This window comes from Nerophis ophidion, linkage group LG10 (assembly GCF_033978795.1).
Source record: "Nerophis ophidion isolate RoL-2023_Sa linkage group LG10, RoL_Noph_v1.0, whole genome shotgun sequence".
NCBI lineage: Eukaryota > Metazoa > Chordata > Actinopteri > Syngnathiformes > Syngnathidae > Nerophis > Nerophis ophidion.
The window spans coordinates 29966159-30038247 of record NC_084620.1 but is presented as its reverse complement, the minus strand read 5'-3'; the positions used below and the strand labels follow the sequence as shown (position 1 = coordinate 30038247).

General features: G+C 42.3%; 1 protein-coding gene across 1 annotated transcript; it reads left to right on the top strand.

Annotated features, from left to right (window-relative positions):
- Nucleotides 1–14473: 14473 nt before the first annotated feature.
- On the top strand, nucleotides 14474–47053 carry arhgef40 (Rho guanine nucleotide exchange factor (GEF) 40). The gene is made up of 26 exons (XM_061913400.1): nucleotides 14474–14788; nucleotides 26603–26692; nucleotides 26807–26914; nucleotides 27621–27906; nucleotides 27993–29109; nucleotides 29187–29419; nucleotides 29487–29660; nucleotides 29745–29859; nucleotides 29941–30034; nucleotides 30094–30183; nucleotides 30469–30585; nucleotides 30705–30803; nucleotides 30868–31019; nucleotides 36247–36385; nucleotides 36453–36572; nucleotides 36735–36926; nucleotides 36995–37480; nucleotides 37555–37931; nucleotides 38062–38311; nucleotides 38395–38484; nucleotides 41509–41715; nucleotides 42807–42986; nucleotides 43094–43274; nucleotides 43945–44058; nucleotides 46042–46139; nucleotides 46209–47053. The coding sequence occupies exons 1-26, from the start codon at nucleotides 14786–14788 to the stop codon at nucleotides 46233–46235; spliced, it is 5139 nt and encodes a 1712-aa protein (XP_061769384.1). The 5' UTR covers nucleotides 14474–14785; the 3' UTR covers nucleotides 46236–47053.
- Nucleotides 47054–72089: the final 25036 nt, after the last annotated feature.

Below are 72089 nucleotides of genomic sequence, written 5' to 3'. Positions count from 1 at the left end.
AAACACCTCCCTCGGGAGGCGTTCAGGTGGCATCCTGACCAGATGCCCGAACCACCTCATCTGGCTCCTCTAGATGTGGAGGAGCAGCGGCTTTACTTTGAGTCCCACCCGGATGGCAGAGCTTCTCACCCTATCTCTAAGGGAGAGCCCCGCCACACGGCGGAGGAAACTCATTTCGGCCGCTTGTACCCGTGATCTTATCCTTTCGGTCATGACCCAAAGCTCATGACCATAGGTGAGGATGGGAACGTAGATCGACCGGTAAATTGAGAGCTTTGCCTTCCGGCTCAGCTCCTTCTTCACCACAACGGATCGGTACAACGTCCGCATTACTGAAGACGCCGCACTGATCCGCCTGTCGATCTCACGATCCACTCTTCCCTCACTCGTGAACAAGACTCCTAGGTACTTGAACTCCTCCACTTGGGGCAGGGTCTCCTCCCCAACCCGGAGATGGCACTCCACCCTTTTCCGGGCGAGAACCATGGACTCGGACTTGGAGGTGCTGATTCTCATTCCGGTCGCTTCACACTCGGCTGCGAACCGATCCAGCGAGAGCTGAAGATCCCGGTCAGATGAAGCCATCAAGACCACATCATCTGCAAAAAGCAGAGACCTAATCCTGCGGTTACCAAACCGGAACCCCTCAACGCCTTGACTGCGCCTAGAAATTCTGTCCATAAAAGTTATGAACAGAATCGGTGACAAAGGACAGCCTTGGCGGAGTCCAACCCTCACTGGAAATGTGTTCGACTTACTGCCGGCAATGCGAACCAAGCTCTGGCACTGATCGTACAGGGAACGGACCGCCACAATAAGACAGTCCGATACCCCATACTCTCTGAGCACTCCCCACAGGACTTCCCGAGGGACACGGTCGAATGCCTTCTCCATGTCCACAAAGCACATGTAGACTGGTTGGTCAAACTCCCATGCACCCTCAAGAACCCTGCCGAGAGTATAGAGCTGGTCCACAGTTCCACGACCAGGACGAAAACCACACTGTTCCTTCTGAATCCGAGGTTCGACTATCCGACGTAGCCTCCTCTCCAGTACACCTGAATAAACCTTACCGGGAAGGCTGAGGAGTGTGATCCCACGATAGTTGGAACACACCCTCCGGTCCCCCTTCTTAAAGAGAGGAACCACCACCCCGGTCTGCCAATCCAGAGGTACCGCCCCCGATGTCCACACGATGCTGCAAAGTCTTGTCAACCAAGACAGCCCCACAGCATCCAGAGCCTTAAGGAACTCCGGGCGGATCTCATCCACCCCTGGGGCCTTGCCACCAAGGAGCTTTTTAACTACCTCAGCGACCTCAGCCCCAGAAATAGGAGAGTCCACCACAGATTCCCCAGGCACTGCTTCCTCATAGGAAGACGTGTTGGTGGGATTGAGGAGGTCTTCGAAGTATTCCTTCCACCTATCCACAACATCCGCAGTCGAGGTCAGCAGAACACCATCCGCACCATACACGGTGTTGATAGTGCACTGCTTCCCCTTCCTGAGGCGGCGGACGGTGGTCCAGAATCGCTTCGAAGCCGTCCGGAAGTCGTTTTCCATGGCTTCCCCGAACTCTTCCCATGTCCGAGTTTTTGCCTCCGCGACCGCTGAAGCTGCACACCGCTTGGCCTGTCGGTACCTGTCCACTGCCTCCGGAGTACTATGAGCCAAAAGGACCTGGTAGGACTCCTTCTTCAGCTTGACGGCATCCCTCACCGCTGGTGTCCACCAAGGGGTTTTAGGATTGCCGCCCCGACAGGCACCAACTACCTTGCGGCCACAGCTCCGATCTGCCGCCTCGACAATAGAGGTGCGGAACATGGTCCACTCGGACTCAATGTCCAGCACCTCCCTCGTGACATGTTCAAAGTTCTTCCGGAGGTGGGAATTGAAACTTTGTCTGACAGGAGACTCTGCCAGACGTTCCCAGCAGACCCTTACAATGCGTTTGGGGCTCCCAGGTCTGTCCGGCATCCTCCCCCACCATGGCAGCCAACTCACCACCAGGTGGTGATCGGTAGAAAGCTCCGCCCCTCTCTTCACCCGAGTGTCCAAAACATGAGGCCGCAAATCCGATGACACAACTACAAAGTCGATCATGGAAGTGCGGCCTAGGGTGTCCTGGTGCCAAGTGCACATATGGACACTCTTATGTTTGAACATGGTGTTTGTTATCGACAAACTGTGACGAGCACAAAAGTCCAATAACAAATCACCACTCGGGTTCAGATGGAGAAGACAAAACCAGGCGAGTCGTATTGACTATTTTTTTGTATATCATTTTCATTACTAAACAAAGTGACTGCAATATCAATCGATGATAAATTGCATTCAGATCATAATTGTATATGATTAACTATTTCAATTGAAGATAAAGCCCGTGGACCCGGATATTGGAAGTTTAATCAAATGCTTCTACAGGATGATACATTTATTAAAAAAACAAAGCAATTTATTACTGACTTTTTTAAAAACAATGTAGGATAATCAAATCCCCAAATAGTTTGGGAAGCCTTCAAATATTATTTTAGGGGATATGCAATTGCGTAGTCTTCATGGAAAAAAAAACCCAACTTAAAATGGCAGAACAGGAATTAAAGAAAGAAATTGAGGATTTACAAAAAAATATAGATTGTAATGATAATCTAATTATCCATCCATTTCTACCGCTTATTCCCCTTGGGGTGGTGGGGGGCGCTGGTGCCCATCTCAGCTACAATCGGGCGGGAGGCAGGGTACACCCTGGACGAGTCGCCACCTCATCGCAGTGATAATCCAACTAGTGAGCAACCAAATTCCTTTACAGCCAAACAAGAAGAGTTTGCAGACTTAGTTGAAAAATAATTATTGAAAAGTCATGACTGCAACAGAGCAATCTGGATGAAAAAAGGTGAGAAGGGTTCAAAATTCTTCTTAAATATCCAAACAAAAAATCGTTCAAAAAAGAACATTTCCAAGCTTAATAAAACAAATGAAAGGTATTGGATACTCACACTGGTTTAAATGTAACTTAAATATTGGGTTTCACTATGTAAAAGCACTTTGCGTCACTAGAGAAAAGTGCTAAATAAATAGAATTCACTTCACATCACCCTCACCAGTCTTGCCTCTGGTGAGGGGGGTTGCATTTTTTTCCGCTCCCTCTTCTCCCAGCTTGCTCTCTTTGTTTTTGTCTGGTCTAAACTTTTTTGAAGCCTCTTTCTTTGCGCTGTCCTCAAATCTAAACATCAGACATGGATATGATCAGCTGGACACTCGACGCAATTGACAAAATCTTTTCGACGAGTAAAAGAGGTTCGGGGGAGCCTGGCTGCCCAGATGGAACCATTGCTGCGGGGTACGTGAGAGATTCTTGGGACAAATGGAGAATCACGAGCCTCTCAGTCCCTTCCATCGAGGACGTGGAAGACATCTACCAATACTTGCTGATTGGGCTAGGCATAGCTCTGGTGTATCGTCAAATTCATAAGACAATGGCAGCCACTCAAGTAGCCCAAAGGTTGTTTGTCGAAATGGAGGGTTTGAGCAGGGCTGTGGGGACACAGACTGCGGCGATTTCTGAACTGAATTGCAAGATGAATCACATCATGGAGAAGCTTGCTGAAAAGGAAAATTTAATTGAATTTGAGAGCACCCAGCATGGACGAATACAACAGACAAGTCATTGTCTGCTCGCGGAAAACAAATGTCCTAATCTACGATTTGACTCCTTCGAATGGCCTTGACTCTGTGGAACCAGGACCAGGCTGTTCTGAAAAACACCCCGAGGACACCTCAATGATGGACGATTTTGACCTCCCTCCCTCCCTCCCCAACGACACCTGGAGTGGAACTTTTGCAGATCGGCCTCAGTCTAAAAAACATTACATCATCACACCTAAGACAATTGGGCATACACGCACACAGCGCCCACCCACGCCTTCACCACCGCTTTTTCCCGTCGGGGAGATGGTCGGATGGCAGCGCTTCAAAGCAGCAGTCGCCTTCCAGGGCCATTCTTCCCAATCACGCCTCTCCAGGTTTCACTGTCGTTGCCAACGTGAGCGTTGAAGTCTCCCAGTAGGACAAGGGAATCACCCGGGGTAGCACTTTCCAGTACTCCCTCGAGTGTTCCCAAAAAGGGTGGGTACTCTGAACTGCTGTTTGGTGCATAAGCACAAACAACAGTCAGGACCCGTCCCCCCACCCGAAGGCGGAGGGAGCCTACCCTTTCGTCCACCGGGTTGAACTCCAACGTACAGGCTTTGAGCCAGGGGGAAACAAGAATTGCCACCCCAGCCCGTCGCCTCTCACTGCCGGCAACGCCAGAGTGGAAGAGGGTCCAATCCCTCTCGAGAGAAGTGGTTCCAGAGCCCTTGCTGTGCGTCGAAGTGAGTCCGACTATATCCAGCCGGAATTTCTCGACTTCGCGCACTAGCTCAGGCTCTTTCCCCCCCAGTGACGTGACGTTCCACGTCCCAAGAGCTAGCTTCTGTAGCCGAGGATCGGACCGCCAAGTGCCCTGCCTTCGGCTGTCGCCCAGCTCACATTGCACCCGACCTCTATGGACCCTGCTATGGGTGGTGAGCCCGTTGGAGGGGTGACCCACGTTCCCTCTTTGGGCTGTGCCCGGCCGGGCCCCATGGGAACAGGCCCGGCCACCAGGCGCTCGCCATCGTGCCCCACCTCCGGGCCTGGCTCCAGAGGGGGGCCCCGGTGACCCGCGTCCGGGCGAGGGAAATCTGGGTCCATGGTTTTTCATCTTCATAAAGGTCTTCGAGCTGCTCTTTGTCTGATCCCTTACCTAGAACCTGTTTGCCTTGGGAGACCCTACTTGATAACATCAGTCATCAAAGTCTTTATTTCATTTAGCCTCTGAGCGAAGCAATGACGTTGTCAGCATGTCGTCGTGTTCAGCTGCCGTCTCAGGTGTGCCAGACATCATTCCAAATAATCACACAGCTCAATTTTTTATCCACTTAGTTAATCGTTTAGTTTATTCCTAAACGCCCCTCCAACATTTGCATTTCACATCCACGATCTGCAAATTTCCTTCCCATAGCGTTCGAATGATTGAGTCCATGCAGCGCAGCGGCGCTTTCATTCATTCATTCATGACGTCCATCAGCTGATTTTACTCACGGCCCGCCGGCTGCTTGCTTTTGTCGGTGCAGAGCGATCGTGGATGGTCCTTTGGGTCTTCAGTGGAGTTTGTTTACTTTGTTACGGCTACTGTGTTGTTCCAAAAAGTTTCAAAAAAATAAAAACAAAGATTGTAGAGCAGACTTTTGGGGCGGCATGGTGTAGTGGGTAGAGCGGCCGTGCCAGAAACCTGAGGGTAGCAGGTTTGCTTCCTATCTATTGACATCGAAGTCGCTGCCGTTGTGTCCTTGGTCAGGACACTTCACCCTTTGCCCCCGGTGCCGCTCACACTGGTGAATGAATGATGAATGAATGATAGGTTGCGGTCGGAGGGGCCGTAGGCGCAAACTGGCAGCCACGCTTCCGTCAGTCTACCCCAGGGCAGCTGTGGCTACTGATGTAGCTTACCACCACCAGGTGTAAATGAATGATGGGTTCCCACTTATCTGTGAGCGCTTTGAGTATCTAACAATAGAAAAACGCGATATAAATCTACTCCATTATTATTATTATTATTATTATAGTAGCCTTGAGGAGGAGGTTTTATGACGCACTAGATTCTGGAATAAGCACTCACGGAGATATTTTTTAGATTCAAAATGTTAATTTATTTCAACAAACAAAAAATATTCACTGTGGTTGACTTTCTATATAATCAAAAAACATTTATTTAGTGGTAAACAAACTATTTCACACCTCACTCCTTCAGCATGACAGACAGACAAAGGCAGTGCCCAGCTGTGCTGTCTTCTTAATTATAGGAGGAGGGAGTGGCACAACAGGAGGAGCGTGAGCAGCTGAACACAATCAATCAATCAATCATAATTCATCTAAAACATCCAATAAATAATCAACATCTTCATTGGCGTTATTGAATTAGATTGTCAATACAATTAATAAATAAATAATATAAACAGGCTCCAACAGCATGCATACTCTGTTCAGTCTCAGTCCTACAGTTTCACCCTTTCAATTGTCAATAAACCTGGCCTCCATCAGTCAACCTGGTGTTCAGAGTTTTGATGAGCAGAAGGTGTTGAACTTACTGCCTTCGTGTACAAGTGTGCTTAAGGAAGGCAGGATAGTGAGTGTACTTTATGCGCTAATGGTGGGTGTGGGAGGTGTCACCTGACCAATGTGGAGGTTGTCGAGTCTTGACAACAGGCTGGCGAAAGCAACGTCCAATTTGTCCTCCAGTGTGGAAAAACAGGCCTGGTGCTCTTGAAGGATATTTTGGATTGTTGACAGATCCGTACTGGGGTAAGTCCAAGCCCGCGGTCCGAGTTAAGCCTTAGGGGTGCCGTCCGGTTCCATCTACTGGGGAAGGAGACGGCACAGCAATAGGATTTCAAGTTCAATAGATTTATTCAACTTTGATGATTGTGTGGAGTGTGTATGCTACTATGTGTTTGCATGAATGGCTATGTGTTGAATTATCATATAGGAATACTGTGAGGGTTTGTTGAGGTGCGTGTTGGATGAATGGCGTCCAAATCCAGAAGGGAATAAGCAAGAGGAAGTCCAAAGTCCAGGCAGGGTCAGAGGCAGGAGAGCGAGTCCAAAGTCCAGAAACGAGGTCGAGGATCCGGGAAGGCAAAATGGGTCCAGGAGGAAAACAGCGGTGGTAACACGACACTGTGGGAAGAGCAGGAGAACAGGGATCAGGGAAACACAAGGGGCACAAGGAAATAGGCAAATGAGCTAGATCAGGAGGTAGTCAGAGACCCGCAACTTACAAATAGTAGTTTACGTTCCGACATCAAGGAGTCAGTGTTGGCCATCTTTATACTGCCCTCCTTCATTAACGTCAGGTGTGGACTGCCGCCGGCTGTGGCGGAGAGTGGGCGTGGTCTGCTTGATGAGTGCTTGGGAGTCTCAGTCTGGTGTTTGCAGCGGAGACTCTGCATGCTCTTGCAGCAGTGGGAAGCACAGAGTGTGTGTGTGACACAACAAATGACTGTGCAAGTGAACTGTGTGCTTGGTATTTTTATCCATTTATCTATGTTTTTATGTGTTATTATGAATTTGCACTAAATTAGTTTTGCTTACAATTTTGTTGTACAATAACAATAAAGATTTATTCTATTCTACAATAGTCAAGTCTTTCAAAATTTTAGTAGTCTTACAAATAATACAAAAACATTCAAGATGGCCGCCGTGAGCAACATGAGCTGAGACCGTCCCTACACAAGTCCCAGTATGTAATGTTATAAATAACATAAACGCGCCAGTGACACACGATTTTGAAGTCGTTTTCGCGATTTATATCCACCTCTCTGCAATGGGTGAGATATGTATTACTAAAGAGGGTGATTTGTCTGAAAATAAGGTGCCTCAAACGCCGAGTGACTCATTGTTCCCCTGCAACCATGCTACAATGCAGCTCAAAGGAATCTAAACGTGCCCGTGATCAATTGTCCTCTAATGAACTGGACGAAAATGCAACATTTACTCCAGACAATCGAAAAATGTTGCAAGCTATGGTTAAAAAACTTGGGAAACTGGACATTTTGGATGAACTTAAAACTGACGTTTCAGAGCTGAAAAAATCAGTCCAGCACAATCATGGGGAAATGTTGGCGATAAAAAGGGAACAGACAACGCTAAAAGTTGAGTTAACAAGCCTGAAACTCGAAACCACTAAACTGACATCGGAGAATGATAAATTAAAGGCGAATTTGTTGGAACTCTGCTGCAGGAGCATGCAGTACAACTTGCTAATCATGGGAATTAGTGAATATGGAGGAGAAACTTACAGTATTACGGAGAACCTAGTTAGAGCCTTTCTGAAGGAGCAACTCGGCATCCCGGAGGAAGAAGTCAAAATGATCCAGATGGAACGAGCACACAGGATTGACAGACGCAAGGAGGATGCCAAACCAAGACCTATTCTTGTGAAGTTTATTACCTCCAAATGTAAAGACGAATTACTTGCTCTCTCCAGAAGACTAAAAGGTACTAAATTCTTCATGACCAGCCAATACCCAATTGAGGTGGTGGAGAAACGACTTAAGTTAATTCCAATTATGAAGTCCTTTAGGCAGAAAGGACAACAAGCTCGCCTTGTTGTGGATAAACTATACGTCAACGGTGAGTTGTACAGAAACATGTGAGGAACAATAACAATGTCGCGCAGTGATTACGTCATCGCGACATCGCCATGTTGACGACTTGACGGATATGAATTGACATTTTGTTTTTGGAGCTTTTTAGTTTATTTTGGGACTGGACAATGTAGTTAGATGTTGGGAAACGGTCAGCGAATAATATATTTTGGGGGGGTATGTGTTTGTTGGTCTTGTGTGCCGTGGTGTGAATGGTGTGTCTGTGGGTTTATTAGTGGGGATATTGTTTTCCTCAGAAATAGCAGATGATACTGCAATTCTTAATTACAAGATTTTCATGTCTATAAAACTTATGGTATTAAGAGAATCAATCAAATATGTTATGTATTTACTTAAGTCATATGGTTTATAGCAGGGGTCGGGAACCTTTTTGGTTGAGAGAGCCGTACAAGCCAAATACTTTAAAAAGTATTTCCGTGAGAGACATACAATATTTTTTTTAAGGCTGAATACAACTAAATGCATGAATTTTTAAGTAAAACCAACATTTTTAGAGTATAAATAAGTCTCTTATTCCTTTTAATAACATTGTTATTCTGAAGCTAACCACCAATAAATAGAATACTTCTTACCATTAATGCGACTTCTTGAACAGGTGCGGTAGAAACCGGATGGATGGATTAAAATGCATGAGAATGTTTTATATTTTGAACGTTATTTTTGACACTGTTATTACCAGCGGAATTATTCATTACTTACCGTGTTGAGCAATGTCAGCTAAGATTTATCTGAGAGCCAGGTGCAGTCATCAAAAGAGCCATATCTGGCTCTAGAGCCATGGGTTCCCTACCCCTGGGTTATAGGAACGATAATGAAGTTGGAATAACTAGTTATAACTGCAATGGTCTTGCAGACAACAGAAAAATAAATCTTATATTTATTTGGCTGAATGCCAAAAAAAACAAGATATTTTTTGTCTTCAAGAAACACATTCAACACATTTAGATGAACAAAAATGGAGAAAAGAATGGGATGGTCCGATTTTCTTTTCACATGGTCACAGAAACTCAAAAGGTGTAATGATTTTGATTAAAAAAACATTTAATTTTCAATTTAACTCTATGGAAAAAGACTCACAAGGACGCTGGTTAATATTAAATATGATTATTCAGGGTCAAAAGATGTGCATTTTGAATCTGTATGGGCCAAATATTGATGAGCCTTCCTTTTTGGAAGAAATAAATGATATGTTGCAAGAACAACAAGGGGAAATTATTACTGTGGGGAACTTTAATGTTGCTTTGGATAAAGTTCTGGACCGAAAACGGAATTTTTCAATGAATTATCATCCTCAATCTTTACAAAAGATTCAAAATGTTATGGATGTATTTGATTTATTGATAGCTGTAGATTCAAAAAATCCTAGGTTAGTACGATATACATGGAGAAGACAAAACCAGGCGAGTCGTATTGACTATTTTTTTGTATATCATTTTCATTACTAAACAAAGTGACTGCAATATCAATCGATGATAAATTGCATTCAGATCATAATTGTATATGATTAACTATTTCAATTGAAAATAAAGCCCGTGGACCCGGATATTGGAAGTGTAATCAAATGCTTCTACAGGATGATACATTTATTAAAAAAACAAAGCAATTTATTACTGACTTTTTTAAAAACAATGTAGGATAATCAAATCCCCAAATAGTTTGGGAAGCCTTCAAATATTATTTTAGGGGATATGCAATTGCGTACTCTTCATGGAAAAAAAAACCCAACTTAAAATGGCAGAACAGGAATTAAAGAAAGAAATTGAGGATTTACAAAAAAATATAGATTGTAATGATAATCTAATTATCCATCCATTTCTACCGCTTATTCCCCTTGGGGTGGTGGGGGGCGCTGGTGCCCATCTCAGCTACAATCGGGCGGGAGGCAGGGTACACCCTGGACGAGTCGCCACCTCATCGCAGTGATAATCCAACTAGTGAGCAACCAAATTCCTTTACAGCCAAACAAGAAGAGTTTGCAGACTTAGTTGAAAAATAATTATTGAAAAGTCATGACTGCAACAGAGCAATCTGGATGAAAAAAGGTGAGAAGTGTTCAAAATTCTTCTTAAATATCCAAACAAAATATCGTTCAAAAAAGAACATTTCCAAGCTTAATAAAACAAATGAAAGGTATTGGATACCCACACTGGTTTAAATGTAACTTAAATATTGGGTTTCACTATGTAAAAGCACTTTGAGTCACTAGAGAAAAGTGCTAAATAAATAGAATTCACTTCACATCACCCTCACCAGTCTTGCCTCTGGTGAGGGGGGTTGCATTTTTTTCCGCTCCCTCTTCTCCCAGCTTGCTCTCTTTGTTTTTGTCTGGTCTAAACTTTTTTGAAGCCTCTTTCTTTGCGCTGTCCTCAAATCTAAACATCAGACATGGATATGATCAGCTGGACACTCGACGCAATTGACAAAATCTTTTCGACGAGTAAAAGAGGTTCGGGGGAGCCTGGCTGCCCAGATGGAACCATTGCTGCGGGGTACGTGAGAGATTCTTGGGACAAATGGAGAATCACGAGCCTCTCAGTCCCTTCCATCGAGGACGTGGAAGACATCTACCAATACTTGCTGATTGGGCTAGGCATAGCTCTGGTGTATCGTCAAATTCATAAGACAATGGCAGCCACTCAAGTAGCCCAAAGGCTGTTTGTCGCAATGGACGGTTTGAGCAGGGCTGTGGGGACACAGACTGCGGCGATTTCTGAACTGAATTGCAAGATGAATCACATCATGGAGAAGCTTGCTGAAAAGGAAAATTGAATTGAATTTGAGAGCACCCAGCATGGACGAATACAACAGACAAGTCATTGTCTGCTCGTGGAAAACAAATGTCCTAATCTACGATTTGACTCCTTCGAATGGCCTTGACTCTGTGGAAACAGGACCAGGCTGTTCTGAAAAACACCCTGAGGACACCTCAATGATGGACGATTTTGACCTCCCTCCCTCCCTCCCCAACGACACCTGGAGTGGAACTTTTGCAGATCGGCCTCAGTCTAAAAAACATTACATCATCACACCTAAGACAATTGGGCATACACGCACACAGCGCCCACCCACGCCTTCACCACCGCTTTTTCCCGTCGGGGAGATGGTTGGATGGCAGCGCTTCAAAGCAGCAGTCGCCTTCCAGGGCCCCAACTCCCCGCCCCTCTGTTGCGAGTTTGTCGTGATTAAATGTAACATGTTTATGTGTGCATTGCAAGGAGGTTTTTTTTTTACCCACTCCAGACTAGGCCCCCTTAGGAGCCCAGTCTAGATTGTACTTTTTTTACATATCTTTTTACCCATCTTTTACGGGGCGCCTCGTGGCGACCCATCAGCGTTCCTGTTCTGTAACCCTGTACACTGTTTGTTTGTCTAACCTGGAACGGGTTTGTGCTGAAAACAAAGTTTCGTTGTTTTGTGCAATGACAATAAAGCCCTACCTACCTTGCTCTCTGCATGCAGAGAATGTGTGCCGAAACCTGACACTTTGCGCTTCATTCAATCAAACTGTAGTAACGCACCACTTCACGCTCTCAGTAACAGCAACGGCGTTGCAACGATGGGAACAGTAATTAATTACATTACTCGTTACTGAAAAAAATTTACGGCGTTAGTAACACTGTTATACTCTAACGCAGTTATAACCAACACGGGGAATGGGCGGAATTGCCCAAAGATAGGCATGCCAAGCTTGTGGCATGATATTCAAAAATACTTGAGGCTGTTCTTGCTGCCTCAGGTGCAACAAAAAGTATTTAGCAAAGGCTTTGAATACTTATGTACATGTAATTTTATTTTTATTTCTTAATACATTCCTGATCCTAAAAGGCTGTGAAAGTAACCCAACTTGTCGGATTATAACCTCAGCCATCTATTTTCCAGGTGAGAAGCATGGTTTAGGATCTAGTATAAACTTACAGGAAGCTAGAAACTTGCAGACCACTCAATGTAAACATAGGTTCACGCGGTACTGATCAGGTCACTGGTATAAATTGTTTGTCTGCGATTAATATTCAAGTCACGAAATGTATATGGAGTGTTGTTGGCATTTTTTGAATGATTATGTATTAGATTTTATGGGTGGAATAGCGGACCTTCCATTGGCTTCGCTAAAAGCAGACTCTTATGTATGTTTATTTAATCTTTAGAATGGATTTTAAAATTATACATCCGTCGTCATGTCTTTCATAATGACTGTGAAAAAAGTGCAGTTTCCCTTTAAGTTAGATTGGTGAAAGTGTCTTGTGACACTGCCCGCTGTAAGAAGTCTCCCCAACAAGTCAAATGAATACGTCTTTGCAAGCATATAATTTATGAAAATAGATAGAAATAAGTGTAGTGATCGAATGTAGTGATCTAAATGAAACGCGATGTAATACAAAGTTAAAAGTAGCTTATTTTCCTCCAAAAATTACTCAAGTAAAAGTAAAAAGTATGATGCATTAAAAACTACTCTAACAAGTACAATTTATCCAAATGTAAATGGGGCGTATGACTACCCACCTCTGAGCGAAACAATATAATTGTTTGCTTCTTCTTGCTCCTTTTTGGTCACATACGGTGTTTATTTTTTCATTTAATATTACTATTGATTTTTGCAGGGGAAGAATGGTATTGGATTATTTGTTTGAATTGTGTAGATGGTTTAGTGCAGGAGTGTCAAGGGTATGGCCTGTGGGCCGTTTCAGGGATGTGAACAGGTTTAATCTGCCCCGCGGCCCATGACATTAGTTTGCCAGGTATAAAAATGTGACAAACTGAAAGAAACTGCTTTCTAAATGTGTCCACTGGGTGTCGCAACAGCAATTCCTGTGTAACCCACATCACACTGTTTAAAGATGTTGTGTCAGATGACTCTGGATTGATTGCCGCTACTCCAATTGGCTCAGGCGCAAGCAATCAGCTGCTCCTGTTGTGGATGGCGGCAGACTAATGCTGTAGCGATGCACAATACCTTCTTTAACTGTAAATTATCTATTCAACGGAAAAAAATAACAAAACAGTAAGATTTGACCTTTATCTTTGCAGTTACAATTAAAAGCAGCAGTCTCGATTTGTTGACGGCACAATGTTCACCGTGAACTCCATTGTGTAAAAATGTATGTTTCTACTGTTGTTTGTTCTAGTGTATTCTATGCTTAAATCTATCATGCTCACATTACTTATGTTTGTAGTTATGTTAATTCAGTTATTATGGTGTCATTTTGACAATTGTTTTGATGGTTCAAAAAGAGAAGTTGCGCAAACTACAGTTTGCATATAATGACTGTCTGAGAATCCTGCTCGGAAAGCCCAGGGGTAGTAGTGCCAGCAAGCTTTTTTGTGATTTAGGGATAAACACCTTCCACGCCACCCTGAAAAAACTGATATAGTTTATATGTAGACTGCAGGGGTCCGAGAATGATCTTATTATACAGATAACCAATCCTAGGTGTAGTTCTGTTAGGTACCAGTCGTATATAGTATGGAAACACTGGTATCTGTGCCTTTTATAGAATATGTAGATGCCTTTTTAAAGCATATATATATATATATATATATATATATATATGTATATATATATATATATATATATATATATATATATATATATATGTCTTAATTAAATTATCCAGAGAATAGTGTTCGATACCGTGGTAGAGCGCAATATATGTATGTGTGGGAAAAAAATCACAAGACTATTTCATCTCTACAGAACTGTTTCATGAGGGGTTCCCTCAATCATCAGGAGATGATGATTGAGGGAACCCCTCATGAACCCCTCATCAACTAACTTAAAGTGTTTTGCCAAAGGGATTATTTGTCATGTGTACATTTCCAGAATGTGCTTGTTCTTTTTGGCCAAAGTAAGACAAAGAAAACAATTTTGAAGTTGTCTTTATTTTAAAGTTATGGTGCCATGATTTTATCAGTCCGGCTCATGTGGGAATAGATTTTCCTGAGCTAAAATGAGTTGGACACCCCTAGTTTAGTGTGTTTGAAAAAAAATTGGTCAACTGAACTTGAGTACATCAAAAAAATAATTTAATGATAATTAGAACAAGTAATAACAGTATTAACAACAGCAATAATAAAACTAGATATTCACTGTGTAAACAAACAAAAAAACTTGACTTTGCAGTGCTCCAACCACTCACCTCCACACCCTCGGATTCTGTGGAAACCCCTTGCTGCTATAAAAACACTGCCTTAGCCATGTCTATTCGTTTAGCTCCCTCTAGGGCTAAGAATGGAAAGTTTGAGAGTGTAAAGAGACTGCGGAGGTCTAGCTGGATGAAGAGTGGGGGAGGAGAGGTGGGAGGTTTGTGGCAGTGAATAATATGCAGCTTGGACATTCCCAGCCTGGGAAATACAGCAATGAGTGTGCGGGAGAAGGAGCCTGAGCGCTCTGAGTTGCTCTGGTGATGGGATGATACTGATGATGGCGAGGAAATATGGCTGATTGAAAGTTGGAGAGGACAAAGTGCCACTGCGGAGATGCAGAGAGGAAGCGAGTCCAGGAACAAAGCTGTGGATTGAGTTAGATTCCTGTCTAAGTCATGGTAAGTCTTTTTTCAGCCAATAATAGATGGAGGTTTTCTGACTCACTACATGTTTGCCTACATGATGCCATGTAATAAGAGGCTTTTTGCCTTCTTTTGTTGACCCTAACAGAACTTTAAGAACAATTCTCAAAAGTGCGACTTGACTTTTAGTCCTGTGGACGTCTGCATGTTACTTTACCATCCTTAGCCTCTTGAGGCGCCAATGAGGAGGCAGCAACCCAGGCTGACACTGGATCCCTCAGTGGATGAGGAAACAAGAAAAAGTGTGTTGTGCTGGGTGGAGCAATTTGGCCCGAACCAGCAAGTGAAAAAGAGTGGGAAAAGGAAGGCTGGAGGCCTGCTCGTTATTTTCGGAGAGTTGGGCGGCGGCGGCGGTTTTTAGTAATGCTGCATTTTCCACATTGAACCTGAGAGACTGCGAGAGCGCGGTAAAGGAAATAAAGGATGGGATTTCGGACCTGAGGGTGGTAAACACGTGCAGCAGCCTCATTTCATCTCCGCTGTGGAAAAGTTTAGACGGAAAAACGCAAATTGGAACGCGCCAATCTGGCAAGGCAGGAAGTGTGTTGTTTGCACAAGCAGGCTCAGGGAAAACATGGCAGCTAATTGAACACATAAGATGTTTGCAGCTGTGCATGCACACACACATTGTCACAGATTGGTCATGTTTTTGTGGATAGAAGGTTTTCTGTGTTCGGGGCACTCATGGAGGTGGGAACACTAGAATCTGAACGAGGGGCTCTAGCGTTTATGCAAAAGGAACCAGTCAGCTAATTAAGCTAGTGACTGAAATCTCTTGTTAACAACTCTTCCTGTGTTTGTTGAAATACTTTCCTCACTGTCTGCTGAGGGAACCCTGAAGCGGGGTACACACAGACGGTTTTTGTACCAATTTGTCTCATTTTCAGCCAGAGATGGCTTAATCTTGTTTTATAAGATGATTGTGTGGTCTAAGGGGTGTTAAAAGTGAATATGTCCCAACAATTGGCTCCAGAAACTGTTCGGGGATGACAAAGGAAAATACTAATAACCAAAGCTCTTAATGTCTGTGAGGAACGCCGACGCCTCCCGAGTGATCTCTTCATGAACTATGACATGATACGAAAAGCAGCCAATCAAGAATCTATCAACGCATTTAAGGCTACTTTATTCACCTCTAGCTCGCGCCGTAGATTATAAAGTCTGTGTTCACGCCATGTGCATGATTAATCCCCCAAAACATGTTTTGACGGCTGCTATGTTTTTCCTTTAAATTTGCTTTACACAAGCTTTTGTTAGGGTGTGCTCTGTTGATATTATTATAAAGATCAAAACGACTGAGTGCGGGATCTGTAACATAACATCTCTTCAGATTGTGAAAATCTGTATATGTGTACCTCGCATTATTAGTAAGATTCTGTGGACTTGAGAAAACTTTATTCACAAAGATTGTTCAAAATGTCCACAAAGAGCAACTGAGTACAGAATCCCTTGGCACACCCAGTACCACCTGCCTTACTTCTGGTCTATCCTCTACCACGCCAATGCCAGGTGCCAGGTCTTTGGAAGGCAGACTGTGACAAGAATGTCCAGTCGGTGATGATGCTGGTTGGTTAGAAGGCCGAGCTCACGTTTCTCACATTAAAGAAACAACTCCAAGGCTCTGAGTCTTTTCTAGACCTGAGAGTCTTGGTGTATACTCTAGAACTTGGGTCTGCAACCTGCGGCTCAAGAGCCGCGTGTGGCTCTTTAGCACCATCCTTGTGGCTCCCTGGAGCTTTTTCAAAAATGTATGAAAATAGAAAAAGATGGGGGAAAAACATATTTTTGTCTTATAAGGGTTTCTGTAGGAGGACAACATGACACAAACCTCCTTAATTATTAGAAATCCCAGTGTTTGTATCAAACACGATTTTCTAATGAGAGTATTTGGCGAGCATCGTTTTGTCCTACTAATTTTGGCGGTCTTTGAACTCACCGTAGTTTGTTAACATGTACAGTATAACTTTATTCAGTGATGCCAGAGAAAGACATATTTTATGCCACTCATTATTCGTCTCATTTTGTCCATCAAACCTTTTATACTGTGTGTGACTGCTCAAAGGTGAGCTTTGTTGGTGTTATCAAATTGTGTGGAGTGCTTATCAAGCATATTTGGTCATTGCATGCCTACAAGATAATCAATGTTAACATGCTATTTAGGCTATCTGTATGTACATATTACATCATTATGCCTCATTTGTAGGTATATTTGAGATAATTTATATCCTTTACTGTTATCTTCTTTGTATATAATTTAGTTGTGCATGTCTCATGACACATTATATGTATGTAATATTGGGTGCATTTCAGATAATTGTGTGTGTGCCATGTTGTTTCAGACCACAGCAAACATTACCTAGCTTGCCAATGATTGTAATAAATCTATTAAAAGAAAACAGCCTGCCGATTCCTTTAACTTGGACACACACATCTATACCTTCGGCCATTCTGAGCCAGTCATTTCCAGGAGTTATCTCACCTTCTGAGTATCCTCTAATTAACTAATGGTTTCTAATGTTGTAAAAATGTGTAGAATAAATACATAAAATTTCAACATTTCTGTCAACAAAGATTTGCTTCAGCCTGCGACACATAGTCGTTTTGATAGTAGGCTATTATAGCTAATATAGACACTTACTTCAGGTGTTGCCTTCACTATAAGACTTACAGTATATACGGCTTTTAATTTTTTGCGGCTCCAGACATATTTGTTTTTTGTATTTTTGGTCCTATGTGGCTCTTTCAGTGTTTTGGGTTACCAACCCCTGCTCTAGACTGTTGAGGACAACAGTGAAGTCAGATATAGAAATGGGTCTATAGTGTCATAACCCATGACCCATGCACAAGGCCACTACCAGAGGCAGCTGGAAGTCCACTTTGTACACATGACAGTGAATCACTGGCCGGAATTCTCCCGGTTTTTTTTTTTTCGTCCGCTTTGTCCCTCCTCTGTGGCATTATTTCTCATTTCTCCCCCTGCAGACGTTCTCGGAGTTCACAGCTGTCCTCAAGTCTGTTGACGCTCCTCGCATCTGTTTCCTATCATAGACGCTCATTTTTCCCACCCTACTCTCCCACTGATTTTTTTTCTCCATCTACTTCATCTGCTCCGCAAAACACATTCTATCTAGTTGTGTCTGTCAAACTTGTCTTTGCTCTTTATTTCTATTTGTCTGACTTATGTCTTCCTGTCGGTTCTTGGGACCTTGAATTCAGCAGATGTTGTTCCCTGCCTTCACGTTTGTGGTGGAAAGGAACCCGACGCAATTTTTTAAAGAAAGAACCGTAGAGTCCAGCTGGCATTGCTCTTCAACTTAAGAGCTAATCGAAAAAAGAAACACACAATTCCACCTCAAAGTTTAGAAACCCAAAACATGCGTTACTACGGCAACTTTGTGACCCTTCACACTCACTCACCACTTTTCCACCGGAGCTGAACCTTGCCTCAAGTCAATAAAGATGTTTGTTGTGTGCGAAAATATAAAGATGTGTTGAATGGAAATACCCTAAATCAGTGGTCTCCAACCACCGGCTTGATTGGTACCGGGCCACCGAAGAATGTTTTATTATTATTATTTATTTATTTATATATTTATTTATTTATTTATGTATTTATTTATTTTATTAAATCAACATAAAAAACACAAGATACACTTACAATTAGTGCACCAACACAAAAAACCTCCCTTTTTCATGACAAAAAAAAAAAAAAAATTGTCCTGGGCCGCGGGACAAATTATCAAGCGTTGACCGGTCCCCAGCTACAAAAAGTTTGGGGACCACTGCCCTAAATCGTTCACGTTATATTTAATAGTTAAACTAACGGTACTATATGATCCCATGTACCGATCCAATCTTCATATCAGATATCCATCTGATATCAACCAAAAATCACAAATGTCCGATATTAGCATCCGATTTAAGCAGTTCATTCTAGGCTCACATCCAACAATTCCATCCGGCAATGACCTGATCCAGGGTGCAGAGGTCACGTGGTCACAACAACAGCCGGGTGCTAGCAGTAAATAGTAGGAGTGATTTTGGTCGCCTTCTTTAAAGTTTGGAACGGACATTGCAGTTCAGTGCAAAACAATTTAGAAAGGCTTTACGTCTGTTTTGCAACCTTTACGCGGATGCTGAGAGGGTGCTAACTTTCCATTGTGTTAATATCGCACTCTTTCGGCTTTTAGCTCGTAATCATGTAACTGCCCGGACGTAACATACGAGTGTGGTCAGCTATCATTGAATGTATATTTTATCGCAGTGGTTCTCAACCTTTTTTCGGTAATGTAACCCCTGTGAACATTTTTTTTTTTTTTCAAGTACCCCCTAATCAGAGCAAAGCATTTTTGGTTGAAAAAAAGAAATAAAGAAGTAAAACACAGCACTATGTCATCAGTTTCTGATTTATTAAATTGTAAAATAATATTGCTCATTTATAGTGGTCTTTCTTGAACTATTTGGAAAAAAAGATATAAAAATAACTAAAAACTTGTTGAAAAATAAACAAATGATTCAATTATATATAAAAATGTCCACACATAGAAGTAATCATCGACTTAAAGTGCCCTCTTTGGGGATTGTAATAGAGATCCATCTGGATTCATGAACTTAATTGTAAACATTTCTTCAAAAAAAAAAAAAGAAATCTTTAACATCAATATTTATGGAACATGTCCACCAAGAAATCTAGCTGTCAACACTGAATATTGCATTGTTGCATTTCTTTTCACAGTTTATGAACTTACATTCATATTTTGTTGAAGTATTATTCAATTAATATATTTATAAAGGATTTTTGAATTGTTGATATTTTTAGAATATTTTTTAAAAATCTCATGAACCCCTTGGCATACCTTCAAGTACCCCCAGGGGTACGCGTACACCCATTTGAGAACCACTGTTCTATCGTAACAACATAATGACCGCAAATTGTTAGTTGCTTCTCTGGGACTGTGCTTGTGGATGTGCACTCGCTGTGCGCGTATACGTGTGGACAAGACAGCGGTGAATGGCAGATTACTCGGACCAAGAAGCAATTTTCATTCAATATAATCAGTAATTGTGAAAAAATATATATCCATCCATCCATTTTCTACCGCTTATTCCCTTTTGGGGTCACGGGGGGCGCTGGCGCCTATCTCAGCTACAATCGGGCGGAAGGCGGAGTACACCCTGGACAAGTCGCCCCCTCATCGCATATATTTTATGAAAATATATGTTCTGGTAAACCGCTACTTGTAATACAAGTCAGCTGGAGGTGTTCTTGTTATATATTTTCATTTAAAAAAAGTAACTTTAAGCAAGTTGTAAATAGCCCCTTCAAAAATCCAGTACATGCATGTATGTTAGAGATTCATGTACTGAACAGTATTCACTGTTCTGTGAACACAAAAGTGAACATTCAGCAAAGAAACATAGATTTAGTTGGACTAGGGTTCTACGGTATACCAGTAGTATCGCAGTATTAGTATAGTACTGCGATACTAATGAATCATTTTCGATACTATACTGCCTCTGAAAAGTACCATTCCGCCACCCCCACCGCTCCCAGTCATCGTCACGTCGTGTCATTGCTGGTTTACGAGCAGAGGAGCACGTTCGGCAGCGCACAATCATGGAGTACTTACAAGCAGACACACTGTGTAGACAGAAAAGGGAGAACGGCCGCATTTCGGCTTAAAAACTAACGATAAAGGTGAAGCTATAACACTGAAACGCCCACTGGAAAAGGTGCTTTAAGACATGGCTCGCGAGCTAGCGGCTAAATTCCTGCCTCAGTTGGCAGTATTTTAGCTACTTCTAAATCACTAATGCTCGCCTCCATGGCGACAAATAAAGTAAGTTTTTTACAAGTATCATTCCTGCAGGACAAGGAATAGCTAAAAATGCGTAAACACACCGTAGCTCACCAACGTCAAAATGTAAACAAATGCCATTGGTGGATCTACACCTAACATCTATTATAATGATAACAAGTACAGTAGCGTATCTAGTCGATACTACTATGATTACGTAGATATTTTTTGGCATCACAACAATATCTTTAGTTTTTTTTTTTATATAATGTTTATAAACTCAGGAAATAGGTCCCCAGGGGAGACCGAAAGCAATGGACGTTGAGTGGGTCTAACATAATATTGTGAAAGTCCAGTTCATAGTGGATCTAACATAATAGTGAAAGTTCAGTCCATAGTGGATCTAACATAATAGTGAGAGTCCAGTCCATAGTGGGGCCAGCAGGAGACCATCCCAAGCTGAGACGGGTTAGCAGCGCAGAGATGTCCACAACCGATGCACAGGCGAGAGGTTTACCTCAGGTCCCGACTCTGAACAGCCAGCACTTCATCCATGGCCACCGGACCTGTGTCGTCCCCCCCGCCCACCCTCCACAAGGGAGAGGGGGGCAGAGGAGAAAATAAAATAAATGGCAGATCAACTGGTCTGAAAAGGGGGTCTATTTAAAGGCTAAAGTATACAAATGAGTTTTTTGATGGGACTTAAATGCTTCTACTGAGGTAACATCTCTAACTGTTACCGGGAGGGCATTCCAGAGTACTGGAGCCCGAATAGTAAACGCTCTATAGCCCGCAGACTTTTTTGGGGAATTGGGAATCACTAATAAGCCGGAGTTCTTTGAACGCAGCTTTCTTGCTGGGACATATGGTACAATATAATTGGCAAAACTTGAAAACGATATAACGTAAACATAGTAAAGAAAATGTTTATCTGTTATTCATTGTGATTAATTACAAGATTAACTATGGACAACATGATAAAATATTGTCATCGTTTGAAAGCCTAAAATATTCGATAGATGGATGGATGGATGGATGGATGGATGGATGGATGGATGGATGGATGGATGGATGGATGGATGGATGGATGGATAGATAGATAGATAGATAGATAGATAGATAGATAGATAGATAGATAGATAGATAGATAGATAGATAGATAGATAGATAGATAGATAGATAGATAGATAGATAGATAGATAGATAGATAGATAGATAGATAGATAGATAGATGGATGGATGGATGGATGGACTTTATTGATTCCTTCAGGAGAGTTCCCTCAGGAAAATTAAAATGGCAGCAGTAGTGTACAGAATTAGGATACAATTTAAAAAGTAAAAAGTAAACAATAAATAATGGAGGTATAAACGGAAATACAATAAAAAATATAAAAATAAGAATAAAAATATAACTGTAAAAATAAGAATATAACAAGAGAATATATCCAGTAGTGGCCATGTTATGAAAATGTATTGCACTGTTATTGCACTGTTTTTTGCCGCAGTTTATTTCAGTACTGTTATTGTTTTGCATCCCCTGTCATCCTAGTACACCCCTGCCCCCCAGAGAGGACTTGTACAGTCTGATAGCGTACGGGGAAAAAGGAGTGTTTTAGTCTATTAGACCTGCACTTGGGATGAAGCAGTCTAGCACTGAACAGGCTCCTCTGGCTACTGATAACGGTATGCAGAGGGTAACAGTATTACGGTAATATACTTTATCACCTACGGGTATAATACAAAGAAACTTGTAATACAATATATTGACCTACATTGGAGTGGTTTTAGAAGCTTTAATGCACAAAATGTATCAACTGGCCCCCTCAGTTTTTGCATTGTGTTCCCTTATTGTAACAATAATTAACTAAAACTGTTGTATTTCATGTGTTTTCAATTTCTTAAAATTGGTCTTCAATTGTATGATGAGGGGGTGACTTGTCCAGGGTGTACATCGCCTTCCGCCCGAATGCAGCTGAGATAGGCTCCGGCGACCCCGAACGGGACAAGCGGTAGAAAATGGATCGATGGATTGTATTCATTGTGGTCTTGAAAAAGTATTCATTTTGACTTGTTTTTAAATTGAAAAGACCCTGACTCACAAAATAAGTTAGACAAGTGTAATCTGCCTGGTCGAGCCTATGGCACCGTCCCGCCCCAAGTTCAAATCTGGGTCCTCCCAATGAGAGTCGAACGCGCTAAGCATTGAGCTAAAAGCCGGAACTGTAAGCTGACTCTCCAGCGCAAACTCTTAAAAGTGTCAACCTACATTTGACACAGCTTTGCTGGCTGGCCTCCGTTACACAAGCATGTGTGATTTGTGCTGACATTGTGTCGAACCGTTAGTCAAAGTTACAATATCGGCATCATAGTCACACAATCACACACACAAGCTAATACAAAGAACAACAGAAGAAATGAACAAATTACAAAGATGGTTTGACAAAAATAGACTCTTTGAATCTCAATAAAACTAAAATAGTGTTGTTTGGTAACAGTCAAACATACAAATAGACGGAATAGAAATTGAAGGAGTAAATGAAACCAAATTGTTAGGTATACTTATTGAAGATAAATTGAACTGTAAGTCTCATGTAAAAAACATATATAACATAAAGTAGCAAGAAACACGTCAATAATGAAAAAAGCAAAACATGTTGTAGATCAAAAATCACTTCATATTCTCTACTGCTCGCTAGTGTTACCATATCTGAGTTATTGTGCAGAACTATGGGGAAATAACTACAAAAGTACACTTCATTCACCATCTGTGTTACAAAAAAGTAATAATAATACATAATGTTGGATATAGAGAACATACAACCCTTTATTTATTGAATCAAAAATACTGAAATTCCACAACATAGTGAATTTGCAAAAAGCTAAAATTATACACAAAGCAAACTATAACCTGCTACTCAGGAATATACAGCAATTCTTCTTCTAAAAAAAAAAGGAGGAATATGATCTTAAAGAAAAATTTATTTTAAAACATTTGTACTCACGTACAACACTTACAGTGGGGCAAAAAAGTAGTCAGCCACCGATTGTGCAAGCTCTCCCACTTAAAATGATAACACAGGTCTGTAATTTTCATCATAGGTACACTTCAACTGTGAGGGACAAAATGTGAAAAAAAATCTAGGAATTCACATTGTAGGAATTTTAAAGAATTTATATGTACATTATGGTGGAAAATAAGTATTTGGTCAACCATTAAAAGCTCTCACTGATGGAAGGAGGTTTTGGCTCAAAATCTCACGATACATGGCCCCATTCATTCTTTCCTTAACACGGATCAATCGTCCTGTCCCCTTAGCAGAAAAACAGCCCCAAAGCATGATGTTTCTACCCCCATGCTTCACAGTAGGTATGGTGTTCTTGGGATGCAACTCAGTATTCTTCTTCCTCCAAACACGACGAGTTGAGTTTATACCAAAACGGATTCATGGATGATACGGCAGAGGATTGGGAGAATGTCATGTGGTCAGATGAAACCAAAATAGAACTTCTTGGTCCGTGTTAAGGAAAGAATGAATGGGGCCATGTATCGTGAGATTTTGAGCCAAAACTTCCTTCCATCAGTGAGAGCTTTGAATGGTTGACCAAATACTTATTTTCCACCATAATTTACAAATAAATTCTTTAAAATTCCTACAATGCGAATTCCTGGAATTTTTTTATTCACATTCTGTCTCTCACAGTTGAAGTGTACCTTTGATGAAAATTACAGACCTCTGTCATCATTTTAAGTGGGAGAACTTGCACAATCGGTGGCTGACTAAATACTTTTTGCTCCACTGTATGACCTTCAAGTTATCAGTATGAGGAATTAAATTATGGAATGGATTAAGCAAAGAAATCAAACAATGTACTGATATGATCCACATCAAGAAACTCTTCAAACTTAAAGTGTTTGCAAAGTACAAAGAAGGAAAAAACATGATAAATATTCTGAATTTAACTCATCCATCCATTCATTTTCAAGATAATCTTACTCATCTCACTGTGTATTATGTATTTATTTTTATTGTGATTACTTATGGAGTGTATTGTGAATATCAATCAATCAATGTTTACTTATATAGCCCTAAATCACTAGTGTCTCAAAGGGCTGCACAAACCACAACACAAACCACTACGACATCCTCGGTAGGCCCACCTAAGGGCAAGGAAAACTCACACCCAGTGGGACGTCGGTCACAATGATGACTATGAGAACCTTGGAGAGGACAAAAGCAATGGATGTCGAGCGGGTCTAACATGATACTGTGAAAGTTCAATCCATGATGGATCCAACACAGCCGCGAGAGTCCAGACCAAAGCGGATCCAACACAGCAGCGAGAGTCCCGTTGACAGCGGAGCCAGCAGGAAACCCTCCCAAGCGGAGGCGGATCAGCAGCGCAGGGATGTCCCAAGCCGATACACAAGCAAGTGGTCCATCCTGGGTCCCGATTCTGGACGAGCGGTCCATCCTGGGTCCCGACTCTGGACAGCCAGTACGTCATCCATGGCCATCGGATCGGACCGGACCCCCTCCACAAGGGAGAGTGGGACATAGGAGAAAAAGAAAAGAAACGGCAGATCAACTGGTCTAAAAAGGGGGTCTATTTAAAGGCTAGAGTATACAAATGAGTTTTAAGGTGAGACGTAAATGCTTCTACTGAGGTGGCATCTCGAACTGTTACCGGGTGGGCATTCCAGAGTACTGGAGCCCGAAATGAAAACGCTCTATAGCCCGCAGACTTTTTTTGGGCTTTGGGAATCACTAATAAGCCGGAGTCCTTTGAACGCAGATTTCCTGCCGGGACATATGGTACAATACAATCAGCAAGATAGGCTGGAGCTAGACCGTGTAGTATTTTATACGTAAGTAGTAAAACCTTAAAGTCACATCTGAAGTGCACAGGAAGCCAGTGCAGGTGAGCCAGTACAGGCGTAACGTGATCAAACTTTCTTGTTCTTGTCAAAAGTCTAGCAGCCGCATTTTGTACCAACTGTAATCTTTTAATGATAGACATGGGGAGACCCGAAAATAATACGTTACAGTAATCGAGTAATTGAGAACAGGAAGGGAACAAAAGTGTTAGCAACTGTTAGGTAAAGGAAAAGGGGTAGGATTAAATAAGATCTCCTTCTTCCTTTTAAAACATGTTGAATAGAAACTGGAAATTGTGAATTATGTTGTATGCATGCACGTTCGAAATAAACTCAAACTCAACTCAAAGCTGATAGTCAGAAGTGAATGGTTTAGGACACCCCTACCATGCTCTCAGCATAGCATGAACTCGACCAGCCGACCAGTACCATAGGAGTACTGAGTCAGTCCAGTTTGACATGTAAGTGTGATCTTGTTTACACATCATAGCAACACTGCTTTCACGGGCATGCTGAGCTGGCTGGAGAGCATAATGCCACTTCCTGTCTTGTCACATGCCATTCTTTAAATATGTGAATGGCTCTGTATGCCGTCAGGAGAAACTTGCCGGCCGACGTTACCAACACACAGCCAATGAGAATATGTGCCAAATATATTTTTCTGAGACATACTGCTTGTATTCGTCTAAATGCACGTCGAGAAACTCCTCAGTAATTGTTGTCAGATGTCACAAGTGGAGGTAAAGCTAGGAAAGCTGAGGGGAAGAAAACATAAGTGAAGGAAATTGGGGAGGGGGGGGGGGGTGGCCTGGTGTTTGGGTGGGTGCTGCAGAAGGAAAGTTTTGAAAGAGTGAAAAAGTTGCATTGTGGAAAAATAAACACTGTGTGAGATGCATGCTTGCATGTGTGTGTGTGTGTGTGTGTGTGTGTGTGGTGCATGCGTTGGTGTGTCCTCCAAGGGAAATGTTTGACACGCCCCAGAATGTTCAACAGGAAGCCAAGAGGAGAGAGAATGTGAATGTGTATGTGTATGTGTATGTGTATGTGTGTGCGTGTGTGTATGCGTGTGTGTGTGTCAAACATAAACTTAATACAATCTCTAATTGTCCCAATTAGGCATCAGAGGCTATGGAGGACTGCGTCCAGGGGGCGCTCTCATCTCTTTACCCTCCCTTTGAAAGTACAGCACCTCCTCTCCTCTCGCAGGTACATCACACACATACATGTGCACACACACACACACACATACACTCACACACACCCACGCATGCACATACGCCGCTCACACATGTTTACATGTTCTTCAATGTGTTTTCCCAGGTCTTCTCCGTGCTGGAGTCCACCTACCAGCACGACAGCCTGCGTTACCTCCTGGACTACTTTGTTCCTGCCAAACACCTCCTGCACAAGTTGCAGCAGCACGCCTGTGTGAGTCTATCGGAGAATAAAGTAGTCAACTACCTCACAAGCAGCATGCATAAAACTCTTGCTCACGATCGAGTAAAGTTAAGACTGCAGTGCACACACATGTACTTGCAACGTTTTGTTTTTCCTTGTTGCTGAGCTGCAGCAAAATGGTGAGTCATGACAATAATTATTTCCAGATGCGTGCAAGGAGGAAAAGAGAGGGATTGAGAGAGCGAGCGAGCGAGAGAGCGAGAGAGACAGAGAGACCTTGACTATTAACCGAGGGAGTCTCAGAGAGAGAGAGAGAGAAAGCTTGGTAGTGTGGGCTTCATTTACAAGCCAGCCTGCCTGAAAAATTGAAGATACTCTAAGTTGCAGACTACAGTGGGCTCTTTGAGACTGAGGGTGGGGCAAAAAGAGATGGGGGCCGGGGGAGGGGGGAAGCTGAAAACTTATTGAAAGAGGGAAGGAGCTGAAGGAAGACAGGAGCTACAGAAAGTTGACTCACTCTCAAACATTTGGAGGGGAAAAAGTCACCAAAGTTACGGCGACAGCTTACAGACTTGACCAAAGACGAACAGAGGTCACAAAAGGCAGACGTGAGGGAAGACTTTAGTGAAATATCCCGAACGCAACATGACAAGTCTTAGAAGTTAAACTCGCAGTCTTCTTAACAGTTGACCATGTTTCAAGAATTTAAATGCTCTTTTTGTCTACCCCACCCCAGTCCCAGTACCTGGGTTGCCTCTTCCTCCACTCTGGCTGGCCGTTGTGTCTCGGCGAGAAAGTGGTGGTCCAGCTCTCTACGCTGGACTGGAGGCTCCTGCGCGGTAACGACTTCTACCTGCAGGTGGTTCCCTTCTCCACGCGCTGTCCCCGCCTTGCTCTGAAGTGTCTTGCCCCAGGGGGTCGCACCGTCCAAGAAATCCTTGTTCCTGAGTCCCAGCACTCTCTTGTGTTTACCAGCGAGTGGCTTCACTCCATCAACAAAGAACGTGGCCACAAAAGGGAAGGTAAAGCTCGCAAGGGCCATGGTCAAAGTCCATGTGGGGTTAAAGGAAGTGGTTTATGTTCAGCGCACCTTGATATTTCTCTTTAGTTGGCGGTGGCCTTGATACCTGCTTGGTGAGCAGTTGTGACGGTGTGGTGCGCCTTCCATGGAAAGAGGTGGTCTACCCCAAATTCATCCATGACCCATCTGAGGAAGCAGGCCTGATTTCCAACCCTGAGGGTGGCTACATGTCCCAGCGTCAGCCCAGTGAAGGGGGAAGCAGCTTTGGGGGCTGGGGCGGCTCTTCTTCCGGAGAACTTGACTCCTGGTCTTGGGATGAGGAAGAAGAGAATGTCTTACCACCGGATGGTTTGGAGTCAGAGGCTGCACTGCCTCGGCGAAGACGCAGTGAAGATGGGCTTGGGCGGACAGCAAGACGCCCTGAAATTGATGGAGACTATGTGGAGCTGCTGGAGCCAAGAGGGGGTCCAGATGGGGGTGTTGACTCAAAGCAGAGGTACCTTGAGATGCATGCAATATCCAAAACCAAGACATTGCCTCTTTGCAAGAGGGGTAGGGCCTTTAAGGTCCGGAGGGGAAAAGTTGTGGGATATGGAAGAATGGATGGCTTGGGCAGCTTTCGAGGGATTGCTGGAATCAAATCCGATTTGACTGCTCCCAAGGAGCATGTGCAATCACCTCTGCCTCCGCCAGGAAACACAAACGCAAGACAATCTTACTCCTCTTCTACTCAGGAATATGATGATGATGATGGTGATAAAACAAAAAGAGACACTGAGGTAAGATTTGATGGCCTGTTTAGAGAGCGGAGGCCTGGCGTTGGTGGTGAGCGAGAGATTAATGGGATTACGCAACCGTGCAAAGAGGACATAAAGAGCAAACACTCTGAGAGCAGTGATAGTTTGGTCCCCATAGAACACCTCGACTCCATTAACCTTAAAGTTGGGCATGTTATAGAGAGATGCTCCGATCAGGGCTCCCATTCCGACTCTGTGTTTGAGAATACAGATAAACAACTTGGTGGAAACCGTGATGCAGCAGAGCCAACATTGGATGAAACAAACACATCATTCACTGCAGATGCAGCTTGCACCATCACAGATAGTGCCAAAATAGCACAGACAGAACAGGATGAAGGTAAAAAAAAGAATAAAGACTTTTCAAGAGGAAAGGAAGTCAAAGTTTCAGGATTCAGAGCCCCAAGGTATTATTTATATGCAGAACACAACTTTAATGTGAGTGTTTAGTATTTTATAAAAGCATCTTGTGCTTCATCTCAAGGAAGAAGAAAAGAGGAATGGGGGCCAAAGGTAGGGCTCGGTCGGGTGGACGAACTGCCCAGAAAGGTTCCAAACTACAGGGGAAAGCTCCCCCTCATCCAAGCTCCACTTCCTGCTGCAGCTCAACACAACAATCTGTCACAGAGGAATGTCATTCACAAACGATAGGACTCGTTGAGACATCAGACGTTGAATGCATTTCGACTCACGTTAGCTCGAAGAGCAGCAGTGCAGGTTGGATTAAATACTCGACTTTGTAAATGAACCCAGAAAGAGTGGATTGTCCTTTTGTATCTCACAGCAGCGGCTCCATCTTTGTCTTTGCCGGTCTGCAACGGCCAACCATGCACCTTAAACCACTCCAATGGCGAGGGGAGCGAGAGGAACAAACTCAACGGTATCGCATGTGAAGAGCATCCCTTGCTTCGGGAACTGGACAAAGAGCTCCTGCAATCAGGACGGCTGAGGATGATGGGTATTTTTCAAAAATCATACCTTTGATTGATACATTTATTTCAAAGTATCATCTTTAAAAATACTACTTCCCGACGAACCACAGGTACGGTGGACAGGTTGGGACGTGCTGTAGTTATAGCAGAGACGGATTCATCCGGGCAAGATTCCAACAGCGAAGAGATGGCCCGGATTCTGGCCTGCTACCACAAGATGACCCTGTAACCCTAAACTTGCATTTGAGTGACCTAAGATAGAAGTTCCGACCTTGACACAGATTTCCTTTTATCCTCTTTTATCAGACCTGTAGCTAAAGAAAAAGGTGTGACAGTGTTGGTGGACAGCAGACACTCACCGCTATCCTCGCACTGCCTCTGTGCACTAAGTTTATTCCAGGTGAGTGACCACGATGAGAGAACGCTTGCACAGTAGCTCATTGTAGATGTGCGTTGCAGCGTCTGGTTCCTAATGGTCTCGGATCAGTGCTGGTTTTGGTGAATGAAGAGCAAGAGACTATGTCTTATAACCTTGAAGAGGGAACAGAGGTCAGTGGCCCATTTAGTCCAAATTGATACCAAATTGTCATACCACAATGTTAACTTAGTGCATGCTATCCTGGTCTTACTTTGCATTAGCTGGCATTTTTCAGCCTCACTCACACATGGTGCACATTTTAAGAAAATAGCTCAAATTTTTGCACATTGGCGTGTCAAGTGGCAACCCATAATTGTGTTAGCTCATATATGTGCTTATTGACCTTTAGTGGAGCCTTTTGCCACATGCTCCAGACTGCATTCCTGGCATGAGATTGCATCCTTTTCCTGTCCCAGGTCCATATAGTGCAAGGAACAGGGGTCCTTCAGCAGTTTGTAGACAGGCAACAGCTGCCCACAGAGATAGGGGGGGACTTTAGCCACTGCCACTCAGACTGGCTCTCCTTTCGACTGGTAAGAAACACTCATTCCTCTCCATTAATTATCATTTGAGATAGAAAAATGAGCAGGAAATGGTTCCTTTTTTAAACAGATTTTCTCCCAGGCTCACACAAGAATTTCACATGTTTCAGAGCTTGGAAAGTCTGACTGAGCGCTGCGAGAGCGCCCTCCTCCTACTGAGAGATGCACTGCAATCCATTGACAGAGAGCCAGTGGTCACCAACATAAAGGTGAGTAGGAGAATTTCATTTTATTCGATTTTTCAACCGGATATGGTTAATGCTGGTTTTTCAGGATGTTCCTGCGAGCATCGATAAGCACCGCTGCCTCATGACGAGTGTCCTCGCCGACCAGCGCTTAACTGAGCTCCAGCATAGGGGCGGGGCCTGGCTGGCAGGATTGACCAATAGTGCATCCGGGCTGTCACGGAAGTCGCCAGATTGCAGGTAAAAGACGCCTACCGTGTGAAATAGGGCCGGGAATCTTTGGGTACCTCACTATACGATGCAATATTAGAAATATGGCTCACAATAATGATGATATCTCAATATAGAAATGCTGCAATAATGTAGGAATAAAACAAAGAAAATTTGGTTGGTTTCAAATTATATATTTTGCATCATATGTTAACCAGAGTACAAAGAGTAATTGTACAAAAACAATGTAGTGCAAAAAGTTTTTTTATGAAAGACAAATTGAAACTATTTTAAACTCTGTAAATACAACATACAAGTCTCTCAAGTAGATCAAATCCACAGTGCAAACATAACAAATATTTATAAAAGAAAATCCAAATTTCTCTTTTAGGCAGATTGGCGTAAATATTTTCTAAAAAAATGTAAACACTAAATGTGAAAAAGCCTCGGCTCAAAAAAAAGAAAGAGTTGACACTTGGTTTGTTTGACGAACTGGTAGGCAGTGGCAGAGTCATCTGTGCCAGCTCAGGGTGGCGGTAAACAATGTGGCGACGCATGATTGTCATATTACCCATGTAGCGAATTTTCATTAAACACTTCTTACACAATGCAAAGTCTCAGCATTGTCAGTGGCGGGCCGTGCGTTTCCCACCTAGGCCTTCAATGATTACCTCTCAAAATACCATAATTGATGTCACCACATGATCATTGCGGGAGAAATACTATACATGAACACATTTACGCCCTATTGTGCATTGAATCACATCAACAGTGTACAAAACGGGTTATTTTGTGGCACATTTAAAAATAAATTAAAACGTATCGGCAATTAAAACATATACCGTAAATGTATCTGCTTGACTTATGGAACTTCCGGTCAATAAAGTTTGATTCAAAGTACACACTTTTCATAGATATATTAACTGCCCTGACCACATGATGGCGACAAATACACATGTAACAATGTTAATTAAATGACAAGCATGACACACTTCAACAATAAGAGTTTACAGCTTTTAGTTAACATCTACTGTGAACAACTTGTGATCTGATATCAACTCTATGTGTTCTCAAATTCATCCGCTAACGGTCACGGTGAATATTCAGTCACAGGACGTGTAAATGTCACGTTCAACGTGAGGCCATCTAGAAGGCCTTACTGCCAACAACTCGTGATCTGATTGGCTATCGCAACAGTCTATCAACTGTATGGGCCCGTTCACTTACAGTGCACGGACGCCTGCATTGTTGATTCTGAATGCTCCGGACAGATTTGGTACAGCATGGCAACATAAGCTAGCTGAATTCTGATTGGATACAAACTAAAACTAAAAACAAAAGAATAGAATAGAATAGAATAGAGTTTTATTGTCATTATTGCAATGAACAGGTTCAAAGAACAACGAAATTGGAGCAGCTCCTCCTAAGGTGCATATACAATATGGTAGTATAAATTAAAAAAAAATAAATAAATAAATAAATAAATAAAAAATAAATTAAAAAAAAAAAGATAGAGATGACAGATGTATCTATGTATACATACATAAAACATTATTTCACATTGTAGTACAAAAAAATAGAAAAACATTTAAACATTACACATGAGGACATGATGGACATATGGACACTCAGTGCCTGTTTAGTGCTACTATGGCTCTTGGGTAAAAGCTATTTTTTAGTCTATTGGTGCTCGCTTTTAGCACCCTGTAGCGTCTGCCTGAGGGTAGCAGTTCCAGGTGGCTGTGCCCGGGGTGGAATGGGTCTTTCAGGATGCTCTGTGCTTTTCTGAGACAGCGGGAGCTGTACAGGTCAGCCAGGGAGGGGAGGGGGCATCCGATTAACTTCTGGGCGGTCTTTATGACTCTCTGGAGCGCCGTTCTCTCTGCGGCCGTGCAGCTGCTGAACCACACGCAGATGCAGTAGGTCAGGATGCTCTCAATGGAGCACCGATAGAAGGACACCAGCAGTTCCTGTGAGAGGTGGTTGTTCCTGAGTATTCTCAGGAAGTGCAGTCTCTGGTGTGCCTTCTTGATGGTAGCCGTGGTGTTGGTGCTCCAGGATAGGTCGTTGGCCAGGTGGACTCCCAGGGAGCGGAAGTCGGAGACCCTCTCCACACAGTCACCACTGATGATCAGGGGCAGGATGTCCGTTTTTTTCCTCCTGAAGTCTATGACCAGCTCCTTGGTCTTGGAGGTGTTCAGGGCCAGGTTGTTGACTTTGCACCAATCCGACAGCTTCTCCACCTCATCCCGATATGCAGCCTCGTCTCCCTCCAAAAGCCCTGGACCGTGCATAATATGACATGAAAAGAATATAATAATTTTAGATATTTAGGGAAAGTGAATAAAAAAAATATTGTATCTTTACTTATGATCAGGATTTCTGGTTACGTTAGGCCAGCAAAGAAGGCCTTGTTGGCCCTGACGGCACACCAGTGAGTGTTGTCTTAACCACGCTACTGAATTTCCAGTTCCAACATTATAACACCTTTAATTGTTTCGTCTTTTTTATTCTTCTGTGACTCAGGCTCAATTTTTAGCCACTCGCTTGAGGGTTCTCACCTGAACATGCAAGGCGACAACTTGACCCACTATGAAGGAATGATAGAAGTACTTTATAGCGGAAAAAAATACAAATACGGCGCCAGATGTACCGATATTCTTATTGTGAGGTTAAATATCTCGATGGTTTGGAATTAAGATGCAGTGTTACCTCGGCACGTCAGGGTTTATTTACTGCTGTCTCAGTTAATTGTGGATTTTAAGTAACATTGGGAACATTGGGATTTGCTTGCCCATTCATTTAAATCAGTGGTTCTCAAATGGGGGTACGTGTACCCCTGGGGGTACTTGAAGGTATGCCAAGGGGTATGTGAGATTTGTATTTTAAATATTCTAAAAATAGCAACAATTTAAAAATCCTTTATAAATGTATTTATTGAATAATACTTCAACAACATATGAATGCAAGTTCATAAACTGTGAAAATAAATGCAACAATACAATATTCAGTGTTGACAGCTACATTTTTTTGTGGACATGTTCTTTAAATATTGATGTAAAAATTTAATTTTTGTTAAAAAAATGTTTAGAATTAAGTTCACGAATCCAGATGGATCTCTATTAGAATCCCCAAAGAGGGCACTTTAAGTTGATGATTTCTTCTATGTGTAGAAATCTGTATATATAATTGAATCACTTGTTTATTTTTCAACAAGTTTTTAGTTATTTTTATATCTTTTTTTTCCAAATAGTTCAAGAAAGACCACTACAAATGAGCAATATTTTGCACTGTTATACAATTTAATAAATCAGAAACTGATGACAAAGTGTTGTATTTTACTTCTTTATCTCTTTTTTTCAACCAAAAATGATTTGCTCTGATTAGGGGGTACTTGAATTAAAAAAATGTTCACAGGGGGTCCATCACTGAAAAAAGGTTGAGAACCACTGATTTAAAGGGCCCCTCTCATGTTGACAACATTGGCACTTATTTCAGATTTCTAGACCTGAAATGATGTTGACAGGTAAAATTACCCCAAAATAGACACAATTGTGCATTTAGGCTCGTTTTCAAACAAGATTTTGGAAGGCCCACTTTTAGCTCCTATATGTTAGCGGGCTTCCATCAGCCCACTGATGTAACCCACCGCAGGCATTTTCATATCACATGTGTTTTGGTGGAATCTTCATCCCAAATAACGTTATTTATACAGAAAATTTGAAGGAATGATCAAATATGGCTGCTAGATGCATTGTTGCTGGTTTTAGCGATACAACTAAAGAAGGGGTGCCTGCCTATATTTCCAAATGATGGAAATATGAAGAAAATATGGAACTCTCCAGTCAAATTGATTGGGTCTTTTACGTTTCATGTTAAAAATACCTTGGTTTTACAAGTTAAAGTTAAAGTTCCAATGATTGTCACACACATTTGTCCTCTGCATTTAACCCATCCCCATGTTCACCCCGTGGAGGTGAGGGGAGTTGTGAGCAGCAGCGGTGGCCGCGCTCTGGGAGTCATTTGGTGATTTAGCCCCCAAATCAAACCCTTGATGCTGAGTTCCAAGCAGGGAGGTAATGTGTCCCATTTGTATTGTGTTTGGTATGACTTGGCCGGGGTTTGAATTCGCAACCTCCCAGTCTCAGGGCGGACACTCCAAACACAAGGTCACTGAGCTGGTTTAGAGTGTATAAAGTGTTTCAAGAGCACAGGAAGAGTTTGGAATTGTGTGTAAAAGCTGGTGCAGAGTGTGTGGTGGGCTTGCAAGGGTTTAAATGCATATAATATTAATATAAATAAGGGCTGTTTAAACTTTTTCTAGGGAGGGCCGTATAGAGTAAAATTGAAAGTTGTATACATCGATCCATACCTCCATTTTGTACTACTTGTCCCTTTGGGGATTACGGGTTGGCTGGAGCCTATCCCAGTTGCACTCGGGTGCCACCTAGATGTATAATTTTGGAATTTAAAAGGGACTTAAACTAATACAATGTGGGTCACCCAATATATGCTAAACTATCCGTACAAAGCATTTCACAACTTACCTTTGTGTCATATAAGTAAAGCAATCTATTTGAGATATTTAATTTTCATATTATTATTTACCAATATTATTCAGCCAACTAAAAACTTTTAAAGGCTTTAATACACTTTAAAAAGTACCATATTTTGCAAAAAACATTGTCCACGTGTTAATCATGACAAGATGCCCGGAAATCATATCCAGTAAGACACACAGGTCATTGGCCATTTTGGTTTCCAAGTCCAATTTTATCTTGTTTTTTTTAATGCAATGTTCTAATCCGGCATGAGTTTTTTTTGTCCTTAGAATGTAGGCCAATACAAAAATAGTTGTGGGCCTCACTTTGAACACCCCGGATATGAATCATTAAAATAAATAGCGCCCCTACTTTGCGGAAATTGACTTACACCCCCGCAATAGGAAGGAAACACATTGTCACACTCCTACTATGTATTGTTCTCAATTTGGTGATTAAAAATGGATCATTCCCTTAATGTACGGTTATAAAACATTCCAATGTTGCTTGGATTTGTGGATGACTTCCAGACTGGGAAGTTGTTTGTCTTCTGGAAAATAATGAAAACCAGCTGGAGAAGAAGATGATTATGTTTATGCTGGTTTTTGCATGCAATCCACAAGTTTGGCAGATTAAACGAAAATCAGTCCATTGCAGTAGTTGCATAACTGGGACTCAAACTCGTTAAAACCTGCTCTCTTTTTTTCTCCTGTAAGGGCGGCACTCGCTGCAACCTCCAAACTTTACGACAGCGTGGACGACGCACTCCATCGACTGGTGCAACTGTCTAACCAGAGAGGTCATGACTTGGACGCGCTGGGACGTCTGGCCAGCTTGGTGGATCAGCTGAAAAAGGTGATTTTGAGAGAACATACAGAAATCGTATTCATGTTTGCTAATATCGTCATGATTTCAATCCCAGTGTGACCAGGAGATTGAGCAAGTCCAAGGGCAGCTGGACGACTACAAGGAGCCACCCCTTTCGCTCAGCAGACTTTCGCTCAAGCAGCAAAAGTTCAAAACATTACGAGAAACTGCAAATGTGAGCGTTGGCTTCAGAAGTTGTCATGTGTACGGAGATTAAAACATGTTTTAGTTTAACAATCTTAGGTTAAAGCCATACAGAACTAGATTGTTGATTACTTTGACGCCACCTAGTGGTAATGTGCTGTACGGAAATACCTGACGGCACTAAATCCTGCAGGAGCTGCACAGTCGGACTCTCTCTGTGCTCAGTGACTTGGAGACATGGTCTGAATTAGAATGGGTCGGCCTGAATGACATTCAGATCCAACTTCCTCCGGTCAGGGAACGTCTGCGGGACATGTCCCACTGTCTGTCCGACTGCTGGACCACGCTGGACAACACGCAGAGGCTGCTCTCCACTCTGACTGAGGTCAGCTGACACAGGACATCCTGCAAACGCAGGAAGCTTTGACATGAAGCTTTGACATCTCATTTCAGGCCACTCAGTGGTGCGATGAAGTGTCCTCCAACTCCTCATCTTCATCCTCCCCCATCTGTCCTCTGGCCTCTCTCCCTCCCATTCCGCCGTCCCGCTTCCAGGATGCCCAGTCGTTAGCCATCGAGCTGGGTGGGGGGACACTCCTGGATCTCTGGACTCAGACGATGGAGCGTTACCAGCGGACTGTAGCACAGGTGAAGCCGCGCTTCCTCCAGTCTGACCGCTCCCAAAACCATGGCCAGGTTAAGCCAAGACCCCCCACCGCCAGCCACCTGTGGGATGTGTTAGGTCTAGAGGGAGAGGGGGAATGGGGAATGGGGGGCGGAGGAGGTGAGCTTGGTTTGCAGTCCTGGGGATCGCTGGCGTCGCTCTTCAGGCCGCAGACCTGCTCTACGCTGAAGATAGGAGATGAGCGAGGGAACAAAAAAGAGGTGGCAGGGGGAGGGAAGTTCCTGCAGAACCTTCTGAATTCAGCAAAGAAAAGTGTGAGTACCTTTGATTTGTTTTGTACTCGTTCTGTAGGAGCACAGTGTTCTTAGTCAAGTCTGTACCCTCTCAGCCCACAGAGCCACCACACCCTCCAAAGCCGCCAAGAAAAAGACACCCCAGTTTTGACCTCCAGGCCCTCCTGGCACCTCGCAGAGGCGCTGCCATTCCAAAACCTGCCGAGTCCCCGACAGGTGGTGCGAGCCGTACCTCCCCCATGTCTTGGCTGGGGCGACGGGCGCTGGCAGACCCGGTCATCACCACCAGCATGGCCACAGCCGTGCCAGGGCGGAGCGGCCCCGCTGGAGGAGGAAGTGGTGTGTTGATCAGGGGAGTGGAGGTCAGCAGCAAGGAGGTGGTGGACCACACTGGGTCACCACGGCAACATGTGCTGCTGGGCAGAACCGAGAGGGAAACGGGGAGCGAACGGGCGGGATCGACGGCTCAGAGGTGTTGGACCCCTTTTTACTAAGTTCTTCTCTGTGTGCGTGTGTATTAGTGGTTCGAAATCTCATGTTATCATTACTACTTGGTCTATGGGCCAACTTACAGTACCATCTCTTCTCTCACTTCCATGCAGCAAGCTTTACTTGCTCTGGTGCAGGATGCTGAGCAACGAGCGACAGTACATGGCTGTCCTTAAGGGGGTGGAGGAGACCTACCTCCCCCTGCTGGAGCGCTCAGACACGCCGACCTCTATCAGGGGGAAAGCAGATACCCTCTTCCCCAACTGGATTGGCCTGAGCAACTTCCACTCGCAATACCTACTCCCTGCCATGGAAGACGCGCTTGTGCAAAGCCTTCTGCAACAGGACTGTTTCAGCAAATATGTGAGTTGAAGGTTTAGACGGAGGGTCACATCATACATCCATTTTGTCTTCATAAAATAGTTATTTGGTTTACTTTGTCACAGCGGGAGCAGTTTCTGCAGTATTCTCAGTACATCCGGAACAAACCCAAACTGGACTCCACGCTGGTCACACAAGCTACTGACTTCTTTAAAGTGAGTCATCTTTGAACATCAGCTCATAGGCGCCGATCCCGTGGGTGCTCCGGGGCCCACGCACCCACGAACAGTGCTGAGCACCCATGTGGGATTGATTGCATTTTTCAATCTTTAAAATCATTTTTGAAAATTCTATCTTCTTGGTGTTAGTTTTGTGGCGAGTTGGGACCATTTTGCATAACAAATAAGTCACACATCACATCAGGATTTCATTGAGCCAGGTAACAAACTTATGACACTGACATTTTGACTTTGAACAGACTAAACACAAGTGAATGAAGCGCATACTTACTCAACAGCCTTACATGTCACACTGAGGGTGGCAGTATGAACAATGCCAACACTGTCACAAACATGTGCCATATAGTGAAACCGCACCAAACAACATTGATAAACACATTTTGGAAGAATATTTCCACGGCAACACAACATAAACACTACAGAACAAATTATCAGTAGTCCCCCCTGCAGCACCAACTCTTCCAGGACGCTACAATATAAACAAACGCCATTGGTGGTTCTACACCTAACATCAACTGTAATGATATTACGTACAATAGCGTATCTAGTCGATACTACTATGATTACATTGATATTTTTTAACATCACAAAATCTTTCTTTTTTAAAATTTATATTATGTGTAATAATTCCGGAAATATGGCCCTGGACCCGTGTGGACATATAATATGACCAATGTATGATTCTGTAACGACTTGGTATCGGATCGATTACCAAATTTGTGGTATCATCCAAAACTAATGTAAAGTATCAAACAACAGAAGTGGTTATCACATTTTAACCAAAGTGTAGATGGGATGTGTTGAAACAGAAAAAAAACGTGTGTCCTTTATCATTTTGACAAAATAATAGAATAAGAAATGACACAATGTGTTACTGCATATGTCAGCAGCTAAATTAGGAGCCTTTGTTCGTTTACTTACTACTAAAAGATAAGTTGTCTAGTATGTTCACTATTTTATTTAAGTACAAACTTGCAATAAGAAACCTATGATTAATGTACCCTAAGATTTTTTTTGTTGAAATAAAGCCAACAATGACATTTTTTGTGGTCCGTTATATTTAGAAAGGTACCAAAATACTTCTGGTACCGGTACCAAAATATTGGTATTGGGACAACAACCTCGTTAATAAAATCTGCTACACCTCCCTGATACCGAAATACATATCAAACTACTTCCAGAACGTAAATGACCGCCATAACCACAACACCGGGGGAGCTCCACAAACCACGTTAAACCCAGATTCCGATCTAACAAAGGCCTTAACTCATTCTCTTTCTATGCCACATCAATATGGAATGCACTTCCAACGGGTGTAAAAGAAAGTCCATTTCTATCCTCCTTCATAAGCGCACTAAAAGAACACCTCCAGGCAACTTCAACCCTAAACTAACACCCTCCCTCATCCACATCCCACCTCCCTGGATTGTAAATAATCAAATGAATATGCTTGTTCTTATGCTTTCTGAACTCACTATGTTCACTGCTCGCTGCACATACATCAAACAATCAATGTTTATTTATATAGCCCTAAATCACAAGTGTCTCAAAGGGCTGCACAAACCACAACGACATCCTCGATAGAGCCCACATAAGGGCAAGAAAAAACTCACCCCAGTGGGACGTCGGTGACAGGGACAATGATGACTATGAGAAACATTGGAGAGGACCACATATGTGAGAAACTCTGGACGAGCGGTCCATCCTAGGTCCCGACTCTGGACAGCCAGTACTTCATCCATGACCAGCGGACCGGACCCCCTCCACAAGGGAGAGGGGGACAGAGGAGAAAAAGAAAAGAAACGACAGATCAACTGGTCTAAAAAGGGAGTCTATTTGAAGGCTAGAGTATACAAATGAGTATTAAGATGAGACTTAAATGCTTCTACTGAGGTAGCGTCTCAAACTGTTACCGGGAGGGCATTCCAGTACATATCCTACCAAGTAAGACCTACACTGTTACAATGTCCATTTCTCTGACGATGCAATTGTTGATGACTGATGTACTGATTTCAACCAAACCCAACCCCCCTGATTGTAAATAATGTAAATAATTCAATGTATATACTCTGATGATTAACTTGTATGATGACTGTATTATGCTGATAGTATATATTTGTACCATGAATTGATTAACGTGGACCCCGACTTAAACAAGTTGAAAACTTATCCGGGTGTTACCATTTAGTGGTCAATTGTACGGAATATAATTGGCCCTAGTGTGTGAATGTGAGTGTGAATGTTGTCTGTCTATCTGTGTTGGCCTTGCGATGAGGTGGCAACTTGTCCAGGGTGTACGCCGCCTTCCGCCCGATTATAGCTGAGATAGGCACCAGCGCCCCCCGCGACCCCAAAGGGGATAAGCGGTAGAAAATGGATAGATGGATGGATGGATGTACTGTACTGTGCAATCTACTAGTAAAAGTTTCAATCAATGAATCAAAAACACGAATACACACACCCACTGACAGAAATATAGATCGGCGCCTATGCAGCAGCTTGTACCTTCACTCTCAAAAAAAACTTTAGAGTAAATCTTATTTCCAGGTCTTCACTCAAGTACTGACTGAATAAAGTGAAGTAGAGAGGAAATGAAATGGGAAAGCTGATTACATGTTAAATGTACACGAGGAAAGCCAATTATGGCGGATTATGGCGGGGAAGCTGCTAAAAAAAAAAAAGGCGGCACGGTGGGGTTACTGACGATCCACACAATACACTCACAGGGCTGCAGGGTAGAATTTCATCAAACCACCACTAGGAGGCGTTCTTAGATTGTGTTTACAGTTTCGATGCTCTTAAAATAAATTAATCAATGATGGAAAAATGGGATTAAATAGATTATTTTCTTATATTTTACATGTGAGCCAGCCACACATTCAGTCATTCATTCATTCATCGTCATTTTGGTTGTTAAAGAAAATGTGTCTTCTTATCAAATGCATGCTTGTGTCTTCCACATGACCTGACGCACCTCTCATCATCTCCATCCTCCCACAGTCCAAGCTCCCCGCTGCCTCCCCCGTCTCGCCTCTGTCCTTCCCTCACTGCCTGCAGGCCCCGACTCAGAGGCTGGAGCAGTACTGTGAGGCCCTGGGGGAGCTGGGTGGCATCAACCCGGCCTCAGACTCCGCCCTCTCCATCCTGAGACACGTCCAGCGGCACGGCGAGGACCTCAGGGCCAGTGACCTCATCGTCGGGTGTCCGGTGAGAGAGCCTGTCCCACTTTGGGATGTCCCATATTCTTTGCTCAACAAGAAGAAGACACCAGCATGTAAAGCAACGATATGACTTAGACTTAGACATCCTTAACCTTAGACTTGTCATTCTATTTTGAACTTTACACTACAGATAGGAATGAAATGTCATTGTATTAGCTCATGGTAGTGCAGGATAAAAGAGCAATAAGGTGCAGATATAAATAGAATAATGTACAGACAAATATATTGCACTTTTGCATATGCATCCAAATTTATGGATGTTGTCTTTATGTTCCGGCGAGTTAATCCATTTTTGAGGGGAATTGAGGGGATTATTATGATGCTTTCAAGAGTCTTATGGCCTGAGGGAAGAAACTATTACAGAACCTGGAGGTTCTGCTACAGAGGCTGTGGAACCTCTTTCTAGAGTCCAGCAGTGAAAACAGTCCTTGGTGGGGGTGGGGGGAGTCTCTGCAGATTTTCTGAGCCCTGGTCAGGCAGCGGCTTTTAGCGATCTCCTGGATAGTGGGGAAAGGAGTCCTGCTGATCTTTTCCGCCATCCTCACCACTCTCTGCAGAGACTTCCAGTCTGAGGCACTGCAGACTCCAGTCCAGACAGAGATGCAGTTGGTCAGTAGGCTCTCTATAGTGCCTCTGTAGAATATGGTGGGAATAGGGGGAGGGTTTTCAATTGATTGAAACTTTTATTAGTAGATTGCACAGTACAGTACAGTACATATTAAGTACAATAAGTACGTAAATAGTTTTTCAACTTGTTTAAGTCGGGGTCCACATTAATCAATTCATGGTACAAATATATACTATCAGCATAATACAGTCATCATACAAGTTAATCACCAGAGTATATACATTGAATTATTTACATAATTTACAGTCCGGGAGGTGGGATGTGGTGGGAGCTGTGCTCTATTCATCTGCTGAGCTCTTTTTACAAGAGCCCCAGTGTGTAGGGAGCAGGTCATATTGTCAGTTATCTGCACCCCTAGGAACTTTGTGCTGCTCACGATCTCCACTGCTGTGCTTTTGATGAAGACTGGATATGCGTCCTGATGTGTTGTCATCTGTCTGTTCGTCAAGATCGCTGTAGCAGAGCGAGGCGAGCTAGTGCGTCAGGGCGAGCTGACGGTATGCGGCGGCACCCACAGGAAGCGTGTCGGCGTAAGGAGGGTCTTCCTATACCAGCACGCTATCATCTTCACCAAGCACAAGAGCGCTGGGCCGGGACGTTGCGCCTACAGCTACAAACACTGCATGAAGGTACGTCATGAAATTGAAAAGATCAGTTACCCAGAGGTCCATCGTACTGCGACTTCCTTACGCCATCCACTCTATACCTTCCTGACCTCCCACAACTCCCTCCACAGACGGCAGACATGGGCCTGACACAGAGTGTGGGTGAAGAGGGCGTCAAGTTTGAAGTTTGGGTACGACAGGCTCCCCGGCTCCGTGACTGCATCATGTTGCAGGCTCGGGACAGAGACGAGCGCAAGACTTGGACCCAGGACATTGCTCACATGCTGTGGACTCATGCCATCAACAACACAGGTGATCACTGACCCCGGACAGATCGAAATGAGTGAAATTACCAAACATTCTAGAGCAAGCGGTGTCAAACTCATTTTAGATCGGGAAACACATGGAGAAAAATCTACTCGCAAGTGGGCCGGACTGGTAAAAATAACGGCACGATAACTTAAAAATAAAGACAACTTCACATTGTTCTTTCTTTAAAAATAAAACATTCTGAAATTGTACAAATCATAATGTTGGGTTTCTCTTTCCCTTACATGTTGCAGTTAATAGTATTCTATCTTTATTTGTCATTTAGATTTTTATATCATCTGTCAGCTCAATAGGGTTAATTTTCTATCTAGCAAGATAAAAAAAATTATATCAAAGTCAAATTACAGTATGTTATTTATGTAGTTTGATTATTTTCCTCGACTGATGTACTAACATCACGTGGTTTATTTTGTACTTATGTAGCATCATCTACAAAGACACAAATATTTGCTATTGCGACATCCAGTAAATACATTTAAAACAGCTGTTTCTTTCATTCAAAATTTGTAGGTTAATTTTCATACTTGGCAAACTCATCCCACGGGCCGGATAAAACCTGTTCGCAGGCCATACGTTTGACACCCCTGGTCTAGAGTTAACATGCCACCTGTTGCTTTGGCCTCTGTGAAAATATGTGCATTTGTGTTGTCAGAGTTGTGTCTGAAGGAGTCGCTGTGCATGGGCGTGTCCAGCAAGCTGCTGCTGGACGTCAGCGGAAGTCAAACCTCATCAGAGTTGGACTCGGCCTGCAGCCTCAGCGACAGAGGTGGGTTTTTTGATGGACATTTCCTGTGCTGCTTTCCTGGGTTCGAAGTGTGCCATTGAAGGAAAATGAAACCGTTCCGATTTTGCAAAAGGTTTAAGTTTTAATTTGGAAACATTTTCTGACCTACACTATATTGCCAAACGTATTTGGCCACCTGCCTTGACTCACATATGAACTTGAAGTGCCATCCCATTCCTAACCCATAGGGTTCAATATTACATGGGAAAACCTTTTGTAGCTATTACAGCTTCAACTCTTCTGGGAAGGCTGTCCACAAGGTTGTGGAGTGTGTTTATAGGAATTTCACACCATTCTTCCAAAAGCGTATTGGTGAGGTCACACACTGATGTTGGTCAAGAAGGCCTGGCTCTCAGTCTCCGTTCTAATTCATCCCAAAGATGTTCTATCAGGTTCAGGTCAGGACTCTGTGCAGGACAGTCAAGTTTATCCTCACCAGACTCTATCATTCAAGTTTTTTTGACCTTGTTTTGATGTTGTAGTCGTAATGATTTGTGCAGTCCTTTGAGACATTTGTGATTTGGGGCTATATAAATAAACATTGATTGATTGATTGACTGACTGGTGCACAGTCATGTTGGAAGAGGAAGGGACCCGCTCCAAACTATTCCCACAAGGTTGGGAGCATGGAATTGTCCAAAATGTTTTGGTATCCTTAGTTCCTTTCACTGGAAATAAAGGGCCCAGCCCAACTTCTGAAAAACAACCCCACACCATAATTCCTCCTCCACCAAATTTCCCATTCGGCTCAATGCAGTCCGAAATGTACCGTTCTCCTGGCAACCTCCAAACCCAGACTCGTCCATCAGATTGGCAAATGGAGAAGTGTGATTCATCCCTCCAGAGAAGGCCTCTCCACCGCTCTAGAGTCCAGTGGCGACATGCTTTAAAAAAAGTAAAAAAATAAATAAAAAAAGTGCCAATGATTGTCACACTCACACACAAGGTGTGGTGAAATTTGTCCTCTGCATTTGTCCTATCCCCTTGATCACCTCCTGGGAAGTGAGGGGAGCAGTGGGCAGCAGCTGTGCTGCGCCCGGGAATCATTTATGGTGATTTAACCCCCAATTCCTACCATTGATGCTGACTGCCAAGCAGGGAGGCAATGGGTCCCATCTTTTTATAGTCTCTGGTGTGACTCGGCCGGGGTTTGAACTCACAACCACTGAGTAGGTTACACCATTGCATCCGATGCTTTGCATTGGACTTGGTGATGTATGGTTTAGATGAAGCTGCTCGGCCATGGAAACCCATTCCATGAAGCTCTCTGCGTACCGTACGCGGGCTAATTGGAAGGTCACATGAAGTTTGGAGCTCTGTAGCAACTGACTATGCAGAAAGTCTTTGCACTATGCGCTTCAGCATCTGCTGACCCCTCTCTGTCAGTTTACTTCGTGTCTGAGTTGTTGTTGTTCCCAAACTCTTCCATCTTCTTGTGATGAAGCTCACAGTCGGAATTTGTTGCACAGGTCCAGGTCTTCGTATCCTATGACAGTTCTACGCTGGAAATCACTGAGCTCCTGACAGCGGTCCATTCTTTCACAAATGTTTGTCGAAACAGCCTCAATGCCTAAATGCTTGATTGTATACACCTGTGGCCAGGCCAAGTGATTAAGATACCTGATTCTCATCATTTGGATGGGCAGCCAAATACTTTTGGCAATATAGTGTATTTTGGATCCATGAGGATAATGGAGGTTTGCCTGACCCTTTGGGTTAAATATGTACTATGGAAGCAACATGACAAAATTAGATTTTGCCTAATTGCTATGAAAACCAACGGTTGGAAAATGGAAGATTGTAGGCCAGTGTAATGCACATTATGGCCTCCGGGTGTCTCATTGTAGGTCATCATTAACTGTCCTGTGGGATGAAGGCTAGTTACTAAAATGGCCTCAGAGTCTCTTAGTCGCGCTCTCATGTCTCTCTGAAATGCTCCTGTTAACTCTTCCCCTCACACTTTAGTGCACAGCAGCTGCTCCGACTCCTCCTCCGTCGGAAGCCACAAGGAGGGGGGGTCCCCGGCATCAGGGAGGGGCTCCGGATTGACAGGCAGCTCTCAGGTGACTTATCTTGTATTGAACACACGATAACAGCCTGGTTCACACATGCTATTTTTTTCTCCTCGCCAGATCCAGTCGCCCTCTACCGCAGTGTAGCCATCGCTGCACCGCGAGTAAGTTCCGGAAATGGTACTCTGGTTACTCACTCAGGTGGCAGCTGAGGAGCTAGAAACTGTAATTCAATGTCGTGAAACAATGTTTACAGTTCACATTCCCTCTGAAAGTGCTCACAACCAAGCTAAACTAGACTGGAAGGAATAACTTGTATTGGTCTGAAATGCCCCCCCTGCAACTCCTCGCTGTCTATAATATGAACAAGATCTCCATCTCACCATGTTAAAGCGTGACAAGCGCCAGCGGGATCTCCGCAGGCCGCCATCTTGGATGTGCCAGTCTGTGGGGCTGGCAGAGTCAATGACACCGACTTGACTTGAATTGCACAAAGCGGCCATTGTGTGACCCCCGCCGCACCCCCACCGGGCTGAACAAACCACTCAGTCTAAACTGCCCGACTGCATCACATGACCCAGGCTTTTGATGGTAAACAGGAAGTGGCAAGTGGCGCCGTTCGTCCAGCCTTCTAGGGTCACGCCGATGTATAGGTGTGACTGTGCACACGCACGCTTTTGCAATGTCATGAGATGTGTGGGGAGGGTTGAAAGTGACCATAATGTAATATGTTTATACAGTATATTCTGCATGCCAAAGGCAAGTACATTTGAGTGCCTCCATTTGATGGAGACTTTGTTTAATATTAAGTTAAATATAATTTAGTTAATGTGTAGCTATGTAGACTGTCTCTTTCAGGATGCATCATTCTTGCACAACATTGCGGACCACTTTACTCAGTTTACAGGAAGGAATGTTGGTGCAAGCGTCTCCTTGTATAATAAAAACTGGATATTGACACCTTTCTGGGGCTTGTGCGTGTGTGTACGTTTGCATGTGATGTGTGTGTGTGCGCGCTCACATGATCCCAGCAAACGATCCAATCACAACTTTTGGCTAAATTTAAACAAGATGTGTGACATTAAACACAAAGAGGATTGACTAATGGATTAATTGTTGCTTCTTTAGAGGGAGGGAAGACTCCATGGAACAGCCCGCTGTTACACGCAAGCCTACTTCAGCCTCAGCCATTTGATACGTGCACCACCATATCAAATAGTTCCACGGATCAAATGCCTAAAAGGAGAGAGGCTATATTGTGTGGATGTGTGTGTAAGGAATGGGAGATAAAGGCCCGAGGGGACGTTTGGGTGGGGGCGAGGGGGGGGGGGGGGGGGGCGACAGGAAGGGGCAGAGCCGGGGGGGAGTGAGGGACAGGAGGTGGGAATGATGGGAAATGAGCGACAGACAGGGAGGCTCAGTGGAGGGCAGAGAAGAAGAAAAGAGTGAGCAGCTCATAGAAAGACGGAGACACAAAAAAGTGGAACTTTACTCCCCCCCACACCACTCCCCCTCCTAACCTCCCACTCTGGAATGGCGAGGGCCGAGAGAGAGTGAGAGCGGCGGGCGAGGCAAGGAGGAAAACGGGTGGGGGGTGAGGGGGAGATGGGGGAGTGGGATGTTGACTGTGGCAAACAAAGAGAACGTGAAGAGAATGAGTCGGGGGGGAGACATCAAAGGGATTTTTCAGGCCTGGTTACCGGGACAACAGACATTTGCATGCGATTAGCTTTTTACATCATATTAGGAAGGGTTAGGGTGGGGGAGGGCTCAGCCAGGCAACTATACATCATACAGGCACACACACACACACACACACACACACACACACTCTCTCTGTATGAGGCTGGTCATCAGGCGTTAACATGACTTACAGGGAGGCAGTCGAGCGGTGATTTTTGTAAACCTCCCATCAAGCTGCGAGGGGGCCTGTTGTGGGGGGGGGGGGTTACACTGCAGACATTTAAACACAGTGAATCTTTTTATGTTTGCTTTGACACCAACAATCACTCGAAAGATTCCCCCAACCCAGCACCCCCCTGAAAGACCTTTTAATTGGCATACTTCAAACCCTGCAGAGCTGGCCTCTGCCAAAGAGACTCCATTTTGGTCATTCAAATTCCATTCAGCATCACATGCAACATTCATATCAATAAAGACGCAGGCTCATCCCAGCAGTGATAGTCTTCCACGAGTGTGTCCCTTTCTTTTACACACAGGGTCACCAGATCAGGATTCCAAGTGAGGAGGTGTCATGTTGGGTCAAATCATCACGCCTGTGTGTTTACTTTACATTGTTCCACCTTACCTCTAAAAGCCATCAAATGTGTTTCTGTGTAACATTATCCCTCCATATTTCTCCTCCCCTGCTTCCTCCTCCTCCCATCCATCCATCCTCTCTCTCTCTCTCTCTCTCTCTGTCTCTTTTTGAGTGCGATGCTTCAGTGCCCTCAGTATTGTGGCAGCATTGTGCCAGTAGGCGTCGCCGTGACAGCCGTTGTCACGGTAGCATTGTTGAGGGGGGTTGATGTGTGTGTGTGTGTGTGTGTGTATGTGTGTGTGTGTGTGTGTGTGTGTGGAGTGTATTACAGTATCAATACACTGACACTGCGACAAAAAGGACAGCCGCCATAGCCACATATCACTCCTCCTCTTACTCACCCCTAAATCAATCCCTCCTCCCTTCCATTGATTTCTCCCTGAATATGCTCCTCACAACACACACACACACACACACACACACACACACACACACACACACACACACACACACACACACACACACATACACACACATCCTCAACCCATCTCCCCCGTCACACACTTTCCCCCATCTTTCATTTCATCCCCTCCCTCATGTCTGCAATATCGCCTGCCCTTCTCTCCATCTCCCTCCACTCCTCACCCCTCATCTCCCTCCCTCATGGCTGTTTTTGTTTTTTGTGTATGCGTGTGTGTGTGTGTGTGTGTGTGTGTGTGTGTGTGTGTGTGTGTGTGTGTGTGTGTGTGTGTGTGTGTCTCACGCTCTCTCTGCATATTAATTGGTGCATTTCTGCTGCGGCGGTGCAAACAATCAAAGCATCACAGGCGCCTGCCGATGCCATTATTGTGGTGTACACACACACACACACACACACACAATATTCACAATATGTGTACACACATGTGAAATGATAGACTCACACAACTAAGCTGCTGACATTGTCATTATGCACACACACGCACGCACACATGCAGAGTGAGCACACAATAGCAGGCTAACAATGCCTGATCCAGGAGATATGTTATGTGTCAGCAGAGGAGTGTGTGTGTGTGTGTGTGTGCATGTGTGTGTGTGTGTGTTTGTACATCTGCAGAGAAAAGCACGCACAAGCCACACACTTCACCTTACTGCCTCGTGGCGTGACAACTCCATGCAATTAAGCCACATGGGTACATTTTAAATGTTCTTTGACTTCACTCTTGGGTTGACATTGATCTTTGCACTGTAGGTGTAAGGTGCTGGTGCAAGGAGACCCAAATGCTTTGGACTCTTTGCAGTCTTTTGGTTTCATTCTGGGTCAGCGTCAGGCCAGTTCACAATGCAAAAGTACTACACATTTCAACTGATTTTAAACATCATGTCTTATCCTGGGCTTAAAAGGTGTGCTTTTAAGTTGAAGTTAAAGTACCACTGATAGTCACACACACGCTAGGCTTATTGAAATTACCCTCTGCATTTGACCCATCCCCTTGTTCCACCCCCTGAGAGGTGAGGAGAGCAGTGAGCAGCTGTGGTGGCCACGCTCTGGGAATCATTTTGGTGATTAAACGGCCAATTCCAACCCTTGATGCTGAGTGCCAAGCAAGGGGGTAATGGGTACCATTTTATAGTCTTTGGTATGACTCACGACCTACTGATCTTGTAACCCCGTAACACACCTGTGCCATTCCAAAAAGTCCAATATTGTTATTGCAGTGATAAACTAAACAATACCTTAGTGCTGTGTTTTTCAACCACTGTGCCGCGGCACACTAGTGTGCCGTGAGATACAGTCTGGTGTGCCGTGGGAGATTATCTAATTTCACCTAATATTTTTTGCAAACCAGTAATTATAGTCTGCAAATTTTGTGTTGTTGTTGAGTGTTGGTGCTGTCTAGAGCCGTGTAATACTCTTCCATATCAGTAGGTGGCCGCCACTAGCTAATTGCTTTGTAAATGTCGGGAACAGCGGTGGGCAGTGTGCAGGTAAAAAGGTGTCTGGTGAGTGCCCCTAAGAAAAGGCATTGAAGCTTAGAGAAGGCTATGCAGAATGAAAGTAAAACTGAACTGGCTACAAAGTCAACAAAAACAGAATGCTGGACGACAGCAAAGACTTACTGTGGAGCAAAGACGCCGTCATCAATGTACATCCGAACATGACGACAATCAACAATGTCCCCACAAAGAAGGACAAAAAAAAACCAAAATATTGTTGATTGCTAAAACAAAGTACATGCGGGAAATATCACTCAAAGGTAGACATTAAACTGCTAGAGGAAAATACCAAAAAAAAGAGAAAAAGACAAAAATAGGAGCACAAGACAAAAACTAAAACACGACACAGGAAAACAGCAACAAACTCAAAATGAGTCACGGCATGATGTGACAGGTGGTGATAGTGATGCGTGGTTGGTTATGGTTTTAAGTCATATCCAACAATTGTGACGACTTTTTACTGTAAACTGAGATTTATTTTTTTAATGATTTCTGCTGGTGGTGTGCCTCTGCATTTCTTTAACCCAAAAGATGTGCCTTGGCTCAAAAAAGGTTGAAAAACACTGCGTTAGTGTGTGACCTTGTCTTAGCGTCTGTCAACAGAGACTTTATCAGGAAACATGCAAAATTAAGCAAAAGAGTCAATAAAACAACACGCTGAGTACAATGAACACATTTCTTAACATCTGACTACAGCAACTAAACACACAAGGACAAGTAATAAGCAAAAGAGTGTCTAAAATGTGTGGGTGATTAAGCTATTCAGAATATTGGAAGTGGACAAGAGAGACGGCATGTGCTGTTTGGCTCTATTATAGCGACTCTTATGGGGTACAACTTGTTTCTCTGACCCTTACATCTTGAACAGCTGATATTATACAATTTAAAAGAACTAAAAGTCCAAAGGACGAGTTGTGCAAGTTTGTGTGTCCTTGTCTTATATGTGTCGGCTCTCAAGATGTCACGATATGAAAATGTCATATCACAGTTATTTCGACCAAAATTCTCTGTTATAATTATTATCACAGGCTCAAAAAATACTTAGACAAACTGAAAGCTTTCAACCAAGTTTTTTCAAATAACTAAAATAGACAAATTGTTAGAGAACCCACTATTTTACATGTTTAGCATATGCTTCACTGATAGTGCTTAAGTCTTAGTATGTCACCTGTTTTAATGCCTAAGCTTTTATTGTTTTAAATATTGATTTGTACTGTAGCATTTTAAGATGTATTCAAATGAAAGTGCACAACAAACTAAATCTATTATTTATTATTTCTGGACGCCGTTGTGGGTCCTACTCTGTTCAACACACCGTAAAAACATTTACATGTCGTATTTTCTTTTTTTTTTAAGTAGGATTGCTCTGTTTTAAGAGAGCACAGCTTTTAGGTTCAATGTGCACAAGTGAAATAGCTTAGTTGCTCAGACAGCAATGTGTTTAAAGTCAAAGTTAAAGTCCCAAACGATTGTCACACACACACAGGAGGTGTGGTGAAATGTGTCCTCTGCATTTGACCCATCCCCCTGTTCACCCCCTTGGAGGTGAGGGGAGCAGTGAGCAGCAGTGAGCAGCAGTGTGCATCGCGCTCGGGAATAAATTTGGTAATTTAACCCCCAATTCCAACCCTTGATGCTGAGTCCCAAGCAGTGAGGCAATGGGTTCCATTTTTTGTAGTCTTTGGTATGACTTGGCCGGGGTTTGAACTCACAACCTCCCAGTCTCAGGGCGGACACTCTATCCACAAAGCCACTAAGGGGTGTCAGTTTTTTTTAAAGGGAAGGACATTAATGCTTCTTGTTTTCACATGAAAATTGAAGTTAGCGAGCTGCTGCTAGTCAGTCCGTGAGTTTGTAAAAGTGCAATCATAATTCACTATTTTTTTGATCATTATAATTTAAAAACAATCTTATCGTTACATCCCAAGTTGGCTCTGATAGTAATTCAGGTTTTAGTGAAAGACATATAGACCTTTTGTTGCAAAAGCCTAGATTGGACCTTGAGGAACTCTTGTGTGTGATTTTGCCAATTTCTTAGCCTGAGATTTCATAAACAAACCAACAAGCAAAAGTATGCAAGATACCTTGTAAGTTGAATGTATGTGTACGGAGACACAACACATCACTTGGGAGACTGACTGTAATATATACTAACAAAAACACAATCATTACAAATAAAGGGTATTAAAAAGAGAAAAAAAATCTTACCTTTTTATCCCTTTTATAATCTCAGCCAACACATCAGGAAACTTGCCTGCTGCTTTGTTTTTAACTTTATGTATAAAGAAAAGTCTTACTGAAATCGAAGAATGTGTTTACTATATCATCACCACTTCACCTTGACCAGTAAGGTTATGGTAATGGGCACAAACCTTACATCGAAAAACACACCTTTTGCTGTGTTTGGAGAAATTATTTAAAAATATTCAAAGATACAACCTTGATCCGTAACAATGGTCGCAATAGTCGAGTGGTCGGGACAGAAAAGTGTGGGTAATAAAGTTCATATGTAATAAATATGTCTGAGCCCTCTATGGTGTTCATTTGCACTTCTCTGTGGGTGGCTTTACCTTCGTTTATTGCACCGCTAAGGTTGGACTATTTGAACTTTGATTTATTTTGGCTTCCCATGACCACCAAAACATTACACTTGAAGAAAAACGATTGTGTTGTGCATGCAATTTCCTGAGCTTGTAAGAGTGAAAGGGATGAGTGAGCGTATGACTGCACAAAGGACATTGATTGATTGATTGAAACTTTTATTAGTAGATTGCACAGTACAGTACATATTCCGTACAATTGACCACTAAATGGTCACACCCGTATAAGGTTTTCAACTTGTTTAAGTCGGGGTCCAAGTTAATGAATTTATGGTAACATCCACCAAAAGTTTGGAATCTCACCATGTTTGCCACTCCCATTAATTTGACACAGAACCAGTATCACAAATCCAATTACCTCAAAAAGAAAATGTAAGGCCCTTTGATTTCCGTGTTAAAGTAACACGGAAAGAAAAATCACGGAATCTACGGTTGAATATGAAATGTCACGGAAAATGACATAAATGTCAGTGAAATACTGTCATTGTGAAGTGAAGAAACAATTTTCTGTGGCAATCATGTTTGCGTCACCAAAACCTCCCCCGCCTCCTCCTGAACTAAACAATGTCAAAACGGCCTCTTGAAACACCGGCTGAGTCTGCGAACAAACTATGAAGTTAACGCTAGCCAGGACAATCCATAAAACCGCATCACATCTCATATCCGTGTGTTGCTGTGAATGAGACCACCAATGCCAGCTCCATGTACAGGGAAGCAGCCATATTTTGAGAGGCTCTATATTATTTTTATTTGTTTTGCTTTAAAACCGCCTCAAGTCACCTTCCCAATGAAACACATAGCAGCCACCAAGAGCCCTGAAGAACAGCAGCACATTCACAATAACGGTGCTTAGCGCAACAACAGGACAAAATAAAGTTTTTTTTAAAAATACCTTAAATAAGTATTTTGTACTGAAAGGGGAATTATACTTTTTTGGAATTTTGTTTATCATTCACAATCCTCATGTGAGACAAGCACGCATATGTTTTTTTCTGTTTTTTATGCATTCTAACTAGGCCTGGGCAATATATATAGTTTGTAAGATATATCGATATATCTTTAAACAATATATGAATTAAGAAAATATTGTAATATCGATGCAATTAATTTCATGTTAAAATTCCCAAACACCATGGACGACTAAACCCCTCCCCTTCCTCCTTCCAAGATGTGCTTACACATATCACAACATCCATGATTGGTGGGTTATTTACTATGATGAGTCACAATTGGTTAGCCTGCAAATTTATTTTTTTAATTAGAGTTTGATACATTTTGTATTATTTGCACAGCTATGTTATTTATTTTACATACAAATAATATTTTTCAATTTTATTTCCATCCATCCATTTTCTACCGCTTGTTCCTTTTGGGGTTGCGGGGGGTGCACAGTTTCTTTTCTGTGCTGTTAATACCCATCTTGACTAACTGGGTTAATAAAAGTGCCACTGACTGTTGTACAGTTGCCATTCACTAAAATTGTACTAAATATCACTGGAAAATGAATATCTTTATGTATACTTTCACCGAAAAATATATCAATATATATATCGAATATCGAGTTTAAGTACAAATATATCAAGATATATATCCTTTTTCGTCCATATCGCCCAGCCTTAATTCTAACTTGTAAATAAACGCTGGCAAGAATCAGCTAACAATGGAGGTAATGGGATTAATGCTATCCCATCTATAAAACGATCTAAAACATCCCAAAACCTCCATCATCATTTTATATAAGTAAGTATACAGTGGGGCAAAAAATTATTTAGTCAGCCACCGATTGTGCAAGTTCTCCCACTTAAAATGATGACAGAGGTCTGTAATTTTCATCATAGGTACACTTCAACTGTGAGAGACAGAATTAAAAAAAAAAAATCAAGGAATTCACATTGTGGGAATTTTAAATAATTTATTTGTAAATTATGGTGGAAAATAAGTATTTGGTCACTTCAAACAAGGAAGATCTCTGGCTCTCACAGAGCTGTAACTTCTTCTTTAAGAAGCTCTTTTGTCCTCCACTCGTTACCTGTATTAATGGCACTTGTTTGAACTCGTTATCTGTATAAAAGACACCTGTCCACAGCCTCAAACAGTCAGACTCCAAACTCTACCATGGCCAAGACCAAAGAGCTGTCGAAGGACTCCAGGAAAATAATTGTAGACCTACACCAGACTGGGAAGAGTGAATCTACAATAGGCAAGCAGCTTGGTGTGAAAAAATAAACTGTGGGAGCAGTTATCAGGAAATAAAAGACATACAAGACCACTGATAATTTCCCTCGATCTGGGGCTCCACGCAGGATCTCATCCCGTGGGGTCAAAATGATCATGAGAACAGTGAGCAAAAATCCCAGAACCACATGGGGGGACCTGGTGAATGACCTGCAGAGAGCTGGGACCAAAGTAACAAAAGTTACCATCAGTAACACACTACGCAGACAAGGAATCAAATCCTGCAGTGCCAGACTTGTCCCCCTGCTTAGGCCAGTGCATGTTCAGGCCCGTCTGAAGTTTGCCAGAGATCACATGGGAGAATGTCATGTGGTCAGATGAAACCAAAATATAACTTTTTGGTATAAACTCAACTCGTCATGTTTGGAGGAAGAAGAATACTGAGTTGTATCCCAAGAACACAATACCTACTGTGAAGCATGGGGGTGGAAACATCATGCTTTGGGGCTGTTTTTCTGCTAAGGGGAGAGGACGATTGATCCATCTTAAGGAAAGAATGAATGGGGCCATGTATCGTGAGATTTTGAGCCAAAACCTCCTTCCATCAGTGTGAGCTTTGAATGGTTGACCAAATACTTATTTTCCACCATAATTTACAAATACATTCTTTAAAATTCCTACAATGTGAATTCCTGGATTTTTTTCACATTCTGTCTCTCACAGTTGAAGTGTACCTATGATGAAAATTACAGACCTCTGTCATCATTTTAAGTGGGAGAACTTGCACAATCGGTGGCTGACTAAATACTTTTTTGCCCCACTGTATATGTAATGTGGTAACAGGCAGATTCATAATAAGATATAATATTTGGGTATTTTGGTCATTTTAAGCATAGGGCTGCACATTAATTTAATCACAACATTCACCATTTCCTTAAACAACAACTCAAATCATGGCAGACTTCATGAGAGCCAATAACGACTACTTTGGGACAAATGACGATCCAAAGCCATATATTTTTTTAGCCTGGATATACAGGGCACAAGTTAAAGTTTTACTAAATGGGTGATACACAGATCCAGCAAGTTGCACTATTGCTGAGTGCTAAACAAAAAATACAAACTACTCCAGTGACCTAGTGGTTAGAGTGTCCGCCCTGAGATCGGTAGGTTGTGGATTCAAACCCCGGCCGAGTCATACCAAAGACTATAAAAATGGGACCCATTACCTCCCTGCTTGGCACTTAGCATCAAGGGTTGGAATTGGGGGTTGAATCCCCAAAAATGATTCCCGGGCGCGGCCACAGCTGCTGTTCACTGCTCCCCTCATCTCCCAGGAGGTGAACAAGTGGATCGGTCAAATGCAGAGGACAAATTTCACCACACCTAATTTGTGTGACAATCATTGGTACTTTAACTTTAACATAACAAACAATCACTCTTAGGGCCTGATTTACCAAAGATCCAACTACCTTGCGCAAAACACCGTGCACAATCTATAAAATAGCGTGTAGTATTAGTGTGCATGTTGCATTTGAACTCCTAACAACACGTGCCTTATTTAAATGAGGATTGTGAGTGTACTACAGTATATGGGGCATCACCACAGGGATTCTTATTTACTACACATTCATGTTATCATTCTCATACTTGTTGCATTTTTGCTGTGTTTTCAAACAAGCCGGGGACATTACCACTTTTGGGGGCATTTTAGAAGCAGTCATACAGTGCATCTACATTGACATTTATATATACATACATACATATATATATATACATACATATATATATATATGTATGTATGTATATATATATATATATATATATACATATATATATATATATATATATATATATATATATATATAATGTACATATACATATAATGTACATATACATATACATGTACATATAGATACAAACCCCGTTTCCATACGGATTGGGAAATTGTGTTAGATGTAAATATAAATGGAATACAATATTTTGCAAATTATTTTCAACCCATATTTAGTTGAATGCACTACAAAGACAAGATATTTGATGTTCAAACTCATTAACTTTGTTTTCTTTTTGCAAATAATTAACTTAGAATTTAATGGCTGCAACACATGCCAAAGTAGTTGGGAAAGGGCATGTTGACCACTCTGTTACATGGCCTTTCCTCTAAACAACACTCAATTAACTTTTGGGAACTGAGGAGACACATTTTTTAAGCTTCTCAGGTGGAATATTTTCCCATTCTTGCTTGATATAAAGCTTAAGTTGTTCAACAGTCCGGGGGTCTCCGTTGTGGTATTTTAGGCTTCATAATGCGCCACACATTTTCAATGGGAGACAGGTCTGGACTACAGGCAGGCCAGTCTAGTACCTGCACTCTTTTACTATGAAGCCACGTTGATGTAACACGTGGCTTGGCATTGTCTTGCTGAAATAAGCAGGGGCGTCCATGGTAACGTTGTTTGGATGGCAACATATGTTGCTCCAAAACCTGTATGTACCTTTCAGCATTAATGGCGCCTTCACAGATGTGTAAGTTACCCATGCCTTGGCCACTAATACACCACCATACCATCACAGATGCTGGCTTTTCAACTTTGTGCCTATAACAATTCGGATGGTTCTTTTCTTCTTTGGCCCCGAGGACAGGACGTCCACAGTTTCCAAAAACAGTTTGAAATGTGGACTCGTCAGACCACAGAACACTTTTCCACTTTGTATCAGTCCATCTTAGATGAGCTCAGGCCCAGCGAAGCCGACAGCGTTTATGGGTGTTGTTGGTTAACGCATTTCGCCTTGCATAGGAGAGTTTTAATTTGCACTTACAGATGTAGCGACCAACTGTAGTTACTGACAGTGGGTTTCTGAAGTGTTCCTGAGCCCGTGTGGTGATATCCTTTACACACTGATGTCGCTTGTTGATGCAGTACAGCCTGAGGGATCGGAGGTCACGGGCTTAGCTGCTTCCGTGAAGTGATTTCTCCAGATTTTCTGAACCCTTTGGTGAAATCCCTAAATTCCTTGCAATAACTGGTTGAGAAAGTTTTTTCTTTAACTGTTCAACAATTTGCTCACGCATTTGTTGACAAAGGGGTGTACCTCGCCCCATTCTTTCTTTTGAAAGACTAAGCATTTTTTGGGAAGCTGTTTTTATACCCAATCACGGCACCCACCTGTTCCCAATTAGCCTGCACACCTGTGGGATGTTTCAAATAAGTGTTTGATGAGCATTCCTCAGCTTTATCAGTATTTATTGCCACCTTTTCCAACTTTTTTGTCACGTGTTGCTGGCCTCAAATTCTAAAGTTAATACTTATTTGCAAAAAAAAAGTTAATCAGTTTGGACATCAAATATGTGGTCTTTGCAGTGCATTCAATTGAATGCAGGTTGAAAATGATTTGCAAATCATTGTATTCCGTTTATATTTACATATAACACAATTTCCCAACTCATATGGAAACGGGGTTTGTAGATATACATACACATATACATGTATATATACATTCATATGTGTTAATGAGCATTTTTTCTTTGCCTCGATAATCCGTCCCACCTCACAGGTGTGGCATATCGAGATGCTGATTAAACAGCATGATTATTGCAGAGGTCTGCCTTAGGCTGTCCACAAAAAGTCCAGTCTAAAATGTGCAGCTTTACTTTTTTGGGAATCTGGGGGGTCAGAAAAGCAGTCAGTATCTGGTGTGACCACCATTTGCCTCACGCAGTGCAACACATCTCCTTCGCATAGAGTTGATCAGGTTCTTGATTGTGGCCTGTGGAATGTTGGTCTACTCCTCTTCAATGGCTGTGCAAAGTTACTGGATATCGGCAGGAACTGAACACTCTGTCGTATACACTGATTGACAGCATCCCAAACACGCTCAATGGGTGACATGTCCGGTGAGTATGCTGGCCATGCAAGAACGGGGATGTTTTCAGCTTCCAGGAATTGTGTACAGATCCTTGCAACATGGGGCCGTGCATTGTCATGTACTTGAGGGGAATGGCATAACAATGGGCTTCAGGATCTCGTCACGGTATATCTGTGCATTCAAAATGCCATCAATAAAATGCACTTGCGGTCGTTATCCAAAACATACGCCTTCCCATACCAAAACCACACCCCCACCACTGTCCACTCGATTCACAACGTTGACACCAGCAAACCACTCTCCCACACAACGTTACACGCGCTGTCTGCCATCTGCCCTGAACAGTGAAAACCGGGATTCATCCATGAAGAGACCACCTCTCCAACGTACCAGACGCCATTAAATGTGAGCATTTGCTCTTTCAATTTGGTTGCGATGACAAACTGCAGTCAAGTCGAGACCCCGTTAAGGACAACAAGCATGCAAATGAGCTACCCTGAGACGGTTTCTCACAGTTTGTGCAAAAATTATTTGCTCATGCAAACCAATTTTTGCAGCAGCTGTCCGGGTGGCTGATCTCAGATGATCACGGGGGTGCACCTGCTGGATGTGGAGGTCCTAGGCTGGTGTGGTTACACCTGGTTGTGAGGCCGGTTGGATGTACTGCTAAATTCTCTGAAACGCCTTTGGAGACGACTTATGTTTTACATCTGTGGCATCGTACTGTGTGATAAAACTGCACATTTCAGAGTGGCCTTTTATCGTGGTCAGCCAAAGGCACAGCTGTGCAATAATCATGCCGTTTAATCAGCATCTTGATATGCCACACCTGTCGGGTGGGATGGATTATTTTGGCAAATAAAAAATACTAACAAAGATTTAGACAGATTTGTGAACAATATTTGAGAAGAATAGGTATTTTATGTATATAGTAAAAGTTTTAGATCTTTGAGTTCAACTCATGAAAGATGGGACCAAAAACAAAAGCGTTGGGTTTATAATTTGTGTCCAGTGTAGATGAAAAAACAAACGTCAAAAAATATGAAATGACACCACAACGTATTAATTGCATTTCTTTGTAACCAGCCCCTTAAGTCATTTAGGAGCTATGAAATTATAATAGGACGTGGCTGAATAGACAAGATTTCTAAAATGTTTAATTTCTGCTGGACAAGCGGTAGAAACTTAACAGACGCAATCTACTTTGTACACATTTTGTGACGACATGGATTCAAACCCGAGATTCTCCCACAGCAAGATCCCACACGTCCCCGCAAGTGCCTCGCACCTCACGCCCACGCTTCGCCGTAGCTGTTGACTGTCAGCAATCATCCCACCTGGCAGCAATCAGGAAGACAGCTTAAGAACCAGTCACTCTTTGGAATCCGCGCCGGAACGTAGTTAATTCTCGTGGTAAGCGTACGTCTCTGGCTTCCCTCTAGTTGTCCTCGCCTCCTTTTGTCTTGTGCCTTTTTGCCTCGTTGACTTGTCCCTTGTTCTCCTTGCAGTTGCCTCCCTCGATCCTCGATCACTCGCCTGGACTCGGACCTTGTTTGCTTGCCACCTGAAAAACAGAAGGGTGGATCAAAGTGTCTTTTCGCGTCTCTTTCTCACCATTGCTGGGTCTAAATAGGATGTCGAAGTGTACCAACACGTAGTAATACGTCCTCATCCTTTTGTAAAGGTGACAGGCATGATTTATGATCTACAATAAATTTCCAGGGAGCAAGGAGTCAAGGAAACACCTCACATGTCGAAATTGTACACAAGCTTGTGATCACGACGCTGCTACAAATAGATTGCCTGCGTTGGGGTTTATTATAATATCACTAATACTTTAATATTGAAATTAAAGATGTAATTTGAGTATTGTTGGCGCTTTTTGGATAGTTACTTATCAGATTTTATGGGCGAAATAGAGGATATCCCATAGGTTCCGCTGTAAGCAGACTTTTGATCACATTTGTTTAATATTTAGAATGCAAAAAACAAATATTTAAAAATCCATCCGTCTTGTTTTTCATAATGATTGTAAACAATAGGCAAAATTCCAAAAAAGTGCATTTATTTAAAAAACTGGTCAACATTGCTAAAGAAGTATTGCACCAATAACCTTGTGGTTAGAGTGTCTGCCCTGAGATCGGTAGGTCGCGAGTCATACCAAAGACTATACAAAATGGGACCCATTACGTCCCTGCTTGGCACTCAGCATCTAGGGTTGGAATTGGGGATTAAATTACCAAAATGATTCCCGAGTGCGGCCAATGCTGCTGCTCACTGCTCCCCTCACCTCCCAGGGGGTGATCAAGGGGATGGGTCAAATGCAGAGGACAAATTTCACCACACCGAGTGTGAGTGTGACAATCATTGGGACTTTAACTTTAACTTTAAATGTAACGATTTTGGATTTAATTAACTGACATTTTATTACATTTTAATGACACAAAAAGTATAACCTCCATCCATCTATCCATTTTCTACCGCTTATTCCCGTTTGGGGTTGCGGGGGGCGCTGGCGCCTATCTCAGCTACAATCGGGCGGAAGGCGGAGTACACTCTGGACAACTCGCTACCTCATCGCAGAGAATGCATCATCATCAGTGGTGGCTGGTGAATTTTGTTTTAGGTGGAGCTGAAAGGTGGGGCTGTAGGGGCGTCATCCTGACCCTGAAGATTTCTTTGTGATTTTCACAGACAAATATTGAAGATCTTTGGTCCTTCTCAACTCTGTGGTCAAGATGCACAAAACCTTGTGTCTGCATTTGTAAATAATTTAGTTTTTAAGTTTTGTGTTTCTTGTAGAATCTATATAAAGTAGTATACATTAGCCTTTTGTTAAAATAACAAAAAAAACATAATTAAAAATATATTTGTTTTATTGCATTGATTTGTTACATTAATAGCTGTTGTATTACTATAGGATGGCTTGTTAAATATTCCATAGGATTTTCAGAGGGAGGAACATCCAAGATATTTAATACAAAATGTAAAATGAATAAATACATAAAGAGAAAAAGAAAAAAATGGTTAAAAGCCATCGTCCCGTGCATTTTTTTTACCGTCCCCGGGACGACGGGACATCATTACTGTCAAGCCCTGGAAGTTATTGTTTGCATTATTTGTTTCAGCATTGCACTTAGAAGATGGTCCCTCAGCTCTTTGACAGCTTTGGCTCTTTTTCAGATCAGCAGACGGACTCTAAGTCTTTCTTATTTACCAGTATACATAAACGTTTCTCACTTCTATTCAAACTTCCATATATATTTAATTTCCTTAACCGACTGAAATAATAATAACAAAGAATAATTTCTAAGTCTTTGTTAGCCGTTTGTGAAGTTTTATACTTGTGCGCTACGTTCGCTCACATCCTGTTCATCTCCTGGGGGCTAAGCCCCCTCTGTCCTTAAAAGCTAGTGACGCCCCTGCTCGTAGGGGTGTCACCTAATAATAGTTATTGATCTATTGGTCCAATAACGTGACACATGAGTGCAACTTTTACCTTGGGAGACCTGTATGTGTGACCTTGCCAGTTCTTAGCCTGAGACAAACAAGCACAAAATAACAAATTGTCACTAAATGCTCTAGGGCAGTGGTCCCCAACCACCGGGCCGCACAAGAAATATATTATTATTATTTTCTATTTATTATTAAATCAACATAAAAAACACAATATATACCTCATATATCAATATAGATCAATACAGTCTGCAGGGATACAGTCCGTAAGCACACATATTTGTATTTCTTTATGAAAAAATAAAAAATGCATAAAAAAAAAAAAACCCGGAAAAATTGTCAAGCGTTGACCGGTCCGCAGCTACAAAAAGGTTGGGGACCACTGCTCCGGGGCAGTGAATTTCAAACTCAGTTGTGTATAAAGAGAGTATGGCCAACTAAACAACAGACGCCATGACTGCTACCGTGTGCGGCTGTGACCGGACGCATGCAATTGCTGTCATTTTACGTTAGTTTTTCTGACTAAAAAACACTAAATAATATGTCTAAATATAGTTCTAAACATACTCCAGCTCATCAGCTTACAATAAAAAATGCTTTTATTTTGTGAAATAATAATTTTGAGGCCGTATTTGACGCACTCTGCTGCTACATTCCTGCAGTGTTTAGTGACCAGCAGGAATTCTAATACGCACTCGATGGCGCAATAAACGTTTTTAAAAAAAATACACAGAACGACCAAAAAAAAAATCACTTACCCTGATTTTGCCAAAATCTGCCTTAGCTTTGGATCAACAGTCAAAGAGCAATTGTGTCCTTTATGTGAAGTATGACAACTGTGCTGGCTGCCTCTAATGTATTTGTAAGCACTGAGTGTATCACTTCATGTATTATTCTAACTCATCTTTCTTTTGTGTAACATGGTAAGTGAATAAGTGTACTTTTATTCCCTCATATTTCTGCACAATAACTTACATATGGTAACACTGGCAAGCAGTAGAGAATAAGGAGTGATTTTTGGTGTAGAACATATGATTTATTCAATATTGACATATTTCTTGCATTTTCATGTTTATTTTATTTCACTTCTCCAGTTCATTTCTCATCTATTACACGCATAATTTTGTTGTTTTACTCTTTCAATATTTGCGTTTGACTTTCTCATCTACTGCTACAGAATTGCATTATTTTCAGTGACGTGTGGTGAATTAAACACCAGGTGAGGCATGGATATTTTTTTCTTCTTTTTTTTTTTTTAACCTAAATTCATATGTGCAGCTCTCGTCATTGTTGATTTAGGTTGCACATTAGAGTTACAGGAAAAATAAGGGAATTATTTGCTTTCATAAAAACGTCATCATAATGATATTATGATATGATAAATAGGTCCAAAAAGTATTTGATAAATGTGTTATTAAATCATTTTTGGTCCCATTTGCTTTTAGCAAAATAAATCAAGTATTGTGAGTGTATCTTACCTTTCTGTATTTGTGTCTGAAGCAGCAATAGCTATCCTCCATGAAAACGTACTTTGTATGATCGCATTCATTTTGTCTTAAAGTCCAGTTAAGAGAATTATTTAATCTTGGATACAGTATATAATCCTCCATATTGGCAGAAACATTCATTTAATTCAATTTCATACCAAGAAATTAAACAATATTTTGGAATTCGACAAAAAAAAACTGCTGGCCTACTCTAATAAAAATGCCATGTTTGTTATAAATACAGTTAAAAATATATATATAAATAAATAAAAATACTGACTTCTGCTGGGGAGACCTGTGTCTGCTTGCTTGAGCGCCCCTACTTCTCCCAGTGTGGCGAGTCAGAGTACTGCTGAGGCATTGAACTGCAAGTTGACAATTTATCGACCCCTACCTTGAAGCAGAGGTACTTTCTGCCTCATGACCTGCCTTTTCCCAGTGGCAACCAGCATGCTCCCCCTCGCACGCACACGCCCAAAACACACTGTGTGTAGCCGTGGAGGCACCGCCTGTGTCTGCCTCACATTTCGTCTGCTGCATTGTTTTGATCAGGAAACATTGACATTTCCGCGATTTTGACCATGAAAATTATATATATATATATATATATATATATATATATATATATATATATATATATATATATATATATAGTGAAAATTATATATATATATATATATATATATATATATATATATATATATATAGTGAGAGTAAAAAGTATTTGATCCCTTGCTGAATTTGTTGGTTTGCCCACTAATAAAAACATGATCATTCTATACTTTTAATGGTAGATGTATTTTAACATGGAGAGACAGAATATCAAAACATTGAGGGAAATAAGTATTTGATCCCTCTAGACAAAAGCAGTTAATACTTGGTGGCAAAGCCTTTGTTTGCAAGCACAGCGGTCAGACATTTGTGTTAGTTAACCACAATGTTAGCACACATATCAGGGGGAATTTTGGCCCACTCTTCTTTGCAGATCCTCTCGAGATCATTCAGGTTGGTGGGCTGTCGCTTGGCAACTCGGACCTTCAGCTCCCTCCATAGATTTTCAATAGGATTGAGGTCCGGAGACTGGCTGGGCCACTCCATGACCTTAGTATGGTTCTTCTTGGCCACTCCTTTGTTGCCTTTGCTGTATGCTTTGGATTGTTGTCATGTTGGAAGACTCAACCACGGCCCATTTTCAGCTTCCTGGCAGAGGGGAGGAGGTTGTCCCGCAAGACTGCACGGTACATGGCTCCATCCATCTTCCCACTGATGCGGTGTAGTAGCCCTGTGCCCTTGGCAGAGAAACACCCCCAAAACATAATGCTTCCACCTCCATGCTTGATGGTGGGCACAGTGTTCTTTGGGTCATAGGCAGCATTTTTCTTTCTCCACACACAACGTGTAGAGTTTAGGCCAAATAGTTCAATTTTGGTCTCGTCTGACCATTGAACCTTCTCCCAATCACTTTGTGCATCTTTGAGATGATCATTGGCACACTTTAGGCGGGCCTCCACATGTGCCTTCTTAAGCAGGGGTACCTTTTGGGCACTGCAGGATTTTAACCCATTCCGTCGCAAAGTGTTGCCAACTGTTTTCCTGGTGACTGTGGTCCCAGCTGCCTTGAGGTCATTCACTAACTCCTGCTGAGTGGTTGCAGGACGATTTCTCACAGTTCTCATGATCATTGCAACCCCACGAGGTGAAATCTTCTGTGGAGCACCAGATCGAGGTCTGTTGATGGTCATGTTATACTTTTTACATTTTCTAACAGTTGCACCAATGGTTGTTACTTTGATTCCCAGCATCTTGCTAATGTTTTTGTAGCCCATTCCAGATTTGTGCAGGTCAACAATCCTGTCTCTGAGGTCCTGAGAGAGTTTTTTTGTCTTACCCATGTTGGAGAGCTTGGAATCTGTCTGAGTCTCTGATCAGGTGTGTTTTATACAGGTGATTAGTTAGAACAGGTGTCTTCAATTCAGTCTTCAATTCCCAAGTTGATTGGGAGTGTCTAACTGCTCTGTGAAAGCCAGACATCCTAATGCACACTAGGGGATAAAATACTTTTTTCCCTCAATGAAATACAAATCAATTAAAATACATTCTTTAAAGTTATTTTCTGGATTTTCTTTTTGATATTCTATCTCACCATGTTTAAATACATCTACCATTAAAAGTATAGAATGATCATGTCTTTATTATTGGGCAAACAAACAAAATCAGCAAGGGATCAAATACTTTTTACTCTCACATACAGGAACCACATCAAAATCACATATAGATCATAAACCAAAAGAGAAATATTAAAACTTATTTTATTTTATTACTTCGTTTTGGAACCTCTCATGGTTAAGCCACTTGGTGACAGGTGAGACACTGCCTCACTTGCCTCCCCTGACAGCACATTACTGATTATTTTTATTTATTGTTTTTGTCAAACCATCTTTTAATTTGTTCATTTATTCTGTTATTATTTCACTTCCCATACTTGTCTTCTTTCCGGGTTGTGGGGAAAGCGATATAAAAGTTTGCCACAACTGGACATTTGTACACGTGGAAAAAACTAACAAGGTAGAGCCGCAAACACAAAACATTAGCTCAAAGTTGGTAGCAGTCATGGCGCTCCATAGTCACTTAAGTGCCTTTTGACCAATTGAGGAAATTGCCTAAAGAAGAGTGGCCACACTCTCTTCAAACATGACTCTGCTCAAACCGTCTGTACGGGCTTTATCTAGTATTATGCTACAGAATCACAAATAAATAGTTAAACACAGTGTTACTGTTCAAACTGTGTATCATGTTATCAGTGGCAGGTCGTGCGTTTCCCACCTAGGCCTTCAGTGATGTCCTGTGTCCAATGATTACCTCTCAAAATACCATAATTGATGTCACCACATGACCATTTCTAGAGAAATACTATACAGAAACACATGTACGCAATACTGGGCATTGTATCACCACCAACGGGTTAATTTCTGGCGCCTTTAAAAATCAATAAACCCGCATCAGCAATTAAAACATCTTATTTGGTACTGTTAAAATTAAAATGGCAAAAAAAACCTATTAAACGAGAAAAAATAAAGAAATAAAATATCTCAACTCACAATTTGTAGAACCCATTCGAGCTTCCGGGGCTGGCCGACATCGTTTCACAAGATGTAGTTTCTCTTTAAATATCCTTCTTGAAAATCGCCCTTGCAAATATATATGCTGTCTTGTCTAATCATAAAAGATGCAGACGAGACGTGTTGGCAGAGTTCTTTAAGGCAAAGTTGGGAGAGTGGCTGTGCCAGTAATCTGAGGGTTCCTGGTTCAATCCCCACCTTCTACCATCCTAATGACGGCCGTTGTGTCCTTGAGCGAGACACTTCACCTTTGCTCCTGATGGGTCCTATTGATTGCCTTGCATGGCAGCTCCCGCCATCAGTGTGTGAATGTGTGTGTGAATGGGTGAATGTGGAAATGGTGTCTAAGCGCTTTGAGTTCCTTAAAAAAAAGGTAGAAAAGCATAACCCATTTAACATTTACCATTTAATGTTCACTCCACAGCGTGCTCATCAAAAACATCCCGCTGCGGAGCTACTGCGCATGGTCTTCACTACAGTGGTATGTTGGGTACTGGAGTTCTTATGTTACAGAGCTCATAACATCACAATATATAGCTGCCTTAGGCTACCTGGAAGGCCTTACTTAAACAACTTGTGATCTGATTGGCTATCGCAACTGCCTATCACTTGTATGTGTCCGTTCACTTACAGTGCACGGACGCCTGCATTGTTGATTCTGAAGGCCTCAGGCAGATTTGGTACAGCATGGCAACATAAGCTAGCTGAATTCTGATTGGATAAAAACTCTATAACCTAAAAACAACAGCACTGGAAGGAGGGTAATATGACATGAAGAGAATATGAATACTTTTAGATATTTAGGGAAAGTACATTAAAAATTACTTGTATCTTTAATTATGATCATGATTTCTGGTTGTGTTAGGCCAGCAGAGAAGGCTTTGCTAGCCCTGACGGCACACCACTGCATGTTAGTGTCCGCAAAAATATGAAATATACTTGTTTTTCAATTGTTATTTATATTTGTTTTAATTGGTTTTACTCTTTAAAATTGTTTTTAGTAGTTATGTTGGTTTTATACATATTTTCTTTTCATTCAGTCATTGGTGGAGCTAAGGATAGCATTTGAATCTTGTTTTTAATATTTTTGTGCAGCACTTTGGAAACATTTTTGTTGTTTAAGGCCCCGTTTACTCTAAGCCGGGGCTGAATCACACTTAATTTTATCCGTGTCCACAAACAACATTGCCACCGTTTAAGACGCGTGCCCCTCCCTCCGCCGGCGCAACGCGACCTTAGTACGCATGCGTGGAAAATGCGCACTTCATAGTCACCTCTAATGTTGCTTTGTGTGCAAGTTCTTAAATCGAACTTATCTGAACAATATCCAGTGTTGTGGTATTTCAATTAGTGAAGTGAAGCTATGTTTATATAACGCTTTTCTCTAGTGATTCAAAGCGCTTTACATAGTGAAACCCAATATCTAAGTTACATTTAAACCAGTGTGGGTGGCACTGGGAGCAAGGTGGGTAAAGTGTCTTGCCCAAGGACACAACGGGAGTGACTAAGATGGCAGAAGCGGGGATCGAACCTGGAACCCTCAAGTTGCTGGCACGGCCACTCTACCAACCGAGCTATACCGTCCCTGGATTATTAAATTGTGAATTTACTGGAATCCAGTGTGCTGTGGGGCTCTATTAGTGAATCACACCTGAGCCATCATAAGAAATTATAAAATCTTTACTAGACATGTAAACAATGTGATTAAGAACATTTTACATCAATCAAACTAGGGATGTAGCTATCTGGTCAGGACACTCCTCACTCTTTTGCCTTCACCTTCATTGGCCATTCGTTTTTGGTGACTTTATATACTCCGGACCTGAACGTTGAGTCCGCGACATACACGGCGGACATTAACTGATACAGTCTGCTTTGCCAATCCAATTGCATTCGCCATTTTCCTCGACGGCCAGATAATACAAAGCATAGGCTCGGCTTTTTTTATCACATCCACGGGAGCTCGCATTCTCTTTGACTCTCCTTCGACAAATGGACAAAGTTTTTGGCTAGGTAGAATCACAGCTGACACGGCCGGACATTCGAAAGTTCTCTTGCCGTCTGAGAAGTGTTGTATCGTTGTATCGCTTTCTCTGAAGGAATTCATGTGTGATTTCCACAAGCGTCCATACAGGTAGAAGAAGGAGAAACACAGCATGTCTGGATGACTCTCCTCCATATTTCCAGGTTAGCTCCGAGTTACGAAACCGCTTTATTATGAAGCTGGCTGTGGCGCAGTCTTTCTGACGTCACTTCCTGTGTGGGGCGCGGTCTTTCTGGCGTCACTTCCTCTCTGAACTCACTTTGTAAACGATCAATGAATCCATACAAAGCTAAGCGCCGGAGATTCAAGAAACACACGGCGCACTTAGCTCTGTAAAAAATAGCCCGAGGAGGGGAACCTTATAGGCTGGTTTAGTGTGGCTGAAAGGGGGCTTAGGCTAAATAATTATTTGTTTAAGGGGTTAAACGACTTAGTGTAGACATGGCCTAAATGTTTTATACAAATAAAGTGGATTGGATTGGATCGTGAAATAAAACCCGCCCCCTTGTTTTTATGAATAACCTTAGGCCTAGAACGGTTTAGTATTTATGTTGGTCATTAAGGTGGTATTTGAAGTGTTTCCTTAGGTGGTACTTGGTGAAAATAGTTGGAGAACCACTGCTCTAAGCATGCATTTTTGTTTGATCCATTGCATTTTAATCAGACTATGAAGGTGTTGCCTGCTGTTGGGGGGAGGGCAACTTGCTTCTCTGACCATAGGCGCTGATTCCGTGGGTACTTTAGGGCCCGAGCACCCACGTGGGATTGATGTACACTTTCAAACTTTATATTAATTTTTAAAAAGTCAATCACGTTGTTGATGATTTTGTGGCAAATTTAATTTATTATACATATTAATAGGTCACAAATCATATCGTTTATAATTAACAAAGTCTGAGCAAGAATTAATTGAGCCCAGTAACGAACTTGTGACACCGACAATTTGACTTTGAACACACTAAACACAAGAGAATAATGTGCATACTTACTCAACAGCCTTACATGTCACACTAAGAGTGGCAGTATGAACACTGCCAACACTGTCATAAACATGTACAATATAGTGAAACCACACTAAACGACAACGACAAACACATTTTGGAAGAATATTTGCACCGCAACACAACATAAACACTACAGAACATTATTCCCAGAATTCCCTGCAGGAGGCTACAATATAAACAAACGCCATTGGTGGATCTACACCTAACATCCACTGTAAGGATACCACATACAATAGGTATCTAGTTGATACTACTATGATTACAATCAATATTTTTTAGCATCACAAAATCTTTTTTTTTATATGTTAATAAACCCAGGAAATATGTCCCTGGACACACAAGGACTTTGAATATGACCAATGTATGATCCTGTAACTACTTGGTATCGGATAGATACCCAAATTTGTGATATCCTCCAAAACTAATGTAAAGTATCAAACAGCAGAACAATAAGTGATTATCACATTCTAACAGAAGTGTAGATAGAACGTATTAAAAGAGAAAGGAAGCAGATATTAACAGTAAATGAACAAGTGGAATAATAATTCACTTTCTACCACTTGTCCTTAAGAATTTGACACAAACTATTTAGAATGATAAACGACACAATATGTTACTACATATGTCAGCAGCTAAATTGGGAGCCTCTGTTTGTTTACTTACTACTAAAAAGACAAGTTGTCTTGTCTGCTCACTATTTTATTTAAGGACTTAACTGCAATTCTATCCTTAACTGCGGTCCTCTCCAAGATTTCTCGTAGTCATTCATATCGACGTTCCACTGGGGTGAATTTTTCCTTGCCCGTATGTGGGCTCTGTAAGGCGGGTGTCATTGTGGCTTGTGCAGCCCTTTGAGACATTTGTAATTTAGGGCTAAATAAATAAACATTGATTGATTGATAAGAAACATATGTTTAATGTACCTAGGGCTGGGCGATTTGGCCTTTTATTAATATCTCGATATTTTTGGGCCATGCCACGATACACGATATGTACCGCGATATTTTGCCTTGAATGAACACTTGATGCATATAATCACAGCAGTATGATGATTCTATGTGTCTACATTAAAACATTCTTCTTCATATTGCATTAATATATGCTCATTTTAAACTTTTCATAACTAGGTCAATCTAGCAAAACTATTTATTAAACAGTTATTAAGCAGTGGCACAAACATTCATGTCATTTATTGTCAGATACATTTTAAAACAAACAATTAGTGCACTTTTGTGCATGATGTCACTAAGATAACATATCAAAACAACACTAAATTAAAGTGCACTTTTTGTAACTGATATAAATTCCCTTTGTCAGAGATTAAGATAGAAGATAAAGTTCTTTATTTAATATGTTAATTGTTGAATATAATTGACTTTTATTGTTGACGTAACAAGCTATTAATATAGTCATGCACCTTTAAGTTGAGTCTGTTTTAAGTCAGGCAGTTTACCGGGCAGCTATGTTTACTTCTCGGGGTCCTTGAGTCGGTGTGTGAAGTGTGTGTGTATTTTGAGAGTGTACTTAGCTGCTGCTGCTAAAAGTTACATAAAGAAGTTGAAACGTAAAAACGGTGTCCTTATTCCCTTACCGGAGTACGCTCACGGGTGAGGAGTCCCAGCACAACAACAACAACAACATCATAACATCCATATGGTTCTTTAATATTGGTCCTTCGAGCCGGATTTCCTCACTCGCGACGAAGGAATGGACACCGCGCTAACAACAGTGGCAGACGGCGGCGCACTCGGAGCAAGAGAGCGACAGCTTCCAACTCGTCTAGAAAGCTACCAGGTTAGCCTTCCCCAGTCCCTCATTCCTCACGGTGCCCGCGCAGTGGACCAAAGAGAGAGCGTCGGCACCCAGCGGCTGCAGTTGCTCAGCCTACAGACCGAGTCTGTGTGAATAGAGGACCAGCCGCACGGAGTGCACGTTATCCCCGATCATCCATTATCGCCGGGAGAGGCCGACAAGGTGAGCGAGTGGAACATGGCGATGCATGCTAGAGA

Coding starts and splice junctions, on each gene's coding strand:
- arhgef40 (XM_061913400.1), top strand. Junction 30,804..30,867: donor CAGTGGTCACCAACATAAAG/GTGAGTAGGAGA, acceptor CTGGTTTTTCAG/GATGTTCCTGCGAGCATCGA. Junction 38,312..38,394: donor AGGACTGTTTCAGCAAATAT/GTGAGTTGAAGG, acceptor ACTTTGTCACAG/CGGGAGCAGTTTCTGCAGTA.